Genomic DNA, 72089 nt, shown 5'->3' with positions numbered 1-72089 from the left:
TGAGAAACAGTGGCTTGCTTTTCCTTGAGTTGGTCCAAATTTGGTTCAATGGCATTGTTGAAGAACTGGAACTGGAGTGTGGTAAGGGCAGAGATTGGTTCCCTTAGTAGAGAATCGTCCAGAAGATCAATGATAGGAGACTTTTGAGCTTTTCTCTTGAGTCGTTTGCCAGTGCTGGTCTTATGAGTTGGAGGAGATGGGTCAGCAGCAATGGAGTCAAGGGACTCAGAAGATGAGTTACCCAAGGTCAGCATTGAGATCTTCCACAGCTCTTGCTTGTTCTGTGGACTCAACATCAACTGTCTTACTCGGCACAGTTAGATTCTCAACCCGCTCAGTACCAACTATTTGGTTTTGCTCAGCATCAACTTCTTTACATAGCTCAACATCATCTGTCCTTTCAAACTGACCTCCAAGATCACCCAATTCTTCTTCTTGGTCAGCAGGAGTTTTCTCAAGATCAATTTCTTGACTTTTCACAAAGTGCGAATCTTTAGAGATTACACAGTCAAGCGGCAGTGCATCAATTAGGTTAAGTCCAGAGGATTTCTTCTTCTTCTTTCTCAGGGGCTCCTCAGGAGTATCCTCACTTACTTCCTCAGGCTCTGCTGGCCTTTTCAGATTTTCTGCTGACTTAGGTTCCTCCTGACCTTGCTCAGCATCAGCTTTCCTCGCACTGGATACTATTCTTAGCTTTTTAGGAGTTGTGTTCACATCTTTTGCTGATTGGTCAGCTTTTCTATTTTTATCCTGTCTTGTGCGATCAGCAGGAGGTTTTACCACAACTTTCTTTCCCTTCTTGGTTGGCACATCCTGTGCTTCTTCAATCGCAGCCCCTTTTCCTTTCTTTGGTACGATAGGTTGGTCATAGGCCAGTCCAAATAGAATACCGGCAGTAATCTCCGTACCCCGGACTTGAATTTCCTCCGCCAAGCTTACTCGGTGGTCTTGGAGAATTTTTGTGATAAGGGATCCCAACCTGAGTGTCCCAGTGCTCCGTTGAAATGCACCGATAAGAAAGACGGGCATATTGAGTGGTTGGTAGGTCAGCATGTGCCATATGAAGCATTGCTCGAAGTTGGATGCGGAGGATTGGGAGTTGACCTTAGGGAATAAGAAATTAGTCAGGATATAGTGGGCCATTTTCTGATTTTGACCCATACAGGTGCTAGCAATTTCTCCTTTGTGATCCTTCGGTTTACAAAACTCAACGGGGTAGTCAATTTTACCGGAATCGTTTGTGGTTCGGAGTTTGGTGCCCTCATTCCTCAGTTTGAGTAGTGTAGCAAGATAGGGAGGATTGACAAAGATTTTCTTTCCCTTGACCTTGGTCACCATGTAGTCACTGTCATCATCAGCAGCTTTTAGGTTAGAATAGAATTCTCTTTCCAACTCAGGATAGGTGGCCTCACGGATAGAAAATAGCTAGGTCCAGCCATTTTTGGAGATCCATTCGCAAAAGGGTTGTTCAGCCTCTACAAACCCCTTAGAAAACCAGCGAGAACGATCGATCTTCCAACCCCTTACACTATTAAAGATTGGAGAATAGGTTATTTCCCTTTATTTCTTTTCCTTCTTTTTCTTCGCCTGTTTGGACGGTGTCGCTTGGTCAGCTTGGGTATTTTGACCGGAGGTGCTGACCTTAGCCTGGTCATCCTGACCGTGACTTTGAGACTTGGTGGGAGTCTCGACGTATTCCTACTGAGCAGGAGACGAAGGGTTTTCATCGGAGCGATTTTGGTCGTAATCGCCGCCGGAGATGTTTTGAGAATCAGACATGATTTTCTCAAGAATTTTAGAGAGGTTTTGGGATTTGAGAGAGAGAGAGATTGAATGCCAGAAATTTGAATGTAAAGAGCAGTTAGTGGGAAATCATCCACTATTTATAAGGATGCCAAGTTGATCGAGAGGATTGAAATAGCTGTTTTACCTCGAGATGATCAATCAACAATAATTCTGATATTTATGACACAATCGGCGCATGTGTTTTCTAATAACTGCGCTTACGTCATCCTAGGTGGCTATTAATGCGCGTGCTAGCATTTATTATGCATAAGAGTTTTACTCAGTTTCGAGAAGCCTAATCGTTTGAGATTCTAGGAAGTCAGTTTTACGTAGAAGGAATGTTCGCGTGCTTAGTAACTTAGCCTATGTTAATCACTCAGTATGTATGTCTACTCAGCATAGGGCGATATAGTTCATATTTAGCCCAGCATGCAATAGTTACTCATATAGCACAGATCACTCAGCATGGTAATCACTCAACATTCAATTTAAACGTATAATTTTAGTGAAGAGGATTAGACATACCGATAGCTTCCCTTAGTATGTTAAATTGCTCACGAGCCAGAGGCTTTGTGAAGATATCCACAAGCTGTTCATCTGTAGGAATGTAGGTCAGCTTGATCTCACCCTTGAGTACATGATCCCTTATGAAGTGATGCCTTATGCTGACATGCTTCATCCTGCTGTGTTGGATTGGATTTTCGGATAAGTCAATGGCACTCTTGTTGTCACATTTGACTTCTATTGTTTCTGTTTTTACACCATAATCCTCAAGTTGTTGCTTTATCCATAGGACTTGAGCCACATAGCTTCCAGCAGCAATGTACTCAGCTTCAGTTGTTGACAAGGCCACTGATGATTGCTTCTTGCTGAACCAAGATACTAGACAGCTTCCAAGGAAGTGACACCCTCCTGAAGTACTCTTACGCTCTAGCTTATCTCGTCCATAGTCAGCATCAGTGTATCCAATGAGTGTAAAGTCATTTGTATTTGGATACCATAAACCTGCATTAACTGAGCTCTGCAAATATCTGAAAATTCTTTTTACAGCTATAAGGTGAGATTCCCTTTGGTCAGCTTGATATCTTGCGCAATAACATACTGAGTACTGAATGTCAGGTCTACTAGCAGTAACATAAAGTAGAGAGCCAATCATACCTCGATATAATTTACTATCTACTGACTTACCTTTCTCGTCAGCACAAAGGACTGTGTCAGTACCCATTGGGGTAGATATGGGCTTGCATTCTTCTATATCGAATTTCTTTAACATTTCTTTGGCGTACTTAGACTGACTAATAAAGATGCCATTCTTCCCTTGCTTGATTTGAAGTCCAAGGAAGAAGTTGAGTTTGCCCATCATAGACATCTCGAACTCAGTTTGCATCTGTTTACTAAATTCTTTGCACATAGATTCGTCAGTAGGACCAAAAATTATATCATCTACGTAAATTTGTGCCAGCAGGGTATTTTTACCCTTCTTCTTAATGAACAAGGTTGTGTCAGCTTTACCTCTGACATAGTTCCTTGTCAGCAAGAAATTGGTCAACCTCTTATACCAAGCACGAGGTGCTTGTTTCAGGCCGTACAAGGCCTTCTTGAGTTTATAAACGTGGTTTGGAAACTTTTGATCTTCAAACCCAGGAGGCTGAATAACATGTACCTCTTCGTTTATAAATCCATTAAGAAAAGCACTTTTAACATCCATTTGATATAGCTTGAAATTCATGAAACTAGCATATGCACATAATATACGTATAGCCTCTAACCTAGCTACGGGTGCAAAGGTCTCACCATAGTCAATGCCCGCTTGCTGACTATAGCCTTGGGCTACAAGTCGGGCTTTGTTCCTGACTACATTGCCTTGCTCATCTAGTTTATTTCTAAAGACCCACTTAGTTCCTATGGTCTTTTGATTCCTAGGTTTTGGTACTAAATCCCATACCTCGTTTCTTTTGAACTGATCAAGCTCCTCTTGCATAGCATTGATCCAATGTTCGTCGTGCTCAGCTTCTGAGAAGTTCTTCGGTTCATGTACTGAGACGAATGAAACATTGCTGAGATATTTTCTAAGCTGATCTCTCATCATCAGCTTGTTTTCAGCAGCATTAAGAATGGACTTCTCCGAATGTCCTCTTGGAATTTTGATTTCTTTGGGCAATGTTGAGTTGTCTGGAATAGGTGTTTCTACAATATCCTTTTTATTGTCTCCAAAGCTTACGTTACCACCTCGTTTAAGCTCAAGTGTGATGAACTGAGTTTCATCACCAGTCATATGCCTCGAGCATGCGCTGTCAATGTACCAAAGCTTTGACTTCTCCACGCACCTCAGGCTCACCTGCATTTTGAATCATTCATCTTTAGGTACCCAATTCTTTTTGGGTCCTAGTTGGTTAGCATAAACAGATGCAATATCATGTTTTAATTTGTGACGGCATATATTTATGGTGTGGCCTTGTTTACCACAGAAGTCACAATGAGTTACCCTTTTAAGGTGACTTTGTCTTTGGTCAGCACCATTGTGCTGAGCATGCCAACATACCCTAGTGGTATGACCTTTCTTTCCGCAGAAGTCACATTAAATAGTCCACTTATTATACCAACACACATCTATTGTGTGTCCTCTTTTTCCACAACAGTCACACTGAGTGAACTATCTACGCTGACCAGTACTTGAGTACTCAGCGTGGGATTTATTTTTGGTTGAACCTTTTATTTGGTTCTGTAGGGTTGTGACATCCTTTCTCAGTTTCTTTGAATCTGATTGGACTTTTGAGACAAACTTGTGCATGATTTTCATGTTGTTATGCAAAGTTGAGTTGTCTTGGAGAAGATATCGAAGGTCACTGAGTTTGACCTCTTCAATCTCGTCACACCGCCTGCTGAGTGCCTTTATTTTCTTGTTACACTTTTTGGTCAGTGTATATAAATCACTCAGGGCATTAACCATTTCATTTCTAAGCAAGTGTAGAGATGTTACCTCATTGGAATGTTCCTCTTGGTCAGAACCATCAGAGAGGTCAGCTTGTTCAGATTGACTTTGGTCAACAGCGTCATCGGCCATGAAGCATATATTTGCTGTCTCATTTGCATCAGCTTCTGATGAGGTTGACTCATCACTGTCACTCCATGTGGCCACCATTGCCTTTTTTCTTCCCTTCTTTTCTTTCTTTAAGTTAGGGCAGCTTGACTTAATGTGCCCAGTTTGATGGCACTCAAAGCATGTGACAGGCTTGGAGCTGTCCTTTTTGTATTTGTCACTGGACTCAGCTTTGTACCTATCGCCTCTTTTGTATGGCCTCTTGTTGTTCTTATCATTCTTTCTGAACAGCATCTTCATCTTTCTTGTGAACATGGCCATCTCCTCATCATCTGATGAGTCAGCTTCGGTTGAGTCAGCTTTCATGACAAGTGATTTCTGCTTCTTGTCCTCTGACTTTTCTTTAGCTTTAAAATTTTTCATAGAGATCTCATGAGTCAGCAGAGATCCGATCAGCTCGTCATATTTGTACATGGTCAAGTCCTGAGCTTCCTCCACAGCTGTCTTCTTAGCTTTCCAGCTCTTAGGGAGACTTTTTAGGATTTTCTTCACCTGCTCCTCTTTTGTGAAGTTCTTTCCAAGTCTCTTAAGCTCATTTATAATATTGGTGAACCTTGAGTTCATCTCCGAGATGTCTTCGTTTTCATTCATCTCGAACAGTTCGTATAATCTCATATGTTGTTTCACTTTGGACTCATTGACCTTGCTTGTGCCTTCATAAGTCACTTCGAGCTTCTTCCATATTTCCTGTGCTGACTCGCAACCTGAAATCTTATTGTATTCTGCAACATCTAGCGCACAGTGAAGCATATTGATAGTCGAAGCATTGTTTTGTAATTTTTTAAGGTCATCTTCTGACCACTCAGTTTCACTCTTGACAACCTTTTCGTTGTCAATAGTTTTATAAGGCACATATGAGCCTTGAACTATTGCAAGCCACGCACTCATGTTTGTAGCTTGAATAAAGTTCTTCATCATGTTTTTCCAAAATGTATAATTTGATCCGAAAAACAAGGGAGGCCGACTAATTGATAATCCCTCAGGGAGTATCTGTGTCGTTTGATTTCCTGGAAGGAAACGAGTGCTGTTCTCAGCTATTTACCGGGATTAGCTCAATATAGTTATATCTTTGAGTAGTGAGCTACTTTGCTCTGATACCACTTGTTGGTCCCGTGTGATTAGTTCCAAAGGGGGGGGGTTAGGAACTAATGTAACTTTTTCGCTAAATAATGCTGACTTAATTAATTCTTTAAGTTACTTAACTTAGTTTAGGTCAGCACGACCGAGAAATGTAAGACAGCTTTAGTCAGATGCTGACTAGAACTGTTTTACTTGTGAGTTGGGAATTAACACTTGAGGTCAGCTTCCAACTCAGCACCAAGGTTACTCAGTGTCAGCTTTTACAATTTATATCCTGAGCAATTTAATCAGACAACACATATATAGATATATTGAGAGAGAGTTAGAAATTACTCAGCACGACTTATCCTGGTAGAGCACAAACCGTTTACAAGGTAGTTGAATATGCAAGAGTACCTTCCTCTATTAGTCTACTCAACTCCTACTAAGTGCTATAACCGAACACCTAGATTTCTCTACCACTGAGTACTTAAAACCGAGTACTCAGCACCACTCTCTCAATTTTACAATTGATACAAACTTATTCTTTCTAGATGAAGAACACTTTAGATGATTACAAAATCAATCTAGCTTTTACACAGAAATGGTAGTTTGGTGTAAGATCTTTTTCTTGTTTGAATGTGCTTTGTATCTTTTCTCTTTTTTTTTCTTGTATTTTTCTTGGCAAAATCGGCTAGGGATCTAGGCATGAACTTGTCCTTTTATAGTTGAAATCTGAAGACACAATCATTTGAATCCGGAATTATCCGTTGGATTCAAACGACTCTTTCTTGCAACATTGTTCTGGTCAGCTTCTGATTTGTAGGCCAATCCTGTCGTCTGAATTCCGCAGGCGTCAGGCTTGTCTTCTTCCCGCAGGTGTGTCTTCTAGTGCCAGTTCGTCTTTTAGCTAACGGACAGTTGACCCATGCATCTTGAAATTGACTCTGTGCGTAATTCCAAGGTTTCTATTATTGGTGCAGACAGTTGTCGGATCTTGTCTTCTAGCAAACGGATCATTCATATTGTCCTGACGAACACTCAGCTTGACTTTATTGACGTTGCTTTTGTTCTTTGTTTTCGAGTTACTCTTACTCAGCTTCCGTGGTCAGCTTCGCCTGCAAGCTTTAGTTTAGAGAAGGACTTGCGTTTCACTCAGCTTCTTTGGTCAGCTTCATCTTTAAATATTTGTTCTGAAGCTTGCTTTTCTTCTGTTCTGCTGAGTTGCACTCCACTCAGCTTATGCTGAGTTCTCATGCTGACTTCGTCCTGTCTTACTTTTTGATTCTGTGGAAAGGTGTTTCAACATCCTTTCTTTGTGGATTAACTTAAATAATTTTGTCAAATCAAAATCATGTGGAAAGGTGTTTCAACATCCTTTCTTTCCACAACAGTCACACTGACTGTTCTGCCGAGTGTACCGTCTTTGCTGACTAGTACTTGTATACTCAGCTTTTAGATAAAACCTTTTCTTAGCCGATGAACTCAGCTGGTTCTGTATGGATGTGATGTCCTTTCTCAGCTTTTTAGAGTCTGATTGGACTTTAGAGACAAACCCGTGCATGATTTTCAAGTTTTCATCTTGCCTGATATTGTCCTAGAGAAGATGTTGGAGGTCACTGATTTTGACCTCTTCAATCTCATCACACCGCCTGCTGAGTGCTCGTATTTTCTTGTTACACTTTTTGATCATTGTATAGAGATCACTCAGGGCATTAATCATTTCATTTCTGAGCAAGGGCAGAGATGTTACCTCAGTTGGGTGTTCCTCATGGTCAGATCCATCAGAGAGGTCAGCTTGCTCAGAGGGACATTGGTCAGCAGATTCGTCAGCCATGAAACAGATATTTGCTGACTTAGTGGCATCAGCTTCTGACGAGGTTGACACATCACTATCACTCCATGTGGCCACCATTGCCTTTCTGCCTCCTTTCTTGTCCTTCTTTAAAGTGGGATAGCTTGATTTGATGTGCCTAGCTTGATGGCATTCAAAGCAAGTGACAGGCTTTGAGCTGTCCTTTTTGTGTCTGCTGTCGCTAGACTCAGCTTTGTATTTATCGCTTCTTTTGAATGACCTTTTGCTGTTCTTATCATTTTTTCTAAACAGCTTCTTCATCTTCCTGGTAAACATGGCCATCTCCTCATCATCTGATGAGTCAGCTTCGGTTGAGTCAGCTTTCATGATAAGAAATTTTTGCTTCTTGTCCTCAGTTTTCTCTTTGGCCTCAAAGTTTTTCATGGATATTTCATGGGTCAGTAGAGATCCGATGAGCTCATCATATTTGTACGTGGTCAGGTCCTGAGCTTCTTCAACAGCTGTCTTCTTAGCTTGCCAGCTTTTGGGGAGACTTCTCAAGATTTTCTTCACCTGTTCTTCTTCTGTGAAGTTCTTTCCGAGTCTCTTAAGCTCATTTATGATGTTACTGAATCTTGCATTCATCTCGGAGATGTCTTCATTATCATTCATCTCGAACAGCTCGTATAGCCGCATATGCTGATTCACTTTGGACTCATTGACCTTGCTGGTTCCTTCATAGGTCACTTCCAGCTTCTTCCAGATTTCTTGTGCTGACTCACAACTTGGAATCTTATTGTACTCTGCAGCATCTAACGCATAGTGAAGCATATTGATAGCCGAAACATTATTTTGTAATTTCTTAAGGTCATAGGGAACAAATGGGCCTTGGACTATAGCTATCCATACACTCATGTTTGTTGCCTGAATGAAGTTTTTCATTCTATTCTTCTAAAATGTATAATTAGATCCAAAGAACAGAGGAGACCGACTAATAGATAATCCCTCAGGGAGTATCTGGGTTGTTTGATTTCTTGGAAGGAAACGAGTGTTGTTCTCAGCCATTATAGGGATCAGCTCAAGATAGTTTTATCTTGAATAGTGAGCTACTGGGGTCTGATACCACTTGTTGGTCCCGTGTAACATAGTAGGATTAGTTCCAAGGGGGGGTTAGGAACTAATGTAACTTTTTCGCTTAATAATGCTGACTTAATTAAATGTTTAACAATTTAACTCAGCTTTAGGTTAGCAAGGCTGAGTGAGGTGTGAGACAGCTTTAATCAGATACTGACTAGAGCTGTTTCAATTGTGAGTTGGGAAATAACACTTTAAGTTAGCTTCCGACTCAGCACTCTGATTACTCAGCGTCGGCTTATACAAATTATTTACTGAGCAATTTTAAGCAAGCAACACATACATACATATATATCAAGAGAAAGAGTTAGAGATTACTCAGCAGACTTATCCTGGTTCGGCCTCACTACCTACGTCCAGTCCCCGGAATCCTTTCGAGCTTTTTCAATCCTCTACTCAGCTCTTTAAAGGTAGAGCACAAACCTTTTACAATAGCAACTGAGTATGCAAGAGTATTGTCCTCTATTCGTCTACTCAATCCTATCTACCACTGAATACTATAACCGAGTATTCAGATTTTCTCTACCACTGAGTACTATAACCGAGTACTCAGCTTCACTCTTCTAATCTTTACAATTGATACAACAGTTTGTTCTCACTCAAAAGAAGAACACTTTAGATGAATAAAATTCACTCTAGACTTTTACATAATGATTGGAGGTTGGTGTAAGAGCTTGCTTTGTTTCTTTTCAAACAGCTTCTATTTTGGAATTTTCACTCAGTGAAGATTAGCTTTGTTGAAACACCTTTCCACAAGATTTTGATTTGACAAAATCATCCATGATTAAGAGACAATTAAATTTAAGTGCTTTATTTTAATTGTACTAATCCGTTTGTTCAATGTTGAGTATGAATATAAATAAAGATAAATATAAAAAGTAAGGCAGGAAGAAGTCAGCATGAAATGAACAAAACAAGCTAAGTACAATGAAGGTCAGCATAGAAGCCTAAAGTATCAAGCTGAGTGGAATCAACCTTAGCATCAAAAGACTAAGGCATAAAAGTCCAACAAAGAGAAGAGAAATGCAACTCAGCATAAGAAACAGCAACAACAACTGTCTTACGAAGCTGAGCTGACTAAAAATATACGTAGCCTAGAAATTGCCAAAGACAATGATTTACGCAGTAGAAGCTGAGTGATCCCTCAGGACAGCATGAAAGAGTCGTTCGCTAAAAGACAATGATTACCGCCCCTCTGTATCAATAATTGAATCCTTGGAAATACGCAAAAGACACATTCCGAGATGTATGGGTCTATGGATTATTGGTAAAGACAACTGGCACAAAAAGACAAGTCTGACGCAAGAAGACAAGCCTGACGTCTGAAGGAAAACAGAGGAAGGGAATGGTCGGAACAGTCTGAAGCTGACCAGAATCTGTCCCCTAAAAGAGCCGTTTTAACATTAACGACTAAATCATTTCAAAATGATCCAACACAGATTTTCCCTATATAAGGACAATCAAACTTCTTGGATCATTGCCGATTTACAAAAAGAAAAAGTACAAGAGTGAAAAGATACAAAAGCACTTAGATACAAAAAGAGATCTTACACCCATCTTCTATTCCTTGTGTAAATGCTAGAGTGATTACTTGTAATCTTCTAAAGTGTTTCTTTATTTGAAAAGGAACAAGTGTTCAATCAATTGTAACATTGAGAGTGTTGTGCTGAGTGTTTGGTTGTAAACATTCAGTGGTAGAGAAATCTAGGTGTTGGGTTGTAGCACTTAGTAGGAGTTGAGTAGACGAATAGAGGAAGGTACTCTTGCATATTCAACTGCCTTATAATCGGTTTGTGCTCTACCTTTAAAGAGCTCAGTATTGGATTCTAAAAGCCCGGAGGACTCTGGGGACTGGACGTAGGCAAAGAGGCCGAACCAGGATAAGTGATACTGAGTAATCTCTAAACTCTCTCTCTATATATATATATATATATATATTGCATGTGTTGTTTGACATATTTACTCAGCATATAAATTGCTTAAACTGACCCTGAGTAAATTAAGGTTACGGTGCTGAGTTAGAAGTTGACTCCTTAAAGCGTCAATTCTTAACTCACAAGCTTGATAGCCTTAGTCAATATCTGACTAAAGCTGTTTCGCACTTAGCTCGCCCAAGCTGACCAAGAACTGAGTTGACGAAATTTATCCAAAACATATAAGTCAGCATAAATAATTAATGAAAAAGGTATATTAGTTCCTAACCCCCCCTTGGAACTAATTACACGGGACCAACAAGTGGTATCAGAGCTAAAGCTCACTACTCAAAGATCTAATAATCTTGAGCTGATCCCGAAAAATGGGTGAGAATAGCACTCGTTTCCTTCTAGGAAACCAAACAACACAGATACTCCCTGAGGGATTATCAATCACTAGACCTCCTTTATTCTTTGGGTCTAATTACACATTCTGGAAGAATAGAATGAAGAACTTTATTCAAGCCACAAACATGAGTGCATGGCTTGCAATTGTTCAAGGTCCACATGTGCCATACAAAACTGTTGACAATGAGAAAGTTATTAAGAGTGTGGCTGAGTGGACAGAGGATGATCTTAAGAAATTACAAAATAACGCTTCGGCTATAAATATGCTTCACTGTGCGTTAGATGCTGCAGAATACAATAAGATTTCAGGTTGTGAGTCAGCACAGGAGATTTGGAAAAAGCTTGAAGTGACCTATGAAGGCACTAGTAAAGTTAATGAGTCCAAAGTCAATCAGCATATGAGACTCTACGAGCTGTTCGAGATGAACGAGAACGAGGACATCTCTGAAATGAACTCAAGATTCACAAATATTATAAATGAGCTCAAAAGGCTTGGAAAGAACTTCACTGAAGAAGAACAAGTGAAGAAGATCTTGAGAAGCTTACCTAAGAGTTGGCAAGCAAAGAAAACAGCTGTAGAAGAAGCTCAGGACTTGACTACTTACAAATATGATGAGCTGATCGGATCCCTGCTGACCCACGAGATCTCTATGAAAAATTTTGAGGCAAAAGAAAAATCTGAAGATAAGAAACAGAAATCTCTGGTGATGAAAGCTGACTCCACAGAAGCTGAGTCAACTGATGATGAGGAAATAGCTATGTTCACTAGAAAGATGAAGAAGCTTTTCAGAAGAAATGACAGGAACAGCAAAAGGCCATACAAAAGAGGTGATAGGTATAAAGCTGAGCCAAGTGACAACAGATATAAGAAAGATAGCTCCAAGTCTGTCACTTACTTCGAGTGTCACCAAACTGGGCATATCAAGTCAAGCTGTCCTAATTTAAAGAAAGAAAAGAAAGGAAGCAAAAAGGCAATGGTTGCAACATGGAGTGATAGTGATGAGTCAACCTCATCAGAAGCTGAGCAAAATGAAACTGCCAATATATGTTTCATGGCAGATGATGGAGCTGACCAATCTCAATATGAGCAAGCTGACCTCTCTGATGAAACTGACCAGGAGGAACACAACAATGAGGTAACATCCCTACTTGTGCTTAGAAACAAAATGGTAAATGCCTTGAGTGACTTATATACACTAACCAAAAAGTGTAACAAGAAAATCAAATCACTCAGCAGGCGGTGTGACGAGATTGAAGAGGTCAAGCTGAGTGACCTCCGATATCTCCTCCAGGATAACTCAGATTTACATACCAACATGCAAATAATGCATAAGCTTGTCACAGAGGTTCAATCTGAGTCAAAGAAACTTAGGAAGGATGTTACAATCTTACAAAGTCAAATAAAAGGCTCAAAAAGAAATAAACCCCATGCTGAGTACGCAAGTACTAGTCAGCATATGCAGTTCACTTAATGTGAATATTATGGAAAAAGGGGGCACACAAAAGAGGTGTGTTGGTTCAACAAGCGGATTGTCCAATGTGACTTCTGCGGAAGAAAAGGACATACCACTAAGGTATGTTGGCATACTCAGCATAACAATGCTGACCACACTCAGTATCACTCTCAAAGGGTAGCTTTCTGTGACTTTTGTGGTAAATCAGGCCACACTATAAAAGTATGTCGTCACAAGTTAAAGTATGATTTTGCACCTGTTTACACTAACAAGAAAGGACCCAAAAAGAATTGGGTACCTAAAAATGAATAGTTTAAAATGCAGGTCGGCTTGACATGCGTGGAGAAATCAAAACTGTGGTATATAGACAGTGCATGCTCAAGACACATGACTGGTGATGAAACTCAATTCATCACACTAGAGCTTAAACGAGGTGGAAGTGTAAGCTTCGGAGACAATAAGAAGGGTAAGATAGTCGGCTCAGGTACTATCGGAGGTAACCCAACTATTGAGTCTGTCTCTTTAGTCAAAGGTCTAAAATACAATCTACTGAGTGTAGCTCAGCTTTGCAAAAGTGGTAGGAAGGTTGTATTTGATAATATCAAGTGTCAAATACTCGAGGGAAATACAAATGAATTAATTTTAACTGCCCCTCGTGTAGAAAATGTGTACATGCTAAATTTAGAAAAACAATTTTCCAAAAACATATGCTTGGTGTCTAAAGAGGATAACTCCTGGCTATGGCATAGAAGACTTGGGCATGTCAGCATGGACCTTCTTGCCAAATTAGCTAGAAAGCAATTAGTTGAAGGATTACCCAAATTAAAATTTGAGAAAGATCAATTATGTAAAGCTTGTCAGCAAGGGAAACAAACCAAAAGGTCATTTCAAAGTAAAAATATTGTCTCAACCAAGACACCATTAGAATTACTACACTTGGATCTTTTCGGACCTATCCAGCCACTCAGCTTGGGAGGTAAGAAATTTTCCTTGGTCATTGTAGATGATTTCTCTCGGTACACTTGGATCATCTTGCTGAGTAGCAAGGATGAAACTTTTGAGATGTTTACTACACTTATTAAGAAACTTGAAATTGACAAAGACCTAAAAGTAGCTCATATTAGAAGTGACAACGGTGGAGAATTCAAAAACCAATAGTTTGATGAATTCTGTGAAACCAGTGGTATTGACCATAATTTCTCTGCTCCTAGAACACCTCAACAGAATGGGGTTGTTGAAAGGAAGAATAGAACTATTGTCGAAATTGCTAGAACCATGCTGAGTGAAAATAGGCTTCCAAAGTACTTCTAGGGTGAAGCTGTCCACACAACATGCTATATACTGAATAGGGCTCTAGTAAGACCTATACTTAAGAAAACCCCATATGAACTTTGGAAAGGACGAAAGCCTAACATTGGGTACTTTCGTGCTTTTGGGTGTAAATGCTTTATACTCAATACAAAGGACAATCTTGCAAAATTTGATGCTAAAGCTGACGAAGTGATCTTCTTAGGGTACTCAACTAACAGCAAAGCATATAGAGTCTATAATAAACGAACTCAGGTTGTAGAAGAGTCTGTCCATATTGAGTTCGATGAAGCTGACCCTGCAGGAAAGTCAACTCAGCTCGTTGAAGATGAACCAAGCTCAGCTTCCGCTGATCAAAATGTAGCCTCTGAATCATCAATACAAGGGCTGACCAAAGGTAAGCAAGAAGTTGAAATAACTTTTACTGACCAATCTATTCCTGTAGAGATTGTAGAAACACCTACTCCAAATGACTCAACATTGCCCAAAGAAATAAAAATTCCAAGAGGACATTCAGAAAAGTCCATTCTTGATGCTGCTGACAACAAGCTGATGACCAGAGATCAGCTTAGGAAATACCTCAGCAATGTTGCATTCGTCTCAATACATGAACCAAAGAACTTTGCTGATGCTGAGCACGATGAATATTGGATCAATGCCATGCAAGAGGAGCTTGACCAATTCACCAGAAATGAGGTATGGGATTTAGTGCCTAAACCTAGAAATCAAAAGCCTATAGGAACTAAGTGGGTATTTAGAAACAAACTAGATGAGCATGGAAATGTAATAAGAAACAAAGCTCGACTTGTAGCCCAAGGCTATAGTCAGCAAGAGGGTATTGACTATGGGGAAACATTTGCACCCGTTGCTAGGTTAGAAGCAATACGTATATTGTGTGCCTATGCCAGTTTCATGAACTTTAAGTTATACCAAATGGATGTTAAAAGTGCATTTCTTAATGGTTTCATAAACGAAGAGGTATATGTTAACCAACCTCCTGGGTTTGAAGATCCAAAATTTCCAAACCACGTTTATAAACTCAAAAAGGCCCTGTACGGCCTAAAACAAGCTCCAAGAGCTTGGTATAAGAGGTTGACCAACTTCCTGCTAACCAGGAACTATGTCAGGGGAAAAGCTGACACAACCTTATTCATTAAGAAAAAGGGGAAACATACCCTACTTGCATAAATATATGTGGATGATATAATATTTGGTGCTACTGACGAATCTTTGTGCAAAGAATTTAGAAAACAGATGCAAACTGAGTTCGAGATGTCCATGATGGGGGAACTCAACTTCTTCCTTGGACTCCAAATCAATCAAGGTAAGAATGGCATCTTCATAAGTCAGTCCAAGTACACCAAAGAAATGTTGAAGAAATTCGATATGATGGACTGCAAACCCATATCAACCCCTATGAGCACTGATACTGTCCTATGCAAAGATGAGAAAAGTAAGTCAATAGACACCAAACTCTATCGAGGTATGATAGGTTCATTACTTTATCTCACAGCTAGTAGACCTGATATACAGTACTCAGTATGTTATTGTGTGAGATATCAAGCTGACCCCAGAGAATCTCATCTAACCGCTGTAAAAAGAATTTTTAGATATTTGCAAAGCTCAGTTGATGCAGGTCTATGGTATCCAACTTCAAATGACTTCACACTCATTGGATATACTGATGCTGACTATGGACGAGATAAGCTAGAACGTAAGAGCACTTCGGGAGGATGTCATTTCCTTGGAAGCTGTCTAGTATCTTGGTTCAGCAAGAAGCAATCATCTGTAGCCCTGTCTACAACTGAAGCTGAGTACGTGGCTGCTGGAAGCTGTGTTGCTCAAGTTCTATGGATAAAGCAACAGCTTGAGGATTATGGAGTGAAGACTGAAACAGTAGAGATCAAATGTGACAACAAGAGTGCCATTGATCTGTCCAAAAATCCAATCCAACATAGCAGGATGAAGCATGTCAGCATAAGGCATCACTTCATCAGAGATCACGTACTAAAAGATGAGATCAAGCTGACCTACGTGCCAACAAATGAACAGCTTGCAGATATCTTCACCAAGCCCCTGGCACGTGAACAATTCAACATACTAAGGGAAGCCATCGGTATGTCCAATCCCCTTCAATAACTCTCTAGTGAATGTTGAGTGATTGCCATGTTGAGTGAAAATTTGAAAGTTGTGCAAATGCCATGCTGAGTAAATTAAGTAACTACTACTTACTGAGCTTGAGATGTAGAACAATCACCCTATACTGAGTTGACATACATATTGTGTGATTATCCTGAGTAGGTACATATACTGAGCAATTATCATATACTAAGTTGCTTAGAGATAGGAAATTCACCTTGATAGAACTAGGTCCTCAGTATCACAAACGGTTCACCTTTTAGGAAAACTGCGCTAAACCCCACTTGCACCATTAAATGCCAACACGTGTAATAAATAGCACCTGGAAAAGGCAAACAATTATGAGACAATCCATGTGCCGGAAATGTCATAAATGACAGAATCTCTGTCGGTTGAACGCCCCAAGGAAAAACGGCTAGTTCAATAAATAGGGCCATCTTTAGATCTATATAAATGATGGAAGAATTACTCCTCAAATATCCTCACGTGTAAATCCTTTGGTATTCAGAATCTTCCTCTCTCTCAAAACTTCCACTAAAATCTGTGAAAATGTCCAACACTCAGAACATCTCCGGTGAAAATTCCGGCAAATTAATCACCGATGAAAGCCCCAGATCTATTCCTCAATCTAACCTAACTCCAAGAAAACGCCATCAAGCTGACCCAGCAAGCTCCTCAAAATAAAAGAAACCCAAGGCTAGAACCATGGTAAAGGTTCACACGAAAGTCAGCAACCTTGAAGTATTAAAATGTCGCTGGTTCTCTCCCAGCTTCATCACCGAAGAAAAGCCATTCTGTGAATGGATTGAGAAGAACGAATGGACATGCCTCTTCTCTCTCCCCGGAACCACCTACCCTCGGATGGTTAGGGAATTCTACTCCGGTCTCCATGTTGATAAGGACGATGCTGACTATCTGGAGATGCACATTAAGGGTCACAAGATCGTAATCACTCCATCCTACTTGGCAACCTTACTCGACTTGCCTAACAAAGGAACCGAGTTTAGAACAACAAAGGAAAAGGTATCAACGGAACAGCTTGACCAGATGAAGGGATTCTGCAAACCCAAAAATTATAAAGGAGAAATACCCAGCACTAGTATGGGGCAGAATCAGAAGATGGCGCACTACATATTCACCAACTTCATCTTCCCTAAACTCAACTCAGTCTCGTCTGCCTCCAACTTCGAGCAGTGCTTTATATGGCACATGCTAACCTATTGCCCACTTAATATGCCGGTGTTTCTGGTTGGTGCACTTCAACGTGGAGGTAAGAAACTTCGACTAGGTTCTCTAATCACCAAAATCATTGAAGATCACAAGATCGAGACAATCTCTGAGACTAAGAGTTTGGGATCAGAAATAACTGCGGCTCTGTTATTTGGATTGTTATTCAACCAACCTTTGAAGGGAGTTGAAGATGCTGAGGAAGATGAGGAAGAAAACGATGCTGAACAAGAAGTCGAAAATGAGCAAGAGGCAGATGATGCTGAGCCAGAAGTTGAACCAAATGAAGTTCCTGCCGAGTCCCCTAAGGCAAAGAAGAAGAGTAAAGCACTTGCAACATGTGCAAAGGATATTGAAACTGTGCCCAGGAAGAAGCGGGCTATGAACAGAGGAAAGAACATTGATGCTGACCAACCTCAGGTTACACCTAAGTCAGCAGAGAAAAGGAAAGGGCAAGCTGAGCCCGAAGAAGAAAGTGAAGAATCCCCAGAACAACCTTTAAGGAAGAAGAGTCGAAGTTCTGGATTGACAATTGTTGAAGCTGATCCCATTGATTGGGTTGTGACACCCAAATCTCACTGCACTCAGAACATTGGGATTGATCTTGAGAAAACTCCAGTTGAGCATGCTGATGAAGGGGAAGAACAAAGACAGGTTGATACTCAGCCTAATGCTGAAGAAAAAGATCATGCTGAGCCGGAAAATGTTGAGCAACATCAGGAGGCACATGTTGAACAAGAAGAAAAAGATAATCAAAGAGAGGATTTGAATGTTGACGCTGAGGTTGAGGATATAAATGTTCAAACTGACCCTTCACCTCCAAAAACTAAGTCTCTCAAAAGACTAAAAAATAAAGCTGTCAAAATTCCTCTTATTGATCTCTTGGCAGAATCTCCATCTTTGGAGCAAACTACGGATCCATCCAATATCCAGTTCACGTATTTTTCCCACCATGTTGAGTCTCCTCCTAAGGAGCTGGAGCAAAATCAAGCCTCTGTTACTCACACTGAGGAACATGCCAAGTCTCCACAGAATCCAAATCCTGCCGAGCAAGAGCTCGAAGAACCAGCCACTCAACACGGGGAGAAAACTATGGATCCACCTGTTCACACTCCTGAAGAACCAAATACTCAAGCTAATAAGAAGCAAACTCCACCACCATCCAGCTCCACCTCCATTCCTGCGTTTGAGCCAAATTCCACTGATCAAGTTGCATATCTTAGTGCAACTCAGTCTGGCCGTCGAATCATAGAAACGGCTCAATCTCTTCTCCAGGAGTTCACCACTTCTGATGCTGCTAGGTCTGCTCATCTTGAGTCAACAAATATCTCTGCCATCACTCAACTTCTTACTGAAATTAAAGGACCCAAGGATCTTATCAGTGTTATGACCACCGTCCAATCACAGCAACCTAAGCAAGATCACATTGCCAAACTGACTGAGCTATTCCTTCTGATGATAAACCACATGAACTCCCTTGAAGGTAAAATCAACAATCTCTCTGCACCTAATCCAGGATATACAACTTCGGCTGAGTTAGATCAACACTTTGCCAAACTGAGAATAGAACTACCCAACCTTGGGACAACGGCCAATCCTGCGTATGCCACCTCTGCTGAGTTGCATGACTGCTTTGCCAAGCTGACTGTCGATCTCACCTGTACACGAGAGCTCGTTTCCTCCACTTCTCAATGTACAATTGATTAACTCAGTGAAGCCATGAGTCTTCTTAGTGTCAACAAAGCTCAGATGGATGTTGACCCCATCAATGATAATCTGTCAAAAGGTATTCTGCAGGCCATTCGCTACGACAATGCTCAACGCATCTTCTATGACTCTGCCCTACTGAAGATGTATCATCAATCCTTTGCTCAGATTACCAGCTCTCTTACTTGGCTTAGCAAGTCCCATTAGTGCATTATCAACCTGATCACTGGGTCCATCTCAGTTCCTCGAAACATTCGAGATGATTGTGTTCCTGTGATTGATGGCTTGAATGAAAGCACAAAGAGATTACAACGCTATTCAAATGTCCTATCCACTGCTGCGAGAAATGACACCTTTGTCTATAACCCCGATGCTGGCAAAACGGGGGAGAGAACTCAAGATGGAACTCAACAAAAGGCAAGTACCTCAGGAAACAATGCCAAAGAGAAAGGCAAGGGTGAGAAAGGAAAGGGTAAGGCTTAAGAAGAGAGACTAGTGAAACTTTTTTATGATTCTATTTTGTGGGCACAAGTACTTTGTATGTGTATGTTTTATTCTGCTATCCAATGAACCGTGTTTTTCATTCTGTCCAAATGCCATGCTTATCAATGCACATTAACATAAGTAAATTGAACAAACAAATACTCAGTATACATAATAACGAGTAAATCAAACTGAGTATTCAAGTATTTCTGAAAGCTGACCTAGACTCAAAATAAATTAGAACTGAATCTAGTCAGTACACACATTCTTAGTTTGTCTCAAAATAAATCTTGGAAGGTTTAAGAGGTAAATTAACAGATGCAACCCTTACGGGGGAGAAATTTCAGAAATATGAAAAATAAATCAATCATGGGGAATTTCAAAACTGAGTTCCATAATTATGCATTTTGCCAACATCAAAATGGGGGAGTTTGTTGAAACACCTTTCCACAAGATTTTGATTTGACAAAATCATCCATGATTAAGAGACAATTAAATTTAAGTGCTTTATTTTAATTGTACTAATCCGTTTGTTCAATGTTGAGTATGAATATAAATAAAGATAAATATAAAAAGTAAGACAGGAAGAAGTCAGCATGAAATGAACAAAACAAGCTAAGTAGAATGAAGGTCTGCATAGAAGCCTAAAGTATCAAGCTGAGTGGAATCAACCTTAGCATTAAAATACTAAGGCATAAAAGTCCAACAAAGAGAAGAGAAATGCAACTCAGCATAAGAAACAGCAACAACAACTGTCTTACGAAGCTGAGCTGACTAAAAATATACTTAGCCTAGAAATTGCCAAAGACAATGATTTACGCAGTAGAAGCTGAGTGATCCCTCAGGACAGCATGAAAGAGTCGTTCGCTAAAAGACAATGATTACCGCCCCTCTGTACCAATAATTGAATCCTTGGAAATACGCAGAAGACACATTCCGAGATGTATGGGTCTATGGATTATTGGTAAAGACAACTGGCACAAAAAGACAAGCCTGACGCAAGAAGACAAGCCTGACGTCTGAAGGAAAACAGAGGAAGGGAATGGCCGGAATAGTCTAAAGCTGACCAGAATCTGTCCCCTAAAAGAGCCGTTTTAACATTAACGGCTAAATCATTTCAAAATGATCCAACACAGATTTTCCCTATATAAGGACAATCAAACTTCTTGGATCATTGCCGATTTACAAAAAGAAAAAGTACAAGAGTGAAAAGATACAAAAGCACTTAGATACAAAAAGAGATCTTACACCCATCTTCTATTCCTTGTGTAAATGCTAGAGTGATTACTTGTAATCTTCTAAAGTGTTTCTTTATTTGAAAAGGAACAAGTGTTCATCAATTGTAACATTGAGAGTGTTGTGCTGAGTGTTTGGTTGTAAACATTCAGTGGTAGAGAAATCTAGGTGCTGGGTTGTAGCACTTAGTAGGAGTTGAGTAGACGAATAGAGGAAGGTACTCTTGCATATTCAACTGCCTTGTAATCGGTTTGTGCTCTACCTTTAAAGAGCTCAGTATTGGATTCTAAAAGCCCGGAGGACTCTGGGGACTGGACGTAGGCAAAGAGGCCGAACCAGGATAAGTGATACTGAGTAATCTCTAAACTCTCTCTCTATATATATATATATTGCATGTGTTGTTTGACATATTTACTCAGCATATAAATTGCTTAAACTGACCCTGAGTAAATTAAGGTTACGGTGCTGAGTTAGAAGTTGACTCCTTAAAGCGTCAATTCTTAACTCACAAGCTTGATAGCCTTAGTCAATATCTGACTAAAGCTGTTTCGCACTTAGCTCGCCCAAGCTGACCAAGAACTGAGTTGACGAAATTTATCCAAAACATATAAGTCAGCATAAATAATTAACGAAAAAGGTATATTAGTTCCTAACCCCCCCTTGGAACTAATTACACGGGACCAACAAGCTTTTCTATCTGTATCCCGTATGTGTCTTATGTATGATCCAAGTGATGGACTTGTCTATTTATAGTGAGTTATGAAGCTTCAATGATTTGAAAATCCGACATAGCCGTTGTGTGAAGAACGGTCTTCTTCGTCATCACGTGGCTAGTTTCCAGAACAGCAAGCCAATCCTGTTTTCTGATTTGCGCAGGAGCCAGGCTTGCCAGATTTGTCTTCTTGCGCTAGGTTTGTCTTCTTGCACCAAGTTTGTCTTCTTGCCAAAAGTCAGACGGTCCATACATCTCGAAAAGGTCTTTAAAACGGATTTCCAAGACTTTTGATTTGTGTCAGACCTTGTCTGTCAAGTTAACGGATCATTGACGCTGACTTGGTTGTTGCTCAGCTTGACTCAGCGACTTCGCCTTCAAGCTTCTCTGAAGAAGACATTTCTTTCGTAAGGCTGAGTTGCATTCCACTCAGCTTCCGCTGTGTGTCTTGCTCATGCTGACTTTGTTCTGTCTTTATTTTATAAGCTTCCAGTTCCTGTTCTCATTAGTCAACTTACTCAACATTGAACAAACTTATTAGTACAATTAAATCAAAGCACTTAAATTTAATTGTTTTAATCACGAGAATAATTTTGTCAAATCAAAATCATGTGGAAAGGTGTTTCAACAGGAAATGGCTATAGTATTTGTATGGGGTTGGACCATTGGATTCCAAAAGGAGGATGGGTTTGTGCCGAATTCTATTCTTGGACCATTGGATTCCAAAGGGAGTATTTGTGAATGAGTTATTTATTCTTGGTACACGGATTTGGGATAGTGGCAAAATTCAGGCCCTTTTCTGCCCAATGAAGTTGAGCATATTTGTAATATCCTAATCTCATGCGTAAGGATGAAGATGGACTGATATGGCACTTCACGAAAGATGGCATTTATTCGTTGAAATCTGGTTACCGAGTTCTTAAAACCTTGCATTACAATCGCCCTTCGAATATTGGTTGGAAACATCTATGGGACATCCAGCTTCCTCCCAAAATTAAAAACTTTCTCTAGCACTTATGTTCTAAATCGCTCCTTACTAGATGACGTCTAGCTACTCGTCACATTTTTGTCCTAACAAACTGTCTGTTTTGTACCTAAGAAGTTGAACATGACTAACATTTGTTCGTTGGCTGCCAATTTGTGCGCCAATGTTGGGCGGAATTGAATATGGAACTGCCTGATCCTAACATGGAATTTGTGGGAGATTGGGTGCTTCAATGTTAATAAAGATCGGACTTTAAAGTGTCATTCGTTCCTAGATTAGCTAATACAGTGGCATTACTGTATTGCTCGCCAAGCCTTGTTTAATATTGGTTTATTTATTTCTTTTATTACTCATCTCTGATTTGAGATTGGTTTGTGTAAGGTTGAAGATTCTTAAATAAAATTGTATTCTCTTAAATAATAATAATAATAAATCACAATGGTTTTTTTTCAACTTTCCCATAAGATTCTGATTTTTTTTTTTTTTTTTTGTGCTCATTGGATGACTATAAAACATAAAAGTATATAGATACTTCAAAGTGCTTTAGGTAGACTTGTTAAACAATGATATATGCCTGAACTGAGAGGAATTAAATACAAATTTGAATATTTTTATTGCCTATAAAAGTTAATTTAAATTAAATTATTGTAAGGGTTTCCTTCTATAAGAAATATTATTGTTCTATTAGCATTATATCCATCCCAAATTAATGAATTGAGGGTCAAAATATTTTAAGTTAAAAGATAGTGAGCTTAGTCTATATCAAAATTTAGATATCAACTTAATTTTTAATTTTAAAGTCGATAAAAAATTATAAATTAATTCAAAATCAATCAGTTTTGATATCTAAAAATTTATTAAATTTAGACTTTTTATTAAGTTTTGCTAACTTCAAAACTGAATTTATATCTAAATTTCGATTTGGATTAAACTAACTCTGTTTGTCAATTTTAAAAGCGATTTTAACCATTAATTCTCAAAAGACAACTTTTTCTTATAAAAATTTGTCAATTTCTATAATCTTTTTAATATATATCTTATTTAATTATGCATAAAAATCAACAAAATATATCAAATTAACTTTTTTTAGAAATATCAAATTGACTTTGAAATTACAAATATTCAATTTCAATATACATAAATATTATTGAAAATACAAAACTATATAAAAATAAACAAATTAAAAAAACCTTAAACTACATATAATAATAAAAAAAATAAAATGAAAAGTTTTTTACAAAGTACCGTTACTTGGTGTGGTTTTCACCATTGGATGATAGAGCATAAAATTAATCCAATGGTGAAAACCACACCAAGTAACGGTACTTTGTAAAAAACAAAGTAAGCATAACGAACACCTTTTAAACTGTGCCAAAATTGAAATTAATCTATTTATTTAAGATAGAGCAAGTATTATTAAATTAAAACAAATAAAATATTAGACTTTTAGTTCGTCGGTGTAATAAGCATTGTACATGATGATTGTGGGAGTATGGGTGGCACCTATATCAATCCCATTATATTTCTAGTATTGTCTTTACCTAATTTTTCTAATTAAATATATATGCATTTATAAAAAAAATAAATATGTAAGTACATTTTTAAACTCACCCCAACCACTCTTATCTTTTTCTAAAACATTAAATTAATAAAAAAAAGGGCGTAGATTTTCTTTTCTCTGCATGCTTGCCATTACTACATAATTAAGATGCTACTAATTAAGTTGTCTTAATTAAAAAAGGCTAATTAAGTTGTCTTAATTGGTTAAATTAAAAGTCAAATGTTATAGTTGATGATGATGATGAGATGAAGTAACCTCCATTAATGTTGTCACGTAAAAGGCTATTTTTGATCTTATTATTAATTACACTTTCACTTGATTCTTGCTTGCTTGGTCCATCACTTTTTCAGTTAGTTGAAATTGTATTTTCTATCTCTTTTTTTTTTTAGAATGGATGTGACATTTTCCCTTTATATGTACTTATAAGTTATAACTCCTATCATTATTTTCTTATTTTGTTGATAAAAAAATTTGCATCATAGGAAAAAAATCCCTAAGATTCATATTCTTTATGTTGTTATAAAGATTCGAATTGAGATGTCATGTTATTTTTCATAGCGCAGATTTTCATGAAGTTTGAAGCAAGCATAACGTATTACAATCTTGGTATTGATATCTTGTATTATATGTTATGCAATTTACAATTGATTTGAGATGAAATGCGATAATTTTATAAACTAAAAAGATGATGAAAGGAATTTGAGAGTGGGTAAAAAACTAATTTATTTGTGATCGATATCTTTTTCTGGAGAAATTGTGTCTTATCTTAATAAGCGAAATGTGATATGATGGGATAGAATCTAATAGAAAGAAAGACACAAAGAACATTTTACCTAGTCTTAATGGTCAAAACAAACCCTTTTCATTCTGTCATTCTCATATGTTTCTAAGTAGGATTCGAACCTTCGACCAGTCAGTTATGAACAGTCGCATGTTCGGACCACGCTCACCGTACTAATTGATAACTTGCGAAAAAATTTCAACCGGAGCTCTTCCATGTAAGGCGTCGTTGGGTTCGGTCGGGGATAGTCTGATGCTTAAGTTAGTAATGATTCCCAGAATAAACTAAAAGCATAAAAGTAAGGGATCAGAACTTAAATACCTCAGAGTGGGGGTATTTATATTAGATTCTGTAACCATCCAGGTGATAGCTAAACAGTTTCGCATTTAATGTGCTTTAATGTATTAATGATACATTCTTTATTTCGACCGTTATAGCCTTCAATGAACTGTTTAATGCTACTATTTATGACGGTTTCTAGGTGAAACGTCTCGGTGGCAATGTAGGCATATCTTCCTGATACGAGTAATATGGACAAGATTATGAGGCTAAATGTTCATGGAAAAGAGCTTCAATGACTTAGTTTTCAACCATTCACGGGAGAAACAACCAGAAATGACAGTTCAATAGGATTCCTCTCGAACAGCTATGAAGAAGAGTAGAACAGCATAAACAGCAGCAGAAACGGATCAAACTGGCAGGTTACGGATTAACGTGTGGGTCAAGCAAGACAAATGAGAGAAGAGAACTTGGATAACAAGCCTGCATTCATCTTGTGCCAAGTGGAGGGTGTTAATTTAATCATCTTTGTAATAGTTTTTTTAAGTACCTTTTTGCCCTTGTTTTTAGGGTTCAGTTTGTTGCCCATAAATACAATATTAAGTAGTTTAAGGTTGGCACCTCGTTTTCAGCCACCTTTTATTTTTAATGCTTTAAGTTTTGTCTGAAGGAATATTTCTATCGGAACAAGTTGTTCACTCATGAGAATGAGTGAGTAGTTCTTTTTGCAGACTGTAAGTATCACTGTTCATCAATGAAGTATTTCTATCCATGAATGATTGTCCATAGTATGCTTAAATGTGTATATTAGGATCAAATCTATGTTTTAGTAACTGCGGATGTCACGACGGTGCTCCAATGTGATGGAACCAGCTATGTGACTTACATTATTGTGGACGAACACAAAAACAACCATGTATTGAGGTTTTTATTGAATGCTCTCTGTTGTCTAATGCTGGAATAACTTAACACAAGGACACTTGGCTAAGCTCTTTTCTTAGAATCTTTGAAAATGGGACACCAGACCTTAGTGAAACTAGAGAGAGACTCAAATTACGAAATATGGATTTACTTTGTTGTGTGAAAATAGTATGTTTAGAGTTGCCTGTTTGGTGTAGTGCTAGGCCTGTGCCTGTTCTAATCTGATATTTTCCTTTTATCTTATCTCATTATTTTGTTTGTTTATGTCATTATCACTAAAATCAACTCAACCAACTATTACCTTCTAGCGGTTAAGGTAACTCATTTTTACAACTTTAATGCAATCCCTATGGAATACGATACTTGGTCTTACCAACACTATACCTGACCTAGTACACTTGCTAGCGTCCATATCTAACACACCACTTCCCTGGACGACGTGTCTATTCCGACTTGGCGGATATAAGTCCTTCATGGCGTATGGTCTCCACAAGGCGTATCCACGTGGCAAGATCTTTCATGGCGTATGGCTTCTGACGTACGCCATTACCTTGACTTGATGGGTCTTGTCACGTGGTGGTGTTTTGTACCAATCAATCCTTTCACTTATAGATTTTTATGGTTTTGCCCTAAGGATAATATTTGGATGTTATCAATCTCATAGAGTTCAATTCTCATTCTCAATCCATGACTAATATGAACTTGAAATTTCCTTCGTAACTCCCAAAATTTATTCATAATGTCTTTGTCCATGTCTCATTTCATAAGAAGCCTAAAAGTGGCTTTATTTCGTTATATTTCATTGATATCCCAATACTTTAGAATAATGATATTAGATTCTATATATTCGTATCATAATAAAAAATTATTCTTATTTATGATTTTTTTTGTTTCAATATATGATCTTATTCTTATCGCACTGAATCAATTAACTGTTATCGCAATGAATCTATTAATCATTATGGACGAATATAGTAAATTTTAACAATCTCAATTGTTATTCAAGGCTTCTAACAGCCAATGCATATTATCTCTAACCTCAAAGGGATGGGTAATGAACCCAGATCTATCAATAAACAAACAACAAATTTAGGATCACCTCTTGTAGCGCAAATATGTTGAATAGCAGCGGAAGAAATTGATCATGGCTCCGTATCACCGATTTAGGAGAATGCTACACCAGATGGGCAATCATCGTTATTCCATGAACTAAGAATGTACATCGAGGACATAGGGGGGCAGCAGCTAGAGTGTGTAGGGAAAGAGGAATTGCCTTTTACAATCTTTGATTTATATGTATTATGAATTAGGGAAAATTCTTGTGTTAGATTTAGCCTCCATAGCTATCTATTTATAATTGGGCTAAACCTAAAGCCTAACCTTAACCCTAACTAATTAAGTTACGGGCGGGCCATAAATGAATCGGTAAATGGCTAAACTCATTTACTCCATTTAATCCTACATCTCTCACTCGTACATGACTAAAACATACTCCATTTCTCTGTCTCGTTCATAATCGCAAATAATTTATGCGACCAACATACGAGAACTCAAACATTGTATACTCTTTAGAGAAATACAACCTCTCAAATTATGTGTGTAAGTAAGAAAAAATATGCTTTATCTTAGACTTTATATCACATCCACTGTAACCATTATCATCTCAATGGTTTATCTATTTTCACAAGCGTGCACACATGCACAACTATTCAGATTTGCGAAACCTAGAACTACAAGATGTGAACTTGATAAAGTCTTTCCTTTTTACTATGTTCTTTCCATAATAATCCATTTTACTTGCCTAATCGGTCCCTTTTTGAGCTGAATTAGTACCTAGCTCTTGAGAGCATCCTTCTAAAGTAGTCAAAATGAATTACACTTGTAGAACTAGTTAAGGGTATCAAGGATAACGTTTCAAGAAAAACATGATTTTCACAAAAAGAGTCTCACACTAGGAAAAAGGTGAGATTGTCCTTTTTTTTATCTCTTGGTCACTAAGCACACATAGTATGAAAAACATATGATATGATGTTCAAATCCTTCCATCTGAAGGAAACGTATGTCTGTGCTCAAACACCATATGAAGGTTTCAATTTCGATGTGCCACAACATCTAACCTTAGTCGCTTCCATTATAGGACTACCTTTGGTTGTCTTAGACAGAAGATTTCATCAAACAATTCATATTGAAATCTCAGATTATAAATAATCTCTTGTCCATATACTTATCCACTTGTATGTATATCTCTATCATATAATCTACTGAACTCAGATTCATTGTTACTGTAAGACGATGTCAATTATTGAACAAGTTTTTGTTTACTCAAAAATTCACCTCATCCTTATCCTTGTCACCATAATTAACAAAATGGGGATAAAAACTCGTGTGAGTGAGCTACTTCTCTGTCCGACATGCTCAATTGTAAACATTCTTAAACCATATTCTAAAAATTACATGTAATAAAAATATGTTTAGATCCTAAGCAATCCATGAGACCTAATATGTTTCACAAAAACATCTCTCTTAACAGGTTTTGTTAGAGGGTTAGCAACCATGTCATGAGTCGAAACATATTTCATACAAACTTCTTTGCATACAACTAAATCTCTAACAAAGAGATACTTAATCTGAATGTGCTTTGCTTTGTTATGAAACCTTTGATCCTTAGAAAAAGCAATACCCGATTGACTATCACTGCTAATTATTACTGGAAAACTTATAGTAACAATGTTTATGTGATTCAAAAATCTATTCAACCAAATGGCCTCCTGGGCTACAGATGAGTAAGACACATACTCAGCTTCCATGATGGATAAGGCTATATATGTCTGTTTCTTACTACTCCAGGAAATTGCCCTATTTCCGAGCAAAAATGCGTAGCTATACATGGATTTTCTCTCATCCAAGTCTCCTGCCCAGTCTGCATCTGTGTATCCTCTAAGTGGAAGACTTTTTCCTTGGTAACATAGAGAATAGTATGTCGTTCCTTTGAGATATCTCAGTATTATCTTCACAACACACCAACGAGCTTGATTTGGGTAAGATTGATATCTGCTTACCATCCCGAAAGCATGGCAGACATCAGGCCTAGTGCATAACATTGCATATATCAGGCTACCAACCGCATTTCCATAAGGAACATTTTCCATTTTCTGGATTTCTTATTATGTTTTAGGGCATATCTTTGAGCTTAGAACATGATCTTTGCTCACCAGGTTATTTATGGGTTTGCAGTCTCGCATATTGAATTGCTCAAGAAATTTGTTGATAAAAGTCTCTTGAGACAAGGCCAAGAATTTCTTAAAGAGATCCCTTGTGATCTTAACCACAAGGATATATGTTGCTTTTCCCATATCTTTCATCTCAAAACTTGAACTAAGCCAAGCTTTCGTTTGAATTGTATTAGTCTTATCATTTCATGCAATTAGGATATCATCGACATACAATGATAGAATTATAAACTTGTTTCTAGTGCGCTTGGTATAGACACAATGATCTTCTTCAATTTGATTGAAGCCATTCGATGTCATCTCATTATGAAAATGAAGGTACCATTACTTTTAAGACTATTTGAGGCTATAGATAGATTTGATCAATTTGCAAACCTTTTGTTCGTAGCCTTCTTGAACGAAACCTACAGGCTATTGCCTGTAAATTTCTTCTTCCAATTCTCTATTGAGAAAGACAGTCTTCACATCCATATGATGTAGCTCCAGGTCGAAACTCGCCACAATTGTGAGTATGAGCCTTATGGAAATAAATCTCACAAGGGAAAGGTCTCCTCAAAGTATATTCCTTCTCGTTGTGTATAACCCTTAACGACTAAGCGAGCCTTATATTTTTTTTACTGCCATTAGCCTTTCGCTTAATCTTGAGAAGCCATTTGTTCCCATTTTGCAACTATTTGTAAAGGCGCTCGTATAGGGCCCACCCATTGTACCCTCTAAAGAAATCACCTGCCCAAATACACTCTTGCATCAAAGTATGTAATGTCTCCATGTGGCTCGTAATAGCCTCAATGTCATTCCAGATGATATGCTTAGCTAAACGACACCTCTTGATGTTCCTCTCCATTTGTATCACTCTAATTTGTTGCTCTGGGAAACAAGCAAATAGTGGGACTCTCGTAATGCCGACCATAGCTGCCAAGGTAAAGAAGAAAAAGAAAGATTAGGTCATGAACTAAATCTTTCGGGGATCAAAAACCAACTTCGATCCATTTCTTTGAGGAACATGTGATCCACAACAAAAATAATTTTCTGGATTACGCGTGTGTATAACTTTATTGGTTGCACAATATGTACAAACAAATTACCACTATGCCATTTTCCCTTTCACATGACATAAGATACATGACAGACTTTTGTTTTCGTGTCGTCTGAATATTTTTCGTGACAGTATTTTAACTGTATGTCATCTTAAGGCGAAATAAAAAATGCGCTCGATTCTCAGATGACATTACGATTACAGAATCCTGTCATCCAAAGAAAACGCACGTTTTCGTTAAATTTGATGCGCTCAACAGATGACACTTCTAATAAATGAATGTCATTGTATGCCGAAAATAAAAAAGCGGCAAATGAAATTTCACTTACGCGGCCATACCAAATTTTAGGCGCTCTATATCATTTTGACTGAAATTTCAGCTGATATATAAACCCTCTCTCAATCCCAAACCCCAGCTTAGGTTACGCAAGCTTCATCCCTCTCATCCCTCTCTATCTCCATGGTTGATTTGAACATGCAATCACTGGGTGAGCTCGAAACACGGTACTGGTAAGCCATATTTTCTTCGTTCCTAGATGTATCATTGTTCCTTACTCTATCTTTTCCTCATTCGATTTACTTTTGTGTATGTCGATTTCAGCAGCTGGTATAAGGATCTTGTGATTTTCAGACCTATCATTGAAAGGTTTAGATCTCTCGCTTAGCTACACTGATTTTATTGTATTTAGATTCACTGCTGTAAAGCTTGGGTCTTTATCTTTTTTAATCTAGGGCAAGACAGTGCCTGATACAGTAGATGGGTATGAACTCATCTGATTCCTTTTTATTTGAACACTATTTGCAGGGATAGTAAGAATGCTTCAGTACATGGAAAGGCTAACTGAAGAAATTGTCAATCGGTTCATGCCTTTAGCATATGGGAAGATTTCTTTAACTTACTGAATATATGTTAATGTTATGTTGGTTTGAACTGATTGGTCATGCCTTTAGAAGTGATTGTGTATGTTTGATGTACTGTTTTGGAACCTAGAACTCGTTGATTTAGGAAACTAGCCTGATTTAGTATATATATTGGTATGTGGGTTTGAACTAAACGATTACATATATGTATGATGTTTTGGGTGATAATGAAATGATTGGTATGAACTAATTGGTTAGATATAACTGTTTAGGAAGCTAGGACTCATAGAGTTTATGTATGAATGATCATTAAGCATGTGGCTGATTAGGCATACTCCAAAGCTTTGAATGTTCATTGAGATTGGCACTGCTCTTACACCTATGAGTTATACTGCTAGAAGTGATTGAGTATGTGTATGTGTATGAAACATGCTTATGTATGATATTCTGTTGATGTTTATGTTTGAGGTTCTGTATGAGTATGTGTACGATTGTTCATTTGGGCATGTAGCTTATTAATCATGCATCAAGTATTAGAGGAACATTGTAAAAGGGTCATTAAGCATGTGGCTGATTAGGCATACTCTAAAGCTTTGAATGTTCATTGAGATTGGCACTACTCTTACACCTATGAGTTATACTGCTAGAAGTGATTGAGTATGTGTATGTGTATGAAACATGATTATGTATGATGTTCTGTTGATGTTTATGTTTGTGGTTCTGTATGAGTATGTGTACGAGGAACATTGTAAAGGGGTCATTGAGCATGTATGAAGTATGTATTAAAAGGTAAATTTAGGCTAATTGCATGTACTGATATGGCTTGCAAATGATAAGATATCACCATACTCTTTTTGAAATTGAACATGACCTATGATGATAAGTAAGGAATAAGTTGTCTTGAATAAGTAAGGAATAGACATGCACGAATAAGTTGTCTACTTGTTATAGCATGTTCACTTGAATATACATGTCTACTTGAATAAGTTGTCTACTTGTTATAGCATGTTAGGCATACTCTTAAAGCTGAAAATGTTATGAACTCAACTGGCTCATTTTTATTTGAAATGATAAGTAAGGATTCTGAATGCAATTCGTTTATGAAGCATGTATTAAAGGGTAAATTTAGGCTAATTGCATGTACTGATATGGCTTGCAAATGATAAGATATATTTTGATTAGATAGAATATACATATACATACGAACTGAATAACAAGCTCTACATAAAAGGTTATGTATGTGCATTGGCCATACTCTTACTATGTTCCTTTCCACTCGGTTTGATATCGTAACAACAACATTAAACATGGTGATAGGTTTATGATGCATTCAGCACAAACAGAGTCCCTTGTTTTGACAGCATCATAAACCTCATTACCAAGTTTAGAGTACCACGAGTACAACCCAAGTGGAAGGAGCATTGTAAAAGGGCCAGTTTAGTCTACTTGCACATACATACAAACTGAATAGCAAAGCTCTACTTTATATTACAAAAGGGGGGATGAGTGTTGCCTTTCGGTTGTAATTGACAGTCCAAAGTTCCTTAGTTGTTCTGACTAGTGAAAGTAAATTTGGAATTGGAATGAGAACCACATTTGGATATCACATTGCCTTTCAATTCTCCTTTCACTTAGTCAAGACAGCTTAGGAGATTTGAACACCCTTCATATTCAGCACAAACAGAGTCTATTGTGGTGACAGCATCATAACCCTCATTACCAAGTGGAAGAAGCATTATAAAAGGGTCAGTTTAGGAGCACAAAGCTCTACATTATATATTACAAAAGGGGGGGAATTAAAGGTCCAAAGCTCCTTAACTATTTTGACTACAGAAAGGAAATTTGGAATTGGAATGAGAACCACATTTGGAGCTCACATTGCCTTCCGATTCTCCTTTCTCTTAGTCAAGATAGTTTAGGAGATTTGGACATCCTCATATACACTTTGCATACTCCTCAGTCCATATCCGGGCGATCCCCTCATACTCTTCCCTGTTGCTGCGGTATTGCTCAACAAGTGCTTCTTGCCCAGGAAATGGCTCCTCACTGTGGGGCTGTAGAAGTAGATCATATATGTGCCACAGACACTACAAAATGCATAATGTTGTATGTTTATCAAATGAAATAGATAAATGGTTGCATTATATCGTGGTCGTGGAAAAGTGATGGTTATTAAGGATACAGGGAAGATGAATTGACCCATGAGGAGCCACGTTAGGATGATATATCCTATTCCGGAACCAAAACTGAGAATAAGAGGAGAGATGTATTAGTGTATGTTTCATATAGGTGATTATATCTTACTGATCTGAGTTAATATTACTTTTGCAGGTCTGTTTGGGAAATCCGGATGGTAGCTGATTCTGATTTCAAATACACCCCTTTCATATGGGGTGTATTGGGGGCCTTTCGTTCTGATAGGCCATTTGAAGAAGTTACCATCGAGAGGACCTGTACATTATCATCCAAGAAGAGTCATTAGAAATACATAGAAGAAACTATGAAGGGTTACAGAACAACTATGGATTGACATAAGTACCATTGATGGCCAGAAGCCACTCTGGGTTCTCCATGTACAACTTATTCAAGTCAGCAATTATTTCTCCTAGAGTTTCAACAAGGGGATCCATTGTTGGTAAGTTTTCTGGCTGTTGAAGGTATGATTCTGAATTATGATGCATATACTTATAGTGATATGATTGTGGTAAGTGAAAGGCCGTGTTAGGGGAAGGGTCACGTAATTACTACTGAGTTTAGGGTTGTGTGTAATATTAATGACCTGCTTGGCTTTTGCAGATAGCAAGACCTTTGGGAGTATAGGCCTAATTATTACTCCAAGATATGGATTGACTTATGGAAGATATTGGTTATTATTTTTGTGTTTTAATTCAGAAATGTATTGGTTATTCAAGATATGGATTGACGTTAGCCACAAATGTAAACATATTGTGAGTATTGGTCTCCAATAAAATTGAAACCATTGTTGTACAGAATTTAATCTTTATATTTTAGAATGTTTCTGTATTCAGGTATAAAAACCAGAAATTCAAACGAAGAAGAAGGCATAAAGTGACATTTTAATTTTTTAAAATGTCATCTAAACAGCAATAAAAAGACATTAAAAAATGTTTCTGTCATATGAAAAAAAACTCCTTTGACATGGTTGATTAAGACCTGTGCCATCTAAACAAGCTATAACGGCAGAATTTATTATACAAACTGTCATCTCAAATTAAATATGTCAATTTCCCACATGCTAACCTGACGGTTTTAATTGTCAGAATGTCATGTGATGACATTAAAGGTGACGGCAGTTGTTGAGCGATTTCCGCAAGTGCACGGTTTCACTTGTAGTAATAAAAATATCGATCCCACAGAGATACGTTTTTTAACGAAAAACTTATTTTTGAATTATTAATTTCGAACTAGTTGGATTTATTATTAAATGTAAATGAAAAGTGAAAATTGGTTTAATTGAATTTAGGAAATTTGTTTAATTGAATTTGTGAACTTTGAGTATTTGAAAATGCTGGAATAAGATTTTATATTTAGAATAAATCGATTGTTAGAAAGGTCATCTGATTTTAAGGATGAATTTTACAAAACAGGAACATTTAGAACTTATTAGAAAAACGAATGAATTTATTCATTTGCATTAAGCAAAGAAAACAACTTAAACTTTGTATCGATTATGATGATAAAATAAATGACAGAACCTCTAATTAATTGGCTTTGAACGCGACAAAACCCTTTCGGGATAGTTGCCCTTACTCAAATTGAAACTCTTTCGAGATGATAATTTGCCTAAGTGTTCAACAAAGTTTCCTTGTAATGATTTTGAATTCAAGTGCATATTAATGAAAACACCAGCCTCACTTATATTGGATTGGTTACCATAAGTGCTGCATAACGATTTGTCGAATAGAACAGACTTTATTAGATGAAATATAAATTGATACAAGTTTACAAAGAATAAGGAGCATCGAGTTCTTCGAGGGCGTGCAAGTGAAGGGCTTGATCGGTTCCGCTTCCTTGGGTTTCCTAGGAGGTTGTCAGGCTCGGGGGCGAACACTTTACTCAATCTTCTCGCTGTAACTTCGTAATAGGGATTCGGTCGGCCACTACCATGATGCAAACTAAAACTGGAACAATGTCTAAACGCTACTGAGTTGTAATTAAACTATAAACAATATGTGTACCTCATCTTGTTTTGTACAGAATCTAATTTCTAACTCTCGAATTGTTTTTACTTAGAACTTAGACATTAGTTCTACGCTCTGATTTCTATATCTATATTATAGCATTTCATTACACTTTTTCTCCACATCAACTCTTTATTTATAGATGTTGAAGGGTTGTGTTTGAAGTGATGTATCCGTTGGTTAAGAGTCGTGTTCGTTGTGAAAGGACGTCTTTATCCACTTGAACGAACGCGTTTCTTGGATTTTCAGCATGTGTTAAATGCTCTTGGTGAATTTTCTGCACTTACCGAGGATAGTAATCCGCGGCCGTGAATGACGTAGCACTGAGCTGAGCGATGGACGAAGGGGAGAAAAGGTTATACCACGCGTGTCGCGGCCGCGGGCCTGGGATCCACTGTCGCGGCCCGGCAGGTTTTCTTACTTCTTGCTTTCGTTCGTGTCCTCGACTTGGTGCTTTCGATTTACGTCGTCTTTGACTCCTTTTGTAGGGTTTTTCTTCTATTTTAGATCCTTTTTCGTTCCTATTTGGATTTTACCGAATATTCAAGTACCTTGCAAGAAAGAAAGATATTCGAAAGTAAAAGTAATCTAAACAGATATAAACAACACGAATTTGTAATAAAAATGATATAAATATTAATGATATTTTAGGTATATTTTGGGCTTAACAAATCTCCACACTTAATCTTTTGCTAGTCCCGAGCAAAATTTCACTGAATTTATTCCTTAACTAATCTCTTTATAAAAATAAAACATATATCTTTGTTTTTACCTTTTAAATTAGTTAAGCCGAAAAGACTAACTTCGCATGGCAAATTTATACGCAAAATATCAAACTAACTTAGTAAAAATACGATATATCATTCGTCTTGTATTTCAATTTTTAAATTGAAGTATTCGGGACGATGTAAGCACGAATGTTATTGAGTTTTTCATCTCAAGGCATTTCAAAGCACCAAATTTCCTTTCCCAAACTTGAATTATTATATATGATTTATTAAGTTTAATTTATTTGCTTAGTTACGCCCGTGATAAGGGTGGTCTCGATCGTAACTTTATATGCATTTGATTTGTGTTCGCTTAAGAGGTACCGACCATGCCATGGGTGGACGCAATCGTTACTTTAAACTTTAAACACGCTTAATTTTTTCTTATTTAAACGTTCCTTCCATACCTCGATTGTGATAAGGGTGGTCGCAACCGTGGCCAAAAGTACGCTTTATTTATTAATTTCTTCCATTTCATACCTCGACTGTGATAAGGTTTGTCTCAATCGTGGTCAAAAGTTAAGAATACGATTTATTGATTAATTAATATGAATTGGGAAAAAGAAAATTAGCACATTCATCCTATATTGACTGAAAATTCAACATGTATTATGGCTATAGTTTCCTTAAAAACTTCAATTGGTGTTAATGTAAGACAAAATCAAAACCGAACTAAAAATTGTTAGTTTAATTTAATGCCTATAAACCTAATAAAAATTTAAAATAAGATTTATTGTATCATGAATTTCATGATATGAAATAGAGATTGAAAATAAAGAATTTTTTACTTAAATACATTCACTCGAGACAATTTTTTTACTTAAAATCGTGTCGAAGATTTGTGAAAAATATTTGAAAAATATTACCCGTATAGAAATATTTATTTCTATCGATAATGATAACCTAAAAATAATCATAAAAATTTTAACTTATGATTAATTTATAAATGTAAAAATGATATTTCATAAAAAATGTTAGGTTTTTTTTCATTTGTTGCAATATAGTTAAAAGTGTTGCAATATACGTTGCATTTGTATTTTGAAAAAACAAGTGATGCATACATTCATTCATTCATTTGCATACATTCCTTCATTCATTTGCATACATTCCTTCATTCATTCGTTTGTATAAAAATGATATATGTATATATCTCCTCCCACACTTAAATTGGACCATGTCCTCATTGGTGCAAAAATGAAGATAAAACACTAAAGATAAAACAAACGGAAATAAATGAAAGATATAGCAAAAACATTCATCAGAAAATTAATAAAAACCGAAATTGTACGAAACATAAGAAAATAAAAATGTACGAAACTGAAATTGAAATAAGATAAGATAAAAATAAAAGATAAAACCTAAGCATGTGGCGGGGAATCCGGAGGTGTTGGTGAAGTTTCCACATTTCGGCGGCGGAAAAATGAAAGCATCCGATGCCGAGTTGAACGATGCGCACGCCTCAAAGTATTGAGGTTGTCATTCATCACCATATTGTTCTCCACCAAATCATCAATTCTCAAATTCATTTGTCGATTATTTGCATTGATTTGGTTCAAAATCCGCCTTAAATCCACCGGATCATTATCTTGTGTTGCTTGGGCTTGTGGTGCATCCATGGTATCAAAAGTAGCCAATTCATCCCGTGCCCCCAAAACAATAGCGGTGATTAAATTACCGAGAGGGACTTGAGTGGTGTGAGCCCTCGAAGCACGATACAAATTGTCAAAAATCATTCCAATGCTATCAACCCGTAAACCCTTGAACAAACAATCCCAAACAAACAAATCCCGGACTTGAATCTTTGAACTCTCAACACGACCAAAAAGTGAAAAACTCAAATACTTGTGAAAGAAGAACACACAATTGTCCTTAATCAACTTGCTCGAAGTGTTTTTAGAATCAAAAGAAGTTTGGTCGGAAAGAGTTTGCCAAAAAGAGGTATTGTCAAAATCCCGAGGCTTATCATAAAAGTCACTAGTAGGGAAACCAAACATGTTACCCATAGCCTCATAATCAACGGTATAGGTGACACCATTATTCCGAAAAGAAATTTCAGTCCTCTTTTTGTTCATCGTCAAAGTAACCAAAAATTCAACCACATACTCTTGAATTTGTGGAAAACGCATAGAAGCAAAAGTTTCCCATCCCAAAGTTTCAATAAAAGCAGTAATTTGTGTAGTGAAGTTCAACTTCCTTACCGAATCAAAGTCAAGAAACTGCATATCCACGAACTTACGATTGGCGTTTGAAAAGTGCTTGAAACGTCCAACTTCTTCTTCAGAATGAATGTCGAAATAAGCTCCGCAACTAATCCTTAGGCGATTAGCCTCAGTGACAGCCGGCTTGTGTCCAACACGCTTTGCTCTAGGCATGGTTATGGTGTTTAGGGTTTAGTATGAAAGAAAAGAGAGAAAAGCTTGAGGTTGAAGATGAAGTAGAGGTGTTGTGTAGACTTGAAGTTGAAAGGTGTAGGTGATTGAAAAGGTTAATTATGAAATTGGGAAGAGTAAAAGTAAGGTATTGGGAAAAGGTAAGAGTAGGGGATTGGTTAAAATTGGAGGTGATGTAAGGTTTGTGTAAGTAATAGGTATATATAGGGTTTGAGTAGGAAGATTAATAGTTAGAGTAGGAATAGGAATTGGAATAGGTAGAGTTGAAATAGGAAAAGTAATTAGGTAGAGGGAGAATAGGAAAAGGAATAGGTATAGGGTGAAATGGGAAGAGGCGGAAAATATAGGCCAAAATCGGACTTGGAGTGCCTTAAATACGCGTGTCGCGGTCGTGGATGTGTATCCGCGGTCGCGGATCGCGTTTTTAAACCAATGTTGTCTCTGAAATTTGTTGAAGAAATTTCTGAAGTTACCGAGAATCCAGAATTCGCGGCCGCGAATCGCGTTTGGCAGCAAAAAAAAAATTATCTGAACTTGGAGTAAATTTGCTGAAGTTACCGAGAATCTATTAATTCTCGGCTGCGGATCACACGGTGGTCACCCAATTCTGCATAATAACTTCAATTCATGTAATTTTTTTTTATAGTTTGGAACCTGTACTCCCTTAAAATGTGATCTGTACTTAAAAACATTAATGTAAAACATTAAATGATAAGGAAAACCAAAGGTTTATCCTTATTAATGGAAAATTTAAAATAAAAAAATGCATTAAGTAATAAATGTTAAAATTATGATTATGAAAGGTTTGTAACTAAAATTAATTGAAGCATTTATGTGCATTTATTAATTTAAGTTAAATGAATCTTATTTTAGGAACTTGAAAATTAATTATTAATGGATTAAGTTTGCATTTAATTATTAATCAATTAATAATTAATTATTAATCAATTAATTAGTTAATGAATGGATTAAGTTTGCATTTAATTGATTCATTGGTATAGATTTATGAAATTAAAATGTAACCATATAATCAAAAACAAAGTATAATGCAAAAGAGAAATTTTTATTTATTAACATATATTTACAAACAAACAAAACACAAGCTATGCTAAAAATTCGTCCCCTTCAATCGGGATTTTCTTAGCCCTATATCGTTCTATTTTCAACTGCACGAAGGCTTGACGTTCTGGTGCAGAAAGAAAATTTGGTCCGGATCGAAAAACTCGCTTCACTAGACATTCAAATTCTAAAAATTCATAGTCTAGCATCGGGAAAGATTCTACATCACTCCAAGGAACAGAAATACTGCCCTTGGTCCCTAGTATTATTCCACATATAATATTCCCAAACCCAACCTTCTTAGCCTTTGATCTAGATGCGGCAACAAGACCCTCCATCAGAATTTTTGAAGAATCAACCACGTTGCCTTGAAATATATCGCCAAGGACATAAAGATCAGATTCTTGGACGACACTACTGAACGTGCGACCGAACAGGCTGTGACTCAGAAACTTATGCAAATATAGGATAGAGTTGGAATAGAAAGACTTATTATAGGCAAGTTTTGGGTGGAAAGGCCAGATACCGGTGAGCATTCGCCAAATATCAGTGGACGTCATATCTCTTCCATGATGACGTTTGGTAGTATCCTTCAAGGGAAAACCAAACCAAACATGTAATTCAGGATATCCAAAAGTGAAAGTTTCGCCATCCCGATGAAAACTGAGACGCACCCGATGCTTGTTAACAAAACGCACTGTACAGAAGAACTCTAATATCCAGTCTCCAATTATAGGAAACTTCATATCAACAAATCTGGTCCATCCTAATCGCTCCATGTAGCGACTCATATCATCTTTAATTCCCAACTAATCGTTAAGAAAGTCATCCATGTATAGCATTCCGACAAAGAATGTGTATCGGAGCCTCAAGAAGCGCCTTCGCTCTTCATGATTGAAGATAGGAAAGTGACATCCATAACGCTCTGATATATCAACACGTTTATTGCGTGAAGCAATAACTTTCTTAGATGAAGTGCTTGAGGAAGCCATGATGTTTGGAAAGAAAAAAAAGTTCTGAACTTAGTGTATGGATTTGTGAATGGTAAGAAAATCAGAGATAGTTCTGATAGAGATGAAAAGAAAGTGACAGAAAACTGAACCTCTAGAACCTATTTATAAAATCCTAGGATGAAAAGAGGTGTTATTTTGAGGTGAAAAGGCATGAAACAAACCTCTTAAAAATGAAAAAACTCAATTTTTCGTTTCTGAAGAGTTGCATCTGCTGGAAAAAGGGTTAATTTGGGCATAATTTTCCCGTGTCGCGACCGAGGATGCTGACCCGCGGTCGCGACACGCTGATTTCCCTGCGGAAATCAGTTGTCAAAACTCCAAATTTCTGATCCTCTACCGAGAATCCTCATCCTCGGTAAGTTCAGAAATTTTCCTTTCAATTTTTAATCAGAATTCTCAACTGAATTTTAAATTCTCTATAAGTTCAGAAATTTCTTACCTCCTTAAGAATTCTATATATGTGAATTCTCAACTGAGAATTTCAAATTCTCAACTGAGAATCACTGAATTTCTTCTAATTCTCATGAAATTCTAAAAAAATTAATTAAAATCATGACTCGAATATATTTTTCTATATCTGAAATTCTAATAAAATGATATAATCTAAAACAAAATAAATAAATAAATAAAAATAAAAATAAATAAAAACTAACTATTAGAAAAATAAAATGATTTATATGTCAGGAAATCTTGTTACGAAATTAGTTCCTATTTCGGAGATATTTTCGTAATAGATTTTACATCGATTACCATTAACTTTAAAACGATTGCCGTTAGTTTCCTCAAGTTCTAAAGAACCATAGTCGAATGTTTTGACGACTAAATATGGTCCGGTCCATCTGGACTTAAGTTTTCCTGGAAATATACGAAGCCGTGAATTAAATAACAGCACCTTATCTCCAACATTAAAGTGTTTGACTTTGATCTTGGCATCGTGCCATTTTTTCACTTTCTCTTTATAAATCCTTGCATTCTCATATGATAAATGACGTAACTCATCTAACTCATTCAAATTGAGCAAACGTTTCTTTCCTGCTTGTTGTAAATCAAAATTAAGTTTTCTAATAGCCCAATAGGCTTTATGTTCTAATTCAACTGGTAAATGACATGCTTTTCCATATACTAAACGATATGGAGTCATTCCTATTGGTGACTTAAATGCAGTACGGTATGCCCATAGCGCATTATTGAGTTTTTGTGACCAATCTTTTCTTGATGACGAAACAGTTTTCTCTAGAATCCATTTGAGTTCTCTATTTGAGATCTCCGCCTGACCATTTGACTGAGGATGGTATGGCGTTGACACGCGGTGGCGTACTCCATATTTTTTCATAAGCATATCAAAATTTCGATTTATGAAATGGGTACCGCCATCACTAACAACGTATCTAGGACAACCGAATCTACAAAATATATCGTCAAGAAAAGTAATAACTACTTTAGAATCATTCGTAGGGGTTGCAATTGCTTCAACCCACTTTGAAACATAATCAACGGCTACTAATATGTAAGTTTTACCATTGGAAGGCGGAAAAGGTCCCATGAAATCAATTCCCCACATGTCGAAGATTTCAACTTCCAACACGTTTGTGAGGGGCATCTCATCTTTCCTTCCTAAATTTTCCGTTCTTCGGCATTTATCACAACGAGTAATAAAGGAACCAACGTCCTTAAACATTGTAGGCCAAAAGAAACCACATTCTAATATTTTAGCTACCGTTTTATTAACTCCATTATGTCCTCCATACGAGCTGGAATGACATTCTGTTATTATAGATTCATATTCATTTTCTCCAATACATCTCCTAATTATCCCGTCACCACATGATTTGAATAGAAAGGGATCTTCCCAAAAATATTGTTTAATATCGAAGAAAAATTTCTTCCTCTGTTGGGGAGATAATCCTTCCGGAACGATATCGGTTGCAAGATAATTAGCAAAATCTGCATACCATGGTGACATGATACTTTCTACCTGATAGAGATGTTCATCGGGGAAATCATCTCGTATACCGACAGTTTCACCTATAGGACCATTTTCATCTTCTAGTCTCGATAGATGATCGGCGACAAGGTTTTCTACCCCCTTTTTTGTCTTTAATTTCTATATCAAATTCTTGTAACAACAAAACCCATCTAATCAGACGCGGTTTTGCATCTTTCTTAGCAAACAGATAACGTAAAGCTGCGTGATCTGTATAAATAATAACTTTAGATCCTAACAAGTATGACCTAAACTTATCACATGCAAATACTACGGCTAACATCTCTTTTTCTGTTGTTGTATAATTTAATTGTGCACCGGACAATTATGACTTGCATAATAAATAACATGTAATTTTTTATCCTTTCTTTGACCTAAAACACATCCTACTGCTAGGTCACTTGCATCACACATGATTTCAAAAGGCAAATCCCAATCGGGTTTAGCAATTATGGGTGCACTGACTAAGGCTGTTTTCAATGTTTTAAAAGCTTTAATACAATCTTCATTAAAGTCGAAGGTTGAATCCTTCATAAGTAAATTAGTAAGTGGTTTGGAAATCACAGAAAAGTTTTTTATAAATCTTCTGTAAAAACCTACATGTCCTAGAAAAGATCTTACTCCCTTGACAGTTGTTGGTGGGGGTAATTTTTCTATTACTGAAGTCTTTGCTCTATCCACTTCTAATCCTTTTTCAGATATTTTATGACCTAAAACAATTCCTTCGTCGACCATGAAATGACATTTTTCCCAATTTAATACCAAATTCGTTTCTTCGCATCTAGAAAGAACTCTATCTAAGTTTTTTAAACATGCATCAAAAGAATCTCCATAAACTGAAAAATCATCCATAAATACTTCCATGATATCTTCGATGAAATCATTAAAAATTGCAGTCATGCAACGTTGAAAAGTTGCTGGTGCATTACATAAACCAAAAGGCATTCTTCTATATGCAAATGTTCCATAAGGACATGTGAAGGTTGTTTAATCTTGGTCATCCGGGTAAATATATATTTGAAAGAATCCGGAATAACCATCAAGAAAACAATAAAATGCATGATCGGCTATCCTTTCGATCATTTGATCGATGAAAGGTAAAGGAAAATGATCTTTCCTAGTTGCCTTATTTAGGTTCCTATAATCTATACAAACCCTCCAACTGGTGGTGGTTCGCGTAGGTATTAATTCACCTTCATCATTCCTTACTACAGTTATACCTCCCTTTTTGGGTACACAATGGATTGCACTAACCCATTCACTATCCGAAATAGGATAAATGATTCCATTGTCTAAAAGTTTAGTAATCTCATTTTTGACTACTTCTTTCATGTTCGGATTTAAATGTCTTTGTCTATCCGCTTTAGGTGGCTTATCTTCTTCTAAGTGAATCCTATGCATTACAATACTAGGATTAATTCCTTTTAAATCTGAAATCTGCCATCCCATACTTCCTATTCTATTTCTAACAACTTCTTTCAATTTTTCTTCTTGATTTTCTGTTAATTTGTTAGAGATGATTATAGGTAGAGTGTCACTTCCGCTTAGGAAAGTGTATCTCAGATGGTTTGGTAGTTCTTTAAGTTCTAATTTAAGTGGAACTATTACTGAAGGCGGAACTGGTCCATCTTCTCGAATCAAAGGCTCTGGGTCCTTATCTTCTAATTCTTCGCCCATTATAGGTTCTATTATTTCTTCTCTTTGAACAATGTCATTAACAATTCTTCAATTAAATCAAGCTTCATACAAGCGAAATCCTCCATAGGATATTTCATCGCTTGATTCATATCGAACTCGATCTTATCGTCACCTATTCGTAAAACTACTTTTCCTTCCGACACATCAACTAGAGCACGTCCCGTGTTCATGAATGGTCTACCAAAGATTAGCGGACAATTAGCATCATAAGCAAAATCTAAGATAACAAAATCAGTAGGAAAAATAAATTTGTCAACTTTTACCAAAATGTCTTCAATTATACCATATGGTCTTTTAGTGGATTGATCCGCTAATTGCAAAACCATATTGGTACGCTTGATGTCTTCTTCTAATCCTAATTTCTCAAAAATAGACAATGGCATCAAGTTTATACTAGCTCCTAAATCGCAAAGACAACTTGGGAATTCCATATTTCCCAAAGTACACGGAATGGTAAAGCATCCGAGATCTTTGAGTTTAGTAGGTAATTTGCTTGATACTATCGAACTACATTCTTCAGAAAGTGAAATGGATGAAATTCCTTCCCAACTAATCTTTTTTGAAATTAAATCTTTCAAGAATTTTCCATAATTAGGAATTTACGTAATTGCATCCATGAATGTTAAATTTATATGCAAATTTTTAAGTTTGTCTAAAAATGATAAAAGTTGTTTATCATGGTCCTTATTTCGGACCCTGTATGGAAAAGGTGGCTTTGGTACAAAAGGTTTTGGATTAGAGTCAATTGGTGTATCTTTTTGTTTTAACGTATCTTCTTTGGGTTTTGGTAAATCATTTCCAGGTAAAGTTGAATTTCCGGGCATTTCCGGACCTAAGAAGTTTTTCCCCGAACGAAGAGTGATAGCCTTAACATGCTCTTTCAGATTTTCTTTCGTTTGGCTGGGAAGACTTCCCTCTTTGCGGGATGGAATTGATTTAGCAAGTTGTCCAATTTGAACCTCCAAATTATGGATGCTAGATGATTGGTTTTTGATAAGCTGATCGAATTTATTTTCGATCCGTTTAAAACCATCGTCTTGATTACTTACCTTTCCATTCATAGCATCTATAAATTTGTCGATTTTTGAAGATAAAGTGCTAATCGTATCTCTTGTTTGATTTTGATAATTATTTATACGATATTGATTAGCATTTGCATTATTATTATTACCATCTTTCCAGTTAAAGTTAGGATGATTTCTCCATCCAGGATTATAAGTATTAGAATAAGGATTAGTAGTTTGGTTTTGTCCTTGGACAAAATTTACCTGTTCTATCTCATTCATACCTTCGTAGTCAATGTCTCTATGGATCGGATCATTAGGATCGCATGGTGCCATAAATTTATCAATTTTGTGCGATAAGGCAGAAAATTGGGCTTGTAACATTGCTACAGGATCAAGATTCATTATACCTTTAACCGATGATGTACATGAGGATGATGGTTTCGCCGTTGGTATATGTCCACGCTCTGCGGGCCACATACTGCTGTTGATTGCCATTTCCTCCAAAAGTTCTCTTGCTTGGGCGGACGTCTTCTTCATAAATAACCCTCCAGACATAGCATCTAATGAACCTCTAGTCGTAGGATTTAATCCATTATAGAATGTCTGCATTAAAAGTGCATCTGGCAATTGGTGGTGTGGGCATAAACGTTGAAGTTCTTTAAAACGTTCCCAAGCTTCATAAAGAGTTTCATTATCATTTTGTGTAAAAGATGTCAACTCTTTGATGACTCTTGCGGTTTTTGCTAAGGGAAAATATTTTTGTAAAAATGCTTGGGCTAATTGGTCCCAAGTTTCAAATGTTGCAGCAGGCATAGAAGTTAACCAAATTTTTGCCTTATCCTTCAAAGTGAAAGGAAAGAGGCGAAGTTTGATTGCTTCGGCTGTTACATCAGTAATTTTAAAAGTGTCACAAATTTCTAAGAAATTTGTCAAATGTGCATTAGGGTTTTCGTTAGGTAGTCCATAAAACGTTACGTTGTTTTGCAACATATTAAGCAAAGCAGGCTTAATTTCAAATTGATTTGCGTTTATACGGGGTCTAACTACACTATTAGTTACACCGACCATTCCTGGCCTAGCATAATCCATAAGTGTCGGTGGATCGGCCATGATTTCTGGCTGGACTACTTTGGTTTTTAAGGGTGTTTTGTCTTTGTTTTTGTTGTTTTTCTTGTTTTTCTTAAGTGTTCTTTCAATTTCTGGATCAAAAGGATCTGGTGGCGTGCCCGAATTTCGCGAACTGCGCATGAACTTGAAATTGTTACACGAGCCAAACTACCTTCAAAACAAAATTGAAAACAAATATGTTATATAACTGAAAATAAATAAAATATAAAAATAATGTGTAAACCTAGATTCGAAAATAAAATACGAAAAATAAAAATTTTGTCAAAAATTTTGGCGTATCCCCGGCAACGGCGCCAAAAACTTGTTGAGCGATTTCCGCAAGTGCACAGTTTCGCTTGTAGTAATAAAAATATCGATCCCACAGAGATACGTTTTTTAACGAAAAACTTATTTTTGAATTATTAATTTCGAACTAGTTGGATTTATTATTAAATGTAAATGAAAAGTGAAAATTGGTTTAATTGAATTTAGGAAATTTGTTTAATTGAATTTGTGAACTTTGAGTATTTGAAAATGCTGGAATAAGATTTTATATTTAGAATAAATCGATTGTTAGAAAGGTCATCTGATTTTAAGGATGAATTTTACAAAACAGGAACATTTAGAACTTATTAGAAAAACGAATGAATTTATTCATTTGCATTAAGCAAAGAAAACAACTTAAACTTTGTATCGATTATGATGATGAAATAAATGACGGAACCTCTAATTAATTGGCTTTGAACGCGACAAAACCCTTTCGGGATAGTTGCCCTTACTCAAATTGAAACTCTTTCGAGATGATAATTTGCCTAAGTGTTCAACAAAGTTTCCTTATAATGATTTTGAATTCAAGTGCATATTAATGAAAACACCAGCCTCACTTATATTGGATTGGTTACCATAAGTGCTGCATAACGATTTGTCGAATAGAACGGACTTTATTAGATGAAATATAAATTGATACAAGTTTACAGAGAATAAGGAGCATCGAATTCTTCGAGGGCGTGCAAGTGAAGGGCTTGATCGGTTCCGCTTCCTTGGGTTTCCTAGGAGGTTGTCAGGCTCGGGGGCGAACACTTTACTCAATCTTCTCGCTGTAACTTCGTAATAGGGATTCGGTCGGCCACTACCATGATGCAAACTAAAACTGGAATAATGTCTAAACGCTACTGAGTTGTAATTAAACTATAAACAATATGTGTACCTCATCTTGTTTTGTACAGAATCTAATTTCTAACTCTCGAATTGTTTTTACTTAGAACTTAGACATTAGTTCTACGCTCTGATTTCTATATCTATATTATAGCATTTCATTACACTTTTTCTCCACATCAACTCTTTATTTATAGATGTTGAAGGGTTGTGTTTGAAGTGATGTATCCGTTGGTTAAGAGTCGTGTCCGTTGTGAAAGGACGTCTTTATCCACTTGAACGAACGCGTTTCTTGGATTTTCAGCATGTGTTAAATGCTCTTGGTGAATTTTCTGCACTTACCGAGGATAGTAATCCGCGGCCGTGAATGACGTAGCACTGAGCTGAGCGATGGACGAAGGGGAGAAAAGGTTATACCACGCGTGTCGCGGCCGCGGGCCTGGGATCCACTGTCGCAGCCCGGCAGGTTTCTTGGAAAGATGACAAGGGAAAGATGACAGTAAGAAAATAGGCTAATGTCATGTGTGATGACGAAACATGACAGAACCTGACCGTCGTCTGAAGGTGCAATAGACGGCAGCGAGCCCCGTGACAGATTTATATCTCGCGGGACGACGGTTTTTAACCGTCGTCTGAAGAGGGTTTTGGCGTAGTGTACATTCATACAGTTATATGCAACAAACAATATATAATTTATTTAAAAATAATCTTTGGTTATCTATCATGAATTAATAACAATTAATTAGAAAAAAAATTCTAATAATTTTTTTTAATCGCACGTACATTCAAAATATTAGAAATACATTTTGAATATCTAAAAGTTAAAAAGTATAATCAATCTTTATTAATTTTACCTCTAATCAGAAACGTGTCTCTAAAAAAAATAAATTTTTAGAATCTGAAAAACGTTTTACTTTTCTATAATTTAATTTTAATTTATATAAATTTATGGGCATTTAAAATTATTTTTACACATTAAAAATAATTAGAGAATACTAATTAAAGCAATATTAATTATTCCATACATCCAAAAATAAATTTAAAATTACAGAAAAATCACAAATAGTCAAACAAGCATACTAGAAAAAATTAATGTCGAACAAGGGACGTCGCACGCACCACACGCTAGAGACGCATGTGGGTGTTGGCTTGTTGACGCGTGCATGCCATGCGCCACCTTCCTAGCGGCCGGCGGTTCCAAAGTTTTAGTCGGTGGGGGTTTTGGTTTGGTAGTTTGATGATGTGGTCAGTTTTGAATTTTGACGACTGAAAATTAGTGAAACATCACAAACAAACCCTAAATCACTCACATTAAACCGCTAAAACGCGTTAGAAATTTCCAGCAACCACGGGGCAATTTTCCCCAAACTAAAATCATCCCAAGACACACAAAATATGTAGATCTGAGACACGAATCGACCAAGCATGCATTTATTCAATCAAACCAATCAAAAGAATCATACATGCAAAAAATGTTCCTAATAGATGGAACACAAAACTAACGGGCTTTGATACCAATGAAGACTTTTAACTGCCAATGCATATTATCTCTAACCTCAAAGGGACGGGTAATGGACTCGGATCTATCAATAAACAAACAACAGATTTATGGTTACCTCTTGTAGCGTAGATGTGTTGAACAGCAACGGAAGAAATTGACCATGACTCTGTATCACCGATCTAGGAAAATGCTACACTAGAGGAGCAATCACCGTTGTTCCACGAACTAAGAACGCATACCTAGAATAGGGAAGAGGGCGGCTAGAGTGTGTAGGGAAAGAGGAATTGCCTTTTGCAGTCTCTGATCACTGTGTATTATGAATTAGGGTAAATTCTTGTTCAAAACTATCTATTTATAGCTGGACTAAACCTAAAGTCTAACCATAACTCTAACTGACTAGGTTACGAATGGGTCATAAATAGATCGGTAAATGGATCAAGCCCGTTTACTCCCTTCAATCCTACCATCATGATCAATTACATATATTCTTTAATTTCATATATCTATTTTTTTTTCTTTTTTTTTCAAAATTTTGTAAGTATTATTATTGTGATATATTTATAATTAATTATATAGCTAAAAGTTAAGTTTCTTTTCTTTTTATGTTTTCGGACTTATCCTGTGCTTCACTATTCTACCCTTGCATGTGTGAGAGGCTAGCTAGCTGGACCATGTAAAAATAAGTTTGATATATTATATATGACGATGGATTTTTTTTTTTTTGTTTTCAATATTAGTATACCTTAAAAAAAAAAGTATATACTTTCAATTAATCAGTATGTTTTACAATATCATCAAACATTTTTTTGTCATTTTCAAATTTGTGCAAAATAAAACTACGGGCTCGTTTGGTTATCTTGTTCTTGTCTGTTGTTTATCGGTTGTTGTTGCTGAAAGATAGTAGATGTTATTAATATTTCTGTTAAAAGTATTTGTTTCGAAATTTTATCAAACGTTTTTATATCTCATGTTTAGAATTAAAAAGTAAAAATAGTTCAAGAAATAGAAATAAACGGACACTACATTATATAATGTAGATGATATTTATTTTAGTAAAATTGAAAATAGTTTTTCTTGTCAAATTAAATGAATAGTTCATTTAATTTATTTTTAAGTAGTATTAGATTAATAAATAGTTACCTTTGTAAACAGATAATCATAATATATTATTTAACAATAATAATAATGCTTATTTTATTTATGATTTGTTTGGCTTTAAGAGTGGATAAGTCTATCCTTAATTTCAAAAAGAAAAAGGTCTATCCTTAATTAAAAAATAATAATAATTCTTACTAAATAAATAATAAAATTATACTTATATTTAACATTAATTTATAGCAAAGTTCACTTAAAGGCGTGTTAGATTATTTGTTGGATTAAATGGAGTAAATGACCGGGAATAATCAATATATGTAGTAAATTAAAGTTAGATGTTTTGGTACATCAGAATTTATGCTTCTGTATGGTGTTAAGATGAGAGACATGTTCCTCTTTCCAATAAAGAACTGAATACCATAACACATGTTTCATACCATGTGTGCTTTAGCGATCGCAAGATGGAAATGTGACGGTCTCGCATTTTTCCTAGTGTGAGACTTACATCGTGAAATCATGATTTTTTGACAATCCTTATCCTTAAAGACCCTTAACTTATTTTAAAAGTATAGTTTGATGTAGCTACCTTGGAAGGGTTATCTTTAGGTTGATGTGAACCAAAAAGAACCCGACTGGATAGGCGAGTAGGACTATGATGGAAGGAATAAAGTAGGAGAGAAGGATATTCATTAAGTTCACATTTTAAGAGTTTATGTATTTCATTGTGACACTTAAACAAATGTGCATATTTGTGGAAAACAGAAGAACTGTAGAGATCAATATTGTTACAATGGATGTGATGTGGTATCTAGGATAAAGAATACACTAGTGACGATCCATGTTCAAATATAAAGATTATATATCTCCAACGAATATATAGTACCAAGTTTGATACATACACATCAAGCGTCTATATGTTCTAATGAGTAAATAACATTATAACTCTCGATAGTATCCCACAAACTATTTATTATAGTATGGATGCGATTGAGACGAGATTTAAAATATGGTCCATTACGTGTGAGTAGGAGATGTTGGAATTATTCGATAAATGGACCGAATAATTACTCCGTCCGAAATGGAATCGGGCTAAGTCCATCTAAAAGATGAAGGATTAGTGTGAGTAGTTTATAGCCTAAAATAGAAATCCATCTAACTTTAATCATACAAGAATTAAGATTTTCTTATGTGTCTCTTCCCTCTCTTGCGCCACCCTCTCTCTGTCTCAAATGTCAGCTTTAGTTCGTAGATTCATCTTTTTCATCTCGTGCATGATATCTACACATGTGATTCATGATCCGTAATATGAGATCGTGGTTGATCAAATTCTTTACCTTTCCAACGGATTTTGCTCTATAAAAGATCATTCTTAAATCTGTATTTGTGTTAAAATTATTTGTTCGGATAATCTCTTCAAGCTTCTACTAATTGAAAGTAATGTCAATAAAAATAGGTGAAAAAATGAAATTCATTTATTAATATTGTGTTGATGTGTGAGCAAGGATCATATCCTACAATTACAAAGGATTAAGATATTTTTATAATGTACCCTCACTTCTTTATTTCTAAAAAAACAAGCAACAATAAATAAGTTATTTATTTTCAATTATTGAAATAACATCATATGGATCTTTATGCTTTATTGTAATAATTTAAAATTATTTCTTAAAAATAAGGGTTAAGGTGCAAAAATACCCCTAACGTTTTAGGTTAGGAGCAATTTTACCCCTAACGTCTAAAATGGTGTAATTTTACCCCTAACGTTTGTAGCCAAGAGCAATTTTACCCCTAACGTTGATAAATTGGGTCAATTTCAGAAATAATTCATCAAACTGTCTTTTCGGTCATGAATATTATCATCTACACTTCACATGTGCGTCATTTTATCGATAACAAATCATAAACATATGTTGGGATGTGAAAAAAATAAAAAAATAAAAAAAAAATATACTGTCTTTTGTACGAATTAAACAAAAAAATTCACCGAATTTATAAATATTAATCTCAAATTCTATTATTAAATTGCAAAAGACATGAAATCCTTTTTTAGAATGAATTGATATGCAATTGGTGCAAAATAGTGAACAAAAATATCTGTGTTTTATAATAGTGTCTGAAATTGACCCAAATTACCAACGTTAAGGGTAAAATTGCTCTTGGCTACAAACGTTAGGGGCGAAATTATACCATTTTAGACGTTAGGGGTAAAATTGCTCCTGACCCAAAACGTTAGGGGTATTTTTACACCTTAACCCTAAAAATAAAATTTAAAATTATTGAAATAACCGCATTTGGATGTTTGCCGCCACCCCTCCCCTTCAGCCCACCCTGCAAAAAAAAACAGCATTTGGATCTTTATGAAATTTGGTTTTTTCAGCATTATTTTTTTCTAATATTGAACAAATAAAAATTTAATTGAAGGAAAGTAAGGAGGGTAGTATAGGGAAAAAGAGAAAATAGAAGAAAGGATAGAGGGTATAGAAGTAAAAGGAAGTGAATAAAAACCGCCGGGTTATTAGCCTCGTGATTGTAGATCCAGAGAAGGAAGTAAAAGGGTCCCACTTTGTTTGGTTTGGTCGGTCTTCTTCCATTTGTATTTTACCATTTCAAATGAAAGCTGAAATTTTCACAGCAGAATGTAGTATTTGTTTTGTAGATTCACCTTTTTACTGTTTATTTTTTACTAAAGCAACATCCTTTATAAACTTCAAATTGCTTAATGGAGCATTCCCCTTTTCACCCTTTTCTATCATTTCTTCTCCATAGGCCCTGTTTGGTAAGGAGCGTTTTGGGATAAAAAGAGCGGTTTTGACCAACTTTAGAGATTTGAACACTGAAACCGCTAATTAGAGTGTTTGGTGAAGAGAGGTTTGAGAGAGAGTTTTGGAGTGAAAACGCTAATTTAGAAAAAGCTCTTAAAAGGAGCTTTTTCAATTAGCATTTTGCAATATTAAAATTAATGGACTTCTTTAACCCTACTACATAGACTCCCTCTTCTCCTGCGTCAAAATTAATGCCCTTATTCGTCTTTTTGCACAAACCGCTATTATCAATCAGCTAATTTTTACCAAACAGGTCTACACAAACAACTAATCAAATCAGCTAATGTAATCAGCTAACAGCTAATGTAATCAGCTAACAGCTAACAGCTAATTCCCAAACAGGGCCATAATGGACTAGTATGGTAGAGAGTTTTGTGGGATAAAATTAAAGTTACAAGCGACTTTATACTTTAAAGGTTTTGACTAGTCAAAACATTTAATATTGAATTTTGGTAAAGAGAAGTTTAAAAGAGTTTATTCGGTTCAAAGAAAATAATTTTGAAAAAACTAGTTTTACGAGCTTTTCAATTAGTTTATTGCTTCATCTCGTTTGAATAATATTTTTACCCCTAATTACTGCTCTTTAACCCCCAAATAAAAGTTTTACTATGTCATTGTTTGTTATTTTACACAAACAACTATTAACAATCAGCTAAATTTTACTAAACAAGTTTACATAATCAGCTAGTCAAATCAACTAACCAAAAAGGTAATAAGCTAATAGCTACAACTATAAACAAAAAATTCTAGGTCGGTTAATATAAATTTTTTGAAACTCTATTTCATTCCTTTTTACCCGTTTGAAAATAATAGTCACCTATACATTCTTTATGTTTTCCGATATTGTAACTAACCACCGAAAACTATTTTATTTTACAACATAAAATTTTTCTTTATTCGTATATTTTGCAAAATACAATATTTTCTTACAAACAAATACTATAAATTCACTTTCTAGAATTTAACATGTATTCAAAATTCCATCAATATTAATTACAATAGTTAATAAATTTCTAATATTTTCTAAATTGTTTTTTTACAAGCTTTCAAAATGAGAATTTTTACTCATTTCACCTATATGCAATTTTTAATAGGATTAAAATCCACGTGGTTACATTGATTTACAGATGACGAGTTGTGTTTTTTTATCAAAACAAGAACGGTTCTTTTGGTCATTTGCAAAATCAATGACTTTTGGTTGACACTACGTAACCTCAAAATAGTAAATTCTAAGAATTTGATGATATTCTAAGCACCTTTAATTCTTTAATTTTTTTAGTTTTGAGTAGAGTTGTAAATGAGTCGAGCCACTGGTAGTCTACTCGATAAAAGCTCGGCTCGATTCAGCCCGATTTGTAAACGAGCCGCTCACGAATACGATTTCGAAGCCCGATTCATAAACGAGTCGAGCTTGAGCACGACAAAGCTTTCGAGCAAGTTCGGTTATACACTCGTGAACAAGTTCATGAACAAGTTCGTGAACAAGCTCGATTATAATATTCACGAACAGTTTCTATAGAGGTTCGTGAACGAACTCGATAGAAGCTCGTGAATAAGTTCATGAATAATATCGAATATCATTTATATTTAATAATTATAATTTGATATATGAGTCATTCCAAAATTCTTTTATTTGATATTATAGTAAAATATAAATTAGATTAGGAGGATATGGAAGAGATTTATGATTCACTTATCCTCGTCCAATTCCTCTTATCATTTCCGTCTCCCTCTCCTCATACTATTTTTTTTTATTTAATTAACAAAAAGAGTTTTTTAATGTTTATGCATGTAAAATTGTATTATACTATTATTTCATTTGCTAAACATGCTATTATTTTATTTGATGCTATTCATTTGTGAATACAATAAACGAGTTTGTTCATGAACATGGTTAACGAGATGCTCGCGAGCAAAGCTTGTGGAAAAAAAATGAGCAGCTCGTGAGCCAAGCTTGTGAACAACATAAACAAGCTGTCTTGTGAGTAGCTCGTGAACAAACGAGCTTCTAAACGAGCCGAGCTCAAACACAAATTTGAGCTTGGACCGAGCTCGAAGCTCGGCTCAATTACAGCCCTAGTTTTGAAGTTATTTAGGTGTTATTTGGTGATGAGAGAGAACGTTAATGTTTAGAGAAAAATAGCTCAAATGTTGATTTTGAAAAATAAAAAATTTAGTTTCATGGTAAATATAATAGTAAACAAATTTAATTTTTAGAATTTTATATTTTGAGATGATTAACTGTCAAATTGGTAATATCAACTCAAAATAAATGTAACCACGTAGTTTTTTAATTAGTTTATATATATATATATAATTTCAAAAAAATTATAAACATGCTCTTATAACACCATTATAGCTTTAACATTTGTTTTTTTGGGTAGGGAATAGCTTTAACGTTTGTTAAATGATACCAATTTATTTAGCTCTAAATAATGAAATTTGACGCTTTAATATTTGTGAAATGTACAAACTTAGCTTCAAATTCTGTTATCTAGAACTAAATTGCTGCCGTTCGAGAGAAATTAAGACTAAAATAATGTTATTTTATATGCGGAAGTGAAATTTGTATTATTTTTTTTAAAAAAATACTTTGATATCTTCTCCTTTATAACATAAATTCATCTTTATTTTATCATTAAATATAATGTAATATTCCCTACCCATATAAATTTTATCTAATTTTTTTTAGTAATTATATAAAATACTAGACATTGTTAATTAATTTCGCGGATCAAATATAACCAACCCGTAACTTAAATGGATCAATATATAAAATAGTAGATATTGTTAATTAATGTTACGGATCAAATATAACTCGTCCGTAATTTAAATGGATCGGATCAAGAATATAGAATTAATTACGGTTACCTAATTATAAGCTATAAATAAATACCTATACCATCAAATCACCACTCCACGTAAGAATTGAGATGCTTAACACGTGCAAGCAAATGGACCGTGTTAGAAAGAATTGGGTGCGAATCCCATAACCTTAATGCGGCAAAAAAGTAGATTCAACGAAATGTTCATTACCATCGTTAAGATTTAAAACCTTGTCGTTTACTTTCAGAAAATGTTCAGAAGAGAAAACTTACAATAATATAGCGGCGCACTCTCCGAAGACCGAGGAAGAAGAAGAAAGGTATTACCATAAAGATTTTTCCGAGAGAAAAATCGTAACAGGTATATCCAATCAACAGTTGCTTTCTCACTCTCGATCCATTCCTCATCTACACCACTCTCTTTCCGGTTACACTTAATTCGTAAAACCACCACTCTCGATCTATTTCTCATCTGCACCGCCTTCTTTCTCGGTGATTACATTTAATTCGTAAAATCATCACTCTCACTCTCGATCTATTCCTTATATGTGTCACCGTCTTTCTCAACGATTGCACTTAATTCGTAATATCACCACTCTCGATCTATTCCTCATCTGCACCGCCTTCTTTCTCGGTGATTGCATTTAATTCGTAAAATCATCACTCTCGATCTATTCCTTCTCAACAATTGTACTTAATTCGTAATATCATCACTCCCGATCTATTCCTCGTCTCCGCCGCACTCTCTCTCCACTATTGCACTTAATTCTTAAAATCATCACTTAATTAGTAGAATTAAGACACTAACCAAGCTTTCGGACGGGTTTTTTTTTAGTTGTCTAAATAAATAAATAAAAAGTAATATATAGTAGTCTATGAATCTATAAATTGGGGGTCCAATTATTAATTTGCTATCTTTCTCTTTCTCTTTCTGTTTCTGTTTCTCTTTCCTTTCTTACTGAAATTTGTCATTTTCTTTACTCTCTCTCTCTAGAGCTCAAGCTCAGAATAAGCATGTCACAAGAGCTACTGCTGCTCTCTCTGCAACTTGCTCCTAAGTTCCTTTTTCTTCTTCTCAAACGTTGTCGTTTCTTCGTCTCCTTGCAGATGTTCAATTCCGCTTTCTTGTTCCTCTCTTTTCCACCTACATTGTGATCTCCCTTTCTCTCTTTGATCTCTTTTCTCTGTAAACCTCATCCTCTTTCAGGTATTTCTTCTACAGTTTTTTATTTGATTCGTTTTTTTTTTCTCTTTTCTAATTGTTTATGCTGCATTTCGAACTTCTGTTTAATTTTCAGAGATTTGTTTGATTTATTTTCGATGTGTGTTTGGTCAATTGCTGTTTTTGGAAATTTTCTGACTAAGGAGTTCAGATGGTAAGACTCGTGGTCTTCGAGTGCTTCTTTTGATGGTTATTATTCTATCTTACTTTCCACACTCTATCCCCACTCCTCTTTTCTTTTCCTTGCTTTTTCTTCTTTTCGTTTAGATAGTGACAGCGTTTGGTTGCTGGGGAAATGTGGGGAAATGCAGGAGGCTAGGATTTTCAATCTCAATTTTTTTTCATTATCTGGTGTTTGGTGAGAAATTGATTGTTCTATGAAGTTCAGCTTTGATGATGTTGAGTGGTTTGATTGATGTTGTTAACGGAAGTATTTTGCTGTCTATGCACTCAAAAGAAAGAAAAGAGAGTATAGTCAGCATCTTTTTCCTGCTTCGTTACACAATCGACAACAATTCACGCTAGGATCAAGATATGCCTATAATTTTGAGGTTTTATTTTGTCATATGCAGCTCTGGCTGAATTTGGTGTTTCTAATGTCGGTCAGATCATATGTATCTCTGAGTGCTCACATGCACAGAATTAATGTCTTCTACCTAGTGGGTTTTCTTGATGATTGAATATATTTTTATTGTGGAGACTGCATATGTTTCCATGTAAAATGTTATAACAGGAGGTTGAATTTTGTACAGAAAAGGGTGCACAATGACACATAATCTTTTGGCATGGAAAAATATTGGATTTTATTTATTTGTTGCCTTTTAAGGGTTTCACACCTTAATCTTCTTTTGTTAATCATTCAGTTTATTTCCTTTTCTGTTAGCTTATTAGAGCTTGCATTTTATTGACTTCACGGATAGTGTAACTTTTCATTGTTACTTGATAAGGTACATTTTGATTGTTAGACAGCATGTCTCATATTCAGATATATGATTCTCATTTTCTTTAGTTGTATTAGTGATTTTTGTTTGCTTGTTTCCAGAAAATAAAGTCATTTGAATCTTTCTCATGGAGCAATATGAAGTACTGGAGCAAATAGGGAAGGGATCATTTGGTTCAGCTCTTCTCGTGAGGCACAAACATGAAAAAAAGAAGTGAGAATGAACCTAAACTGCTGTTTTCATGCTCAGTAGCTGTATAGAATTCATGTTACTAATTCTATCTAGTGCCAGATCCTTTTGGTGATGAGTTTTATTTCTTCATTCTGATTCTTTTGTTTTGTCAAGGTATGTGTTGAAAAAGATCCGGCTTGCCCGACAGACTGATAGGTCACGTAGATCTGCACATCAAGAGGTCAGTGCCTTGCGTACTGATCACAGAGCAACTTATCATCAGAACATTTTATTTGATCTCTATTTATAATATTTATTTTCTAGGTTATATATTCCATCCAGAGTCCTGCTAACCCTTGTTTGTGATTTAAGATAAGTTTATGTATTCTTATATGGAACAAAAATTACGAATATATATTGGCTTTGTTGTGTCTCAAAGATAGCTTTGATTGAACCATACTAATACCTATAAACAAGGTTATTTGGACCCTTGTATGATAAATGGTCAAAACCATTTTGTTGAACTTTCTGCTACTTGTGATATAGCTTGTGCCCTTTTCAAATGATAATAGATATACAAGCTTACATTTTATTTCCAAATTTAAACAGATGCAGCTCATTTCGAGGATAAGAAATCCCTTCATTGTGGAGTACAAGGACTCTTGGGTGGAGAAGGTACATTCTAAACTTAAGTACTTGTTAGTTATATTTAATTAATGACCGGATATTTGGTTAATTTTGGGTGTTCATAATGTTTTAATGACATTGGAAGGGTGTCCAAGTCCAAATCACCTTCCATGTTGATTCCAGTAGATTGTCCCTTTTAAAATTATATGCGCTATTAATGCACTATGGAAATGTTAACCTTAACGGGTTATTTCTTTTCCAAGATTGATTACTATTATTTTGGCTAAGATCCATAATTGGTTTTTCTTTATCTCTTGTCATTGTTGGCCCGGTTATTACATCTATTACAGATAAGGACTTTGAGTGGACGATCTAATGGTCTTTTCAATATATCTCTTTTTTCAGGGTTGCTATGTATGCATTATCATTGGTTATTGTGAAGGAGGAGACATGTAAGTGTTTCCTTCTTGATGGACGTGTAAATTCATAAATACAGTTCTCCAGAAATAGGAGCTATAGATTTAGGATAATAATGGTTACACATGCTATTTTTTTTTTCGTGTTACAGGGCAGAAGCTATAAAGAAAGCCAATGGAATGCTTTTTTCAGAAGAGGTTTGGCTTTCCCTCTTTCCATGAAGGGACCTCTAGTCTTTGGTCAATGCTGTATTCATTCAATCGTAAAGGTCCTTCGTAACTGTGTTTTGCTATTGATTTTTTTCAGAAGCTCTGTAGGTGGCTTGTTCAACTTTTAATGGCACTTGACTACTTGCATGTAAATCATATCCTTCATCGTGATGTTAAGGTAAGTAATATATTTTTCTACTTGGAATGGGCATTATATAGTTATCTAAAATATCAGAAGCTGCTATATACTGATAAAACCTCATGATTCTTTTAGTGTTCAAATATCTTTTTGACAAAAGAACAAGACATTCGTCTGGGTAAGTGATCTAATTTTTGTCTTCTAAACCTTGGTTTTGGAATTTTCATTTTGCTGAATATCTAATGCTCAGCATTGATGCAGGTGATTTTGGACTAGCGAAAATTTTGACGTCAGATGACCTTGCTTCCTCTGTTAGTATTTTGGTCCCTAGTCTGGGATATTTTTCCAGTTTAGCTTCTTTTGTCTTATACCTTTCTCTCCTGTTTTCAGGTTGTGGGGACTCCTAGCTATATGTGTCCTGAGCTTCTTGCCGATATACCTTATGGTTCAAAGTCGGATATATGGTCGTTGGGTAAGTTTTGTGAATATGTATATGCATAAGATACTTCATTTTTGTAATTTGGTTGATTCATTTAGCAGCATAGTTGTTTATATACTAATCCAGAGATTGTTTGCCAGGTTGTTGCATATATGAAATGACTGCACTTAGGCCTGCATTTAAAGCCTTTGTAAGTTTATGGAATCTGATCTGTACTTGTTGATCAAACATTCTTTCTTCTCTTTTTCATGCATGTTTAAATATTGAAGTAATTACAAGTAATAGCGCATCATTGCTATTTTGTCTAAGTGACAGTCATTGGCATGTTTCTATATGTGTACCCCTCAGAATCCAGGTTCTATGACCTCAAGTTTGCAAAGCATGTGCTTAAGTGGAGTTGAAATTTTGAGAATATCCGGAAAATACACAAACCCCCAAACCCTTTTTGACAAAGTTTATTTGTGCCTTCCTTCTTCTGCTTTTGTCATGCTTACTTTATAGACTTGAATTTGAATACAAAGTAGTTTAAATATTGGAGACTACAACTTTGTGATAACAATGTTTATCTTTCTTACTGATGTAGAACTTTATTTTAGTTTTTGAACTCAAAATTTTAGCTTGAATGAAAGCAAGTTCTTCAAATATAATGAGAGCTACTGGAGGGAAAGTTAATCGCCTAAGTTTTAGTTGTTTTAATTCGTCCATATCAGTGAAGGACGATGCAGCTTTATTCATTTGGCTAGAATGGAAATCTCCATTGTTTGTTTAGTGCTGCAAAATTGATTCCTTATTTTTTTTCTTGCTTTCTAATTGCTCAACTTAATCAAGTTTGTGAAAGGTTCATATAGTTAATTAATTTCATTATTGAATTACTCGTGTCTAGTCTGTTAAAACTAGGAGCGATGATTCAATTAACCATTAGATGGTTTGACCGTATTTCAAGCAGATTTTACATTGATTTACATAATGAATAGAAAATCCTGCCGGCTCATCTCGACTGTTAATTCCCTTGGAGCCTATAGAAGTTCTACTGCTCTATTTATCAGTTTGCTGAACATGATCAATGATAGGAGACTTCTCTCATTTCAAATCTCATCGTTTATGTATTCTATAGATGCTTGGCTATGAATTAGACTTTTCTTTATTGTGGTTAAACTTTTTCTTCCTATCTGTTGAGCAGGATATGCAAGCTCTGATCAACAAGATAAATAGATCAATAGTTGCTCCTCTTCCGACCAAATACTCTAGTGCCTTGTACGTTCTGTATCCTTTCACTATATAACTGATATGGCACTTCATTATCTTATGTGATGGAGGTTTAGCAGATGTTAGTCTAATCTTTTTTTTCTTTTCTTTTTCCTGTTTAATGTTCTAGCCGAAGTCTTGTCAAAAGCATGCTGCGAAAGAACCCAGAGCTCAGGCCAAATGTATGTATAATTTCTTCTGATATCTTCTTGCACGTATAAAAATTCGTTGGTACAAGAGCATCATACATCTCACTTTATCAATTCTCTGGCAAAAAATTACATTTCATTTGATTTGACAAATGTTTGCAGCTTTACTCTGCAGTAAAGTTTCAATTGCTATAAAAAATTTGGATTATGTATTGACATATTGTGCTTACTGATAAATTGCCTTGGAGTTCAGTGTATGTTCATATTTTTGCAAGCATGCCTGTATAAATTTATGATCTTGTGCTAATAATTAACGGATTTCATTCGACTGAGGTAGGCTGCAGAGCTGCTAAGGCTCCCACATCTGCAACCCTATGTCCTTAAGGTTCATCAGAAGGTCAATAGCCCCAGTCGTAACACATTCCCTTTCCAGTGGCCCGAATCGAATTACATGAAGAAAACACGATTTGCAGATCCAGCAGAACTTCCTCTCAGCTCTTACAGAGACAGACGGCATTCTTTCAGTACTGATAGGGCATTAAACCCAAATGTGTCTGCAACAGACCAAGAGTCCTTTTGTGATACCAAAGGAATGCATCGTAGGTTATCCGAATTGTCCGTTAGAAGTAGCAGTGAAGGAACAGTCATTTGCAAACCAATCACTTCAAAAACTCCACTTGTTGCCAAGAATTCAAAACTTGCTTCCAGAAAACCTTCTACAACTCCTAGGAAACAAACACAGCCTGTGAAGAAACGTCAAACGGTAACAAACTATTTACTCTCTTTTTCTCTCAAACACAAACATGCACTTTGTCTGGATTCATGCTTGCATTCTCACATTTTAAGTCAGGATCTCATGTCTTTATCTTCTCGACTTTTTCAGATTCCTGTGACCCGCAATCCAACAAAGAGTTCAGCCCCTACAGATCGTAGAGCATCTTTTCCTTTGTCTACAAGGACTATCCTTCATGATATAAAATCCCCAGATGTCTCTGTCAATGCTCCTCGATTCGACAGGATAGCTGAATTCCCATTAGCTTCTTATGAAGAAGCACTTTTTCCCATTCCGAACATTTCATCAAAGCCAGCAAAAGGATCACGTGGCTCTCCACATAACGGTGACCGTTCAATCACGAAGGATAAATGCACAATTCAGACTAGTGGCAGGACCTCCTCTGGCAAGCCCAAATTCAGTGATGCATGGCAAGGAATCGAACGTAGCATGTTCCAGTTAGACGAAGAAGCCGGAAGCAACTGTTCCAACCAAAATGCAACCAATGGGGCATCGAGCCGCACCTCATCAGAAACAAGGCAGCGTAGGTTTGACACATCCTCGTTCCAGCAGCGTGCCGAAGCTCTGGAAGGACTGCTTGAATTCAGTGCAAGATTACTGCAAGAAGCAAGGTACGACGAACTTGGTGTTCTACTAAAGCCATTCGGACCAGGCAAGGTTTCGCCAAGGGAGACAGCTATATGGTTAACGAAAAGCTTCAAGGAGAACACTCTGAAACCGGACGATATGTAGTTAGGAGTTCCCATCTGTACCATAGTAGTAACAGTGACAACTGTTAGAGCTTAGTGTCTCAGCATTTCATCAGTATTGAACTATGAAGAGGCAGTAAAATAATAGGCAGCAGATGTTTCTTTTTAGGTTGTAAATTTCAATGTCAATTTTCATGCTATCTTTTGAGATAGCTAATGTAGTAGTATTACCCGAACATGTAGATATTGTCCCTTTTGGTTTAAATTTTCATTTCTTGAGTCTCTCACAGGTTTAAAACACATCTATGTATGTCGGAAAAACGCCTTACTATATAGCTCGACTAGTTACTCTCTCTATTTCAGATGTGAGTTTTAGTTTATTCCTGCTCACATCGTCATCTTAAGCGTCCCTAGGCCTTTCATTTCGGTACCACTCGGACTTAATCCCAAGTACATAGAGATATTTTAATATAAATGTGAGTACAACATGATATATTGTTGTCTTGGATGTTTGGGACAAGGAGTAATTGGTTGTAGAGAAGCAAAGAGATTTATCTTTTTACGAGCAAGAATGGCATATGGAAGCATTTGCCTGAACAGCTAGCTTTTGTCTTTGTCGTCTACATATGAAACTTCCCCCCTTAATACATTAATTGCACTACCGACATTTTTTCTATTGATTTTTTTATTATTATTGTTTTATTTTTTAATATTATACAAGATTGAGAGATATATTTCGCAATTTTTAATTATGAAACATTTGTTTTATTATTTGAAATTTCTGGACTATTATATATGTTTATGCTATATATTGAACCTTCAACCTGTCCTATTAAATTCTTTAATTCTAAATATTTGACATTAAACAACTCATGTGTTTTTTGTTTTATTGAATCCATTACTTTATAATTGAAACTTATTGAGTTTTATTTCATTTTATTGTCAGTTCTATCATGCATATACAAACACTTTTTTTTTTTTGGTTTTTTTTTATAGAATACACACTGTTTATATTGAAAAGTGATTATTTGCCAATTTTATAATTGTCTTTTTAATGGTAAATGGATATTATTTGATAAGGGATATGGCTAGGTCCAACCCAACTCAATCATCCCATAGGCCGAAGCCCAGTAAAGAGCATCCCCTTCGTTTATAAAAGGAATCCCATGACCACCAATAAGAGGTCTGCCCACTTTTTCTCTCTTAATTAACTATTTCATCTTTATATATCAATACTAACTTGAGCGTCAGAGTGTCTACTAGAGACCGATCCCTAGATCAGTCTGAGCATACTGTATACAATGCAGGATCTCGCACAAACGACCCCACTAAAGGAGATGTTGGCGAGCACCGTCGGAACTTCCTCGATCCGTGGGAGGGAGGAACCATCGTCGAGCCCAGTCGTGGCACCAATAAATCTAGCCCCCCTGCTCAAGGAGGTGAAGCCGGGAGAAGAAGAAGCCTGCAACACCGCCCAGCTCGTCATCTACAGCTTCCAAGTCGCCGAAGCAGTCCAAAAGGTAGTGCAAATGATGAAGATAATCGACCAGCATGCGAGCCTCCAGGAGGAGAATGTGAAAATTTAGCAGTTCCTTAAGAGGGGACGCCGAACTGGCGGCAGTCTCCATCCACTCGGGAAGCTTGGCGGCTTCGGATCCCGCGGCAGCACCCTTACCGAGCCACCCGACGGGCTCCATCCTGCCATCCGAGTCCCGCATGCCCGCGAGCGAAACATCAATCGAGGGCATGGCCCCCTAAGAAGTTGAAGACCTATTAGAAGCCAAAATTCAGCGTTTCCTCGATAAGCGAGCACTCGGCGGAGTAATGGGGGAAATGTAAGCTCCAACAAGACCCCCTTTGTCCACCCGGATCATCGAAACTTGCTTTCTCCGAGACTTGAAGGCACCCCCACTTGGCATTTTACTCAGGAACCGAGGACCCTAACGATCATATCGTCTCCTTTATGACCCAAAAGCATTTCATCGTCGTAGCTATCGACCATTTCACCAAGTGGGTGGAGGCAGACACCATCGCCAAAATCACAGCAGCGAATATTATCGCCTTTGTCAAACGCACAATCATCCACCGATTTGGAATCCCCCATTCTTTCATCACCGACAATAGAAGGTAGTTCGATTGCGCTCAATTTCAGGACTTCTATTTCGAATGGGGAATCAGGAATCGCTTCACCTCGGTCGCGCACCCACAGGGCAATGGCCTAACCGAAGTTACTAATCAAACAATATTTTGGGGCATTAAGGCACCCCTATATACGATAAAGGATGGCCGGAGCACCTCCCCGCAGTTCTTTGGTCTTATCGGATCACCTCACACACAGCAACATGGAAAACCCCCCTTTTCCCAATGTATGGGGCGGAAGCAATGCCGCCCGCAGAAATAAAACTACATGGGTCCTTGACTACGATGATGTCTCGAACAATAGCGCGATGACCGATGCCGAGGATATGCTGGAAGAATAACGCCTAAACGCACTCCTCACCATCACTAATCATAAGCAAGCGGTAGCCCGCTATCATAAGAAGAGGTTACGCCCGCACAGTTTCTCCATCGGAGAGTTAGTCTTACGCGATGCGGCGACCTCCTAATCGCCTTTGGACAAGGGCAAGCTGGATCAAAACTGGGAGGGCCCGTACAAAATTTGTGCAGATCTTCGCAATGGAGCGTACAAAATAGCCTCCCTCTCAGGCGAGCCTTTCAACAATAGTTGGAATGTACAAACACTCCGAAAATATTATGAGTAGCAATCACACATTGTATCGGCAATCTCATATCGTCATTGTTAAATCTAGCAATCGCACATTGTTACATTCAATCAATCGCATTCGATAGTGTCATATCATTCACTCTATGAATCGGCAATCCCATATTGTCATTATTAAACATAACAATCGCAAGTTGTTATGTCTTAAATCAACAATCTTATATTGTTACAATCACATTCAACAATCTCACAATATAAGTTGGCACTCCCATATTGTCACTATTAAATACCACAATCACATATTGTTACATTTTAAACCAGCAATCTCATATTGCACTTAGAGATAATACATATCACTCCACACTAACAATCTCACATTGTTACATTAAAAATTGACAATCACATATTGTTATATTTCAAAACAACAATCTCATATTGTTCGAAATCGACAATCCCATATTGTCATCAAGCATCTCGAAATTATTCAAATGAACTATCTCAAGGTCAGAGGTAAAAGAAACCTCCAGTATCAACTTAAACAAACATATATGGTTCGAAATAAGAGCCTCGAATGTACATCAATCATACATCGGCCAACAAAGCCTATATAATTACCTTGAAAATACAAACACACAGCCATACGACATTTACGTCAACAACCAAATCCAAAAGCTTTGTTGGCTACATTTGACACTCGGAACACCAAAAGCTACCAAACAAAAAGAGAAAAATCTAACACTCCTACACAAAGAATATCCCGCAACAAGCAACTCAGTCAAGTGGCACTAGGGTTTGGGATCATGCCATCATCCATCAGGACCTAATGCATCTCACGCTAATCACAGCACTAGTCAATAGAGTGACCATTTTGACGATGGTATAAGCAAGTCTTACCTTCGTGAGTAACCTCATGATAAGGGTCCATCGGTATACACCATATCAACCCTTGTCGATAGAACTCCACGAACATGGCGCTCTGAGGCCTTTGCGGGTCCATATACAAGGGACCCTCTGCGTTCGATGGAGATCTATGACGACCTCATCGTCGAGAGCTCACCACCACGGGAAGACGACCAACACGTGCACTTTCGCCACTCAGCAACCTTTTCACCCAGGAAGAATGCAGGTTCTCAACACCAATAACTCGCTCACTTGGCTCAGCAAAACCAACGAGCACAATATTGGATAATTGAGAATCCTTCTCTATCGAAGACCAGGCACTGACTTGTTTTCGAGACTTGGTTCCTCGGACCATCCAGGCGATGCATCCACACAAGAGACACGTATCTGGTTTCCCTCCCCGAGCCCGTAATAGGGGAAGGCGGGGCTTGGTAAACATAGGGGTGCGGCATCGCCGATATAGCTTGCTAGACCTTGAGCACCTTAGCAGATTTCATTACATCTCGTAGAGACATCTCGCAAACTAATGGTAAGACAATATACATAAACTCACAAAAGAATACACCATTTCTCACAAGGAGGCTATAATTAGGAAGAATCACAATCAAGGCAGATGCAAAACATTTATCACAAAGACAAGACGAAGCAGCAGCAAATCGAAGATATACATTAAAAGATGCGCTGACACAAACAACGAAAGTACACATCACGTCAAAAATTAGCATCCAGAAACAACAAAATCAAATTATTTATATATTTATATACTTAATTAGAATTCTATATTTTCTATTTCTATAGAAAAATAGAAAATATGGGCAATAACCAGATTCTTCAATACGGATACAAAAGCTCACTACGGTGTTATTATTACAAGATCTCAATTATACAGTTCAAGTCACTTCAAAGATTTGCAATACGCTAAAGCTTTCTTCCGGGTCCCATCATCGTATATGTTCAGAGCAAACACCACATCAGCGGCATGCGAAGCCTCTAGTACCATCATTCGATCAAGCCTCACCAGCCTCATCTCGCACTCGACGGTAAAATTATGGATATTGGCAGCCTTTTTCCTTGTTTGCTCTAGTTCCTGGGTCAACCTTGTTTTCTCCGCTTCCCATGCTTTCTTTTCCTCGCAAGCGACATCTTCCATCCGAATTTTCTGCTCTGCACGATCATCCTTCACTCGCCGGGCCCAAGCCATCGCGAGCTTCATTAACAAACAATGCTGACGAAGTTCATCACGCATCGCCGCAACATCTTTCTCCAGGTCGGCCACGCGAGCCCTCTGCTCGTCCAACTGCGCTCGAAGAACGACAAGCTCATTGCGCAAGGAAGCCTCGGTCCCCATATTGGACTCTAACTCACTTTTGACTCTCTCCAATTCCCCAACATCATCGGCGAACCCTTCCTTTAGTTCCTTCGTAATATGATCCTACTGTCGGCACAGTGAATAAGCTTCATTGTACCTAAGCAAAGCCTTCGGCATAAAAAAAAAGACAAACAAAAAACTTAGCACAAAAGTTAACAACAAAACACAAGAATCTCATAAGTCAAAATATGCCAAAAAAAATATGCTTACCACTCCGCACGCTAAAAGTGTCTCCCGGAAATGGTCCAAAAGCGACAACGGGCATCATCCCACCTCATATTTCCCACATAGATAAGAAACCGATGGACTTTTTGTTGAAACACCTTTCCACATAATTTTGATTTGACAAAATTGTTTAAGAGTAATTAAAAAAAATCATACTAAGTTTAAATGCTTTGATTTATTCTACTAATGTGTTTGTTCAATGTTGAGTTAAATTGTTTATAAGACACAAAGATTAAAAGGCCCAAAGCCCAATACGAAAGTCAAAGCCCAAGTCAAACAGTTTAAGGCAACTCGGCCCGCATATGTCAAAACGCTGTCGTTATGTACAAAACGCAGCTCAGCGGAAGAAGGATCTAGAAGACCTTCTTTGAGCAACTTCGGGACGAAGCTGCTGAGTTGATTCGACAAAGAGTACAAGACAGCAGCTGAGCAAGAACAACTTCCAGACAAAGTGTTTCCACTTTGGGTAAAGTTCATAAGACACAGAATGCTGTCTAGTTGACCTTACCATAAATGGAGAGACATTCGGCCAAGTTGACCAAAAGCTGACCGAGGACAGAAGATACTCAAATCTGATTGGCCGAGAGCTCTGAGCAAGACTGAGTGACAACGACAGGAAGCCGTTTCCCTCCAACGGTTATTTCGAAATTCGAAATGACCGATGCCTCAGACGTCTCTATAAATAGAGCCCTTCAGTTGCTTCATTCAACACAGAACTTGATCAAGCCATTACGCTGACCAAAATTCTACTCAAAGTTCTGTAAGAAAAAGCAAAGCAATCTTACACTAAATTTCATATCTTTTGTGTAAAAGTCTAGAGTGATTATTCAACCATCTAAGGTGTCTTAGCAATCGTTGTTTAGGACAAACACTTATCATTTCTAGAATTAGAAAGGAGAGGCTGAGTACTCGGTTATAGTACTCAGCGAGAGATTAAGATTGAGTAGAGGTATAGAGGAAGGTACTCTTGTTATACTCAGTTTCTAAGATTGTAAAAGGTTTGATGCTCTACCGTTAAAGAGCTCAGTAGAGAATTCGAAAGCTCGGAACGTGTTCCGGGGACAGGACGTAGGCTTAGAGGCCGAACCTGGATAAATCTGCTGAGTAACATATTTCTAACCTTAAACTCCTTTATATATCTATTGCTTGCTTAAACAAAAACTGACCAAGTAAAGAGGTCAAACTGAGTTGTGCGCATTGAATATCTGAGCTCAGGAATAGACTCTAAGTGCTATCTCCTGACTCAAGTAAAGAAACTGACCTAGTCACCAGTTGACTAAGCCAGTATCTTGCTATTCACTCAGCGCCACTGTTAAAACCTTTTTCTCACGAAAAAGAAGTCTGCCCTAACAAAAAATTTTAAATAGTTCCTAACCCCCCCTTGGAACTATACTTGTAACGTTATAAGGGACCAACAAGTGGTATCAGAGCTTAAAAGCTCACTGTAAAAGGTTTAACCACCTTGAGCTGATCCCCACTATGGGCGAAAACAGCACTCGGTTTCTCCCAGGAAACCAAACAACTCAGATCTTACCCGAGGGGCTGTCCATTACTCGGCCTCCCCTATTCTTTGGGTCTAACTATACCTTCTGGAAGAATAGGATGAAAAATTTCATTCAGGCTAGAAATATGAGTGCCTGGCTATCCATAGTCCAAGGTCCATTTGTACCTGTCGAAGTTGTGGCTGGCCAAACAGTTGTTAAAGCTGAGGCCAAATGGACAGAGGATGATCTCAAGAAGCTACAAAATCATGCTTTGGCTATAAACATGCTTCACTGTGCGCTCGATGCTGCAAAATATAATAAAATTTCAGGTTATGAGTTGGCGCAAGAGATCTGGAAGAAGCTGGAGGTCACCTACGAAGGAACCAATAAAGTAAAGGAGTCCAAGGTGAACCAGCAAATGAGACTGTACGAGCTGTTCGAAATGAACAATGATGAGGGAATATCTGACATGAATGCAAGGTTTACAAACATCATCAATGAGCTCAAGAGACTTGGGAAGATCTTCACTGAGGAAGAACAAGTCAAGAAGATACTCAGGAGTCTTCCTAAAGACTGGCAAGCAAAGAAGACCGCTGTTGAGGAAGCTCAGGACTTAACCACCTACAAATATGACGAACTCATCGGCTCGCTGCTGACCCATGAGATATCAATGAAAAACTTCGAGGTGAAGGAAAAGTCTGAGGACAAGAAGCAGAAGTCCCTTGTCATGAAAGCTGACTCCACTGATGGAAACTCAACAGACGACGAAGAGATGGCTATGTTCACCAGAAAAATGAAAAGGCTATTTAGAAAGAATGACAAATATTCTAAGAAGCCTTACAAAAAGTTTGATAAGTATAAAGCTGACTCAAGCGACAGTAAATACAAAAAGGATAGCTCAAAGCCTATTACATGCTTTGAATGTCATCAAACTGGCCATATCAAGTCAAGCTGCCCCACGCTGAGGAAAGAAAAGAAGAACGACAAAAAGGCAATGGTGGCAACATGGAGCGATAGTGATGAGTCTTCATCAACAGAAGCTGAGGCCACCGAGTCAGCGAAGATATGCTTCATGGCTGATGAACTTGCTGAGCCGTGCGTCTCTGAGCATGCTGACCCCTCCATTGCATTTGACGATGAGGAGCAATCAAATGAGGTAATATCACTACCCTTGCTCAGAACTGAAATGGTTAATGCCCTGAGTGATCTCTATACACTTGTCAAAAAGTGTAATAAAAAGGTTAGAGCACTCAGCAGGCGATGTGACGAGGTTGAGGAGGTCAAACTAAGTGACCTTCGATATCTTCTTCAGGTCAACTCAGATTTGCATAGTAACATTGGAATTATGCAAAAGCTTGTCTCTGAGGTCCAATCAGATTCTAAGAAACTGAGGAAGGACGTCATATCCATTCAGAACCAACTAAAGGTTCCAAATAAAAGAAATATTCCTCTGAATACTCAGTACCGAAGTACTGGTCAGCAGAGATGGAATCCTCAGCGGAATGTCCAGTGTGACTTCTGTAGGAAGAAAGGACACACCACAAAGCTGTGCTGGCACGCTCAGCACTGGGGTGCTGACTAGTCAGTGAGAAATCCTAAACGGAAGGTCAGCTGTGACTTCTGTGGAAAGAATGGCCATACTGTCCAAGTATGTCGCCATAAAATAAAATATGATGCTTTAACTGTTGAACCTAACAAGCAAGGACCCAAAAAGAATTGGGTACCTAAAAGTAACTAGTTACAATGCAGGTAAGCCTGAGGTGTGCTGAGAAGTCAAAGATGTGGTATATTGACAGCGCATGCTCGAGGCACATGACTGGTGATGAAACTCAATTCATCACGTTTGAGCGTAAACGAGGAGGAAGCGTAAGTTTTGGAGACAACAAAAAGGGTAAGATAGTAGGGTCAGGAACCATCGGAGGTAATCCTACTATTGAGTCAGTCTCCCTAGTCAGCGGACTCAAATATAACTTACTCAGCGTAGCTCAGCTATGTGACAATGGGAGAAAAGTTATATTTGATGCTACTGGATGTAAAATATACGAGGGAAAAACAAATGAGTTAATTTTAACTGCCCCTCGGATTGATAATGTCTTTATGCTAGACTTAGAGAAAAAGTTTTCAAAAACTGTATGCTTAGTTTCAAAGGAAGAAAATTCCTGGCTATGGCACAGGAGACTTGGTCATGTAAGCATGGACCTCCTGGCCAAATTAGTAAGAAAGCAATTGGTTGAGGGACTGCCTGAACTTAGATTTGAAAAAGATCAATTATGCCACGCTTGCCAAGCTGGAAAACAAACCAAACAATCTTTTCATAGCAAAAACATTGTCTCAACTAAGCGTCCGTTAGAATTACTACACTTGGATCTCTTCGGTCCAGTCCAGCCGCTGAGTCTGGGTGGAAGAAGATTTTCCTTGGTCATTGTAGATGACTTCTCTCGGTACACTTGGGTCATCTTGCTGAGTAGCAAGGATGAGACCTTTGAGACATTTTTAAATTTGGTTAGAAAACTTGAAAATGATAAAGACCTAAAACTGGCTCACATCCGAAGTGATAATGGTGGAGAATTAAAAAACCAACAGTTTGTTGAATTCTGTGAAGCCAGCGG

General features: G+C 36.8%; 1 protein-coding gene and 1 non-coding gene across 5 annotated transcripts; both read left to right on the top strand.

The window, feature by feature from the left end:
- The first annotated feature begins 45859 nt into the window (after positions 1-45859).
- LOC136207596 (small nucleolar RNA R71) lies at positions 45860-45966 on the top strand. Its single transcript, XR_010676729.1, has one exon. It is a non-coding gene; the product is annotated as a small nucleolar RNA R71 (small nucleolar RNA).
- Positions 45967-56002: 10036 nt separating this feature from the next.
- On the top strand, positions 56003-63062 carry LOC136205859 (serine/threonine-protein kinase Nek2). Of its 4 annotated transcripts, none has more exons than XM_065996689.1 (15): positions 56003-56100; positions 58004-58115; positions 58248-58314; positions 58683-58748; positions 59106-59152; positions 59269-59314; positions 59424-59504; positions 59601-59643; positions 59727-59776; positions 59856-59937; positions 60045-60094; positions 61085-61158; positions 61280-61331; positions 61636-62061; positions 62182-63062. In XM_065996689.1, exons 2-15 carry the CDS (start codon positions 58030-58032, stop codon positions 62821-62823), a joined length of 1812 nt encoding a protein of 603 aa, XP_065852761.1. In that variant the 5' UTR covers positions 56003-56100; positions 58004-58029; the 3' UTR covers positions 62824-63062. The 4 variants fall into 4 exon arrangements, with proteins under 4 accessions (XP_065852761.1, XP_065852759.1, XP_065852762.1 ...); XM_065996687.1 differs by lacking the exon at positions 56003-56100 and adding an exon at positions 56654-56946; XM_065996690.1 differs by lacking the exon at positions 56003-56100 and adding an exon at positions 57324-57430.
- Positions 63063-72089: the final 9027 nt, after the last annotated feature.

The sequence above is a fragment of the Euphorbia lathyris genome, chromosome 9 (assembly GCF_963576675.1).
Source record: "Euphorbia lathyris chromosome 9, ddEupLath1.1, whole genome shotgun sequence".
NCBI classification, from domain to species: domain Eukaryota; kingdom Viridiplantae; phylum Streptophyta; class Magnoliopsida; order Malpighiales; family Euphorbiaceae; genus Euphorbia; species Euphorbia lathyris.
This window is presented reverse-complemented; position numbering and strand designations above follow the sequence as displayed.

Coding starts and splice junctions, on each gene's coding strand:
- LOC136205859 (XM_065996689.1), top strand. CDS start 58,030: ATGGAGCAATATGAAGTACTGGAGCAAATAGGGAAGGGATCATTTGGT. Junction 59,777..59,855: donor CAGATGACCTTGCTTCCTCT/GTTAGTATTTTG, acceptor TCCTGTTTTCAG/GTTGTGGGGACTCCTAGCTA. Junction 62,062..62,181: donor CTGTGAAGAAACGTCAAACG/GTAACAAACTAT, acceptor CGACTTTTTCAG/ATTCCTGTGACCCGCAATCC.